The sequence below is a fragment of the Scyliorhinus torazame genome, chromosome 5 (genome assembly GCF_047496885.1).
Source record: "Scyliorhinus torazame isolate Kashiwa2021f chromosome 5, sScyTor2.1, whole genome shotgun sequence".
In the NCBI taxonomy this organism is placed as follows: domain Eukaryota; kingdom Metazoa; phylum Chordata; class Chondrichthyes; order Carcharhiniformes; family Scyliorhinidae; genus Scyliorhinus; species Scyliorhinus torazame.
Window position 1 is genome coordinate 209656386 of NC_092711.1, and position 72089 is coordinate 209728474.

Genomic DNA, 72089 nt, shown 5'->3' on the forward strand with positions numbered 1-72089 from the left:
CTGGGGCAATGTCAACTCAGCCACTGGGACAATGTCAACACAGTCACTGGGGCAATGTCAACACAGCCACTGGGGCAATGTCAACACAACCACTGGGGCAATGCCAACATAGTCACTGGGGCAATGTCAACACAGCCACTGGGGCAATGTCAACACTGCCGCTGGGGAAATGTCAACACAGTCACTGGGGAAATGTCAACACAGTCACTGGGGCAATGTCAACACAGTCACTGGGGCAATGTCAACACAGCCACTGGGGCAATGCCAAAACAGACACTGGAGCAATGTCAACACAGCCCATGGGACATTGGCAACACATGCACTGGGGCAATGCCATCTCAGCCACTGGAGCAATGTCAACACAGCCCATGGGACATTGGCAACACAGCCACTGGGACAATGCCAACACAGTCTCTGGGGCAATGCCAACACTGCCACTGGAGCAATGTCAACACAACCACTGGGGCAATGCCAACATAGTCACTGGGGCAATGTCAACACAGCCACTGGGGCAATGTCAACACTGCCGCTGGGGAAATGTCAACACAGTCACTGGGGCAATGTCAACACAGTCACTGGGTCAATGTCAACACAGCCACTGGGGCAATGCCAAAACAGACACTGGAGCAATGTCAACACAGCCCATGGGACATTGGCAACACATGCACTGGGGCAATGCCAACATAGTCACTGGGGCAATGCCAACACAGCCACTGGGACAATGCCAACACAGTCACTGGGGCAATGTCAACACAGCCCATGGGACATTGGCAACACATGCACTGGGGCAATGCCATCTCAGCCACTGGAGCAATGTCAACACAGCCCATGGGACATTGGCAACACAGCCACTGGGACAATGCCAACACAGTCTCTGGGGCAATGCCAACACTGCCACTGGAGCAATGTCAACACAGCCCATGGAACATTGCCAACACATGCACTGGGGCAATGCCGACAAAGTCACTGGGGCAATGTCAACACTGCCACTGAGGCAATGCCAACATAGTCACTTGGCAATATCAACACAGCCACTGGGGCAATGTCAACATTGCCACTGGGGAAATGTCAACACAGTCCCTGGGGCAATGTCAACACAGCCACTGGGGCAATGTCAACACAGCCACTGGGTCAATGTCAACACAGCCACTGGGGCAATGTCAACACAGCCACTGGGGCAATGTCAACACTGCCACTGGGGAAATGTCAACACAGTCACTGTGGCAATGTCAACACTGCCACTGGGGCAATGTCAACACAGTCACTGGGGCAATGTCAACACAGCCACTGGGGTAATGTCATCACTGCCACTGGGGCAATGTCATGACAGCCACTGGGGAAATGTCAACACAGTCACTGAGGCAATGTCAACACTGCCACTGGGGCAATGTCAACACAGTCACTCGGGCAATGTCAACACAGCCACTGGGGCAATGTCAACACAGTCACTGGGGCAATGTCAACACAGTCACTGGGGCAATGTCAACACAGTCACTGGGGCAATGTCAACACACCCACTGGGGTAATGTCAACAGTGCCACTGGGGCAATGTCAACACAGCCACTGGGGCAAAGTCAACACAGCCCATGGGACATTGCCAACAGAGCCACTGGGGCAATGCCAACAAAGTCACTGGGGCAATGTCAACACAGCCACTGGGGCAATGTCAACACAGCCACTGGGGCAATGTCAACACAGCCACTGGAGCAATGTCAACACAGCCACTGGGGCAATGTCAACACAGCCCATGGGACATTGCCAACACAGCCACTGGGGAAATGTCAACACAGCCACTGGAGCAATGTCAACACAGCCACTGGGGAAATGTCAACACTGCCACTGGGACAATGTCAACACAGCCACTGGGGCAATGTCAACACAGCCACTGGGGCAATGTCAACACAGCCACTGGAGCAATGTCAACACAGCCACTGGGGCAATGTCAACACAGCCCATGGGACATTGCCAACACAGCCACTGGGGAAATGTCAACACTGCCACTGGGACAATGTCAATACAACCACTGGGGCAATGCCAACACAGCCACTGGGGCAATGCCAACACAGCCTCTGGGGCAATGTCAGCACAACCACTGGGGCAATGCCAACACCGCCACTGGGGCAATGCCAACACAGCCACAGGGACAATGTCAACACAGCCACTGTGGCAATGCCAACACAGCCACTGGGACAATGTCAACACAGCCACTGGGGAAATGTCAACACTGCCACTGGGACAATGTCAACACAACCACTGGGGCAATGCCAACACAGCCACTGGGGAAATGTCAACACAGCCACTGGGACAATGTCAACACAACCACTGGGGCAATGCCAACACAGCCGCTGAGGAAATGCCAACACAGCTACTGGGACAATGTCAACACAGCCACTGGGACAATGTCAACACAACCACTGGGGCATTGCCAACACAGCCACTGGAGCAATGTCAACACAGCCCATGGGACATTGGCAACACATGCACTGAGGCAATGCCAACATAGTCACTGGGGCAATTCCAACACAGCCACTGGGACAATGCCAACACAGTCACTGGGGCAATGTCAACACAGCCCATGGGACATTGGCAACACATGCACTGGGGCAATGCCAACACAGCCACTGGAGCAATGTCAACACAGCCCATGGGACATTGGCAACACAGCCACTGGGACAATGCCAACACAGTCACTGGGGCAATGCCAACAAAGCCACTGGAGCAATGTCAACACAGCCCATGGAACATTGCCAACACATGCACTGGGGCAATGCCGACATAGTCACTGGGGCAATATCAACACAGCCACTGGGGCAATGTCAACACTGCCACTGGGGAAATGTCAACACAGTCCCTGGGGCAATGTCAACACAGCCACTGGGGCAATGTCAACACAGCCACTGGGTCAATGTCAACACAGCCACTGGGGCAATGTCAACACAGCCACTGGGGCAATGTCAACACTGCAACTGGGGAAATATCAACACAGTCACTGTGGCAATGTCAACACTGCCACTGGGGCAATGTCAACACAGCCACTGGGGCAATGTCAACACAGCCACTGGGGTAATGTCATCACTGCCACTGGGGCAACGTCATGACAGCCACTGGGGAAATGTCAACACTGTCACTGGGGCAATGTCAACACTGCCACTGGGGCAATGTCAACACAGTCACTAGGGCAATGTCAACACAGCCACTGGGGCAATGTCAACACAGTCACTGGGGGAATGTCAACACAGTCACTGGGGCAATGTCAACACAGTCACTGGGGCAATGTCAACACAGCCACTGGGGTAATGTCAACAGTGCCACTGGGGCAATGTCAACACAGCCACTGGGGCAAAGTCAACACAGCCCATGGGACATTGCCAACAGAGCCACTGGGGCAATGCCAACATAGTCACTGGGGCAATGTCAACACAGACACTGGGGCAATGTCAACACAGCCACTGGGGCAATGTCAACACAGCCACTGGACCAATGTCAACACAGCCACTGGGGCAATGTCAACACAGCCCATGGGACATTGCCAACACAGCCACTGGGCAAATGTCAACATTGCCACTGGGACAATGTCAACACAACCACTGGGGCAATGCCAACACAGCCACTGGGGAAATGTCAACACTGCCACTGGGACAATATCAACACAACCACTGGGGCAATGCCAACACAGCCGCTGAGGAAATGCCAACACAGCTACTGGGACAATGTCAACACAGCCACTGGGACAATGTCAACACAACCACTGGGGCAATGCCAACACAGCCACTGGAGCAATGTCAACACAGCCATGGGACATTGGCAACACATGCACTGGGGCAATGCCAACATAGTCACTGGGGCAATGCCAACACAGCCACTGGGACAATGCCAACACAGTCACTGGGGCAATGTCAACACAGCCCATGGGACATTGGCAACACATGCACTGGGGCAATGCCAACACAGCCACTGGAGCAATGTCAACACAGCCCATGGGACATTGGCAACACAGCCACTGGGACAATGCCAACACAGTCACTGGGGCAATGCCAACACAGCCACTGGAGCAATGTCAACACAGCCCATGGAACATTGCCAACACATGCACTGGGGCAATGCCGACATAGTCACTGGGGCAATGTCAACACAGCCACTGGGGCAATGCCAACATAGTCACTTGGGCAATATCAACACAGCCACTGGGGCAATGTCAACACAGCCACTGGGGAAATGTCAACATAGTCCCTGGGGCAATGTCAACACAGCCACTGGGGCAATGTCAACACAGCCCCTGGGGCAATGTCAACACAGCCACTGGGGCAATGTCAACACACCCACTGGGGCAATGTCAACACTGCCACTGGGTAAATGTCAAAACAGTCACTGTGGCAATGTCAACACTGCCACTGGGGCAATATCAACACAGCCACTGGGGCAATGTCAACACAGCCACTGGGGTAATGTCATCACTGCCACTGGGGCAATGTCATGACAGCCACTGGGGAAATGTCAACACAGTCACTGGGGCAATGTCAACACTGCCACTGGGGCAATGTCAACACAGTCACTAGGGCAATGTCAACACAGCCACTGGGGCAATGTCAACACAGTCACTGGGGCAATGTCAACACAGTCACTGGGGCATTGTCAACACAGTCACTGGGGCAATGTCAACACAGCCACCGGGTTAATGTCAACACTGCCACTGGGGCAATGTCAACACAGCCACTGGGGCAATGTCAACACAACCCATGGGACATTGCCAACAGAGCCACTGGGGCAATGCCAACATAGTCACTGGGGCAATGTCAACACAGCCACTGGGGCAATGTCAACACAGCCACTGGGGCAATGTCAACACAGCCACTGGAGCAATGTCAACACAGCCACTGGGGCAATGTCAACACAGCCCATGGGACATTGCCAACACAGCCACTGGGGAAATGTCAACACTGCCACTGGGACAATGTCAACACAACCACTGGGGCAATGTCAACACAGCCACTGGGGAAATGTCAACACTGCCACTGGGGCAATGTCAACACAACCACTGGAACAATGCCAACACAGCCACTGGGGAAATGTCAACACAGCCACTGGGACAATGTCAACACAACTACTGGCGCAATGCCAACACAGCCGCTGAGGAAATGCCAACACAGCTACTGGGACAATGTCAACACAGCCACTGGGACAATGTCAACACAACCACTGGGGCAATGCCAACACATCCACTGGAGCAATGTCAACACAGCCCATGGGACATTGCCAACACATGCACTGGGGCAATGCCAACATAGTCACTGGGGCAATGCCAACACAGCCACTGGGACAATGCCAACACAGTCACTGGGGCAATGTCAACACAGCCCATGGGACATTGGCAACACATGCACTGGGGCAATGCCAACACAGCCACTGGAGCAATGTCAACACAGCCCATGGGACATTGGCAACACAGCCACTGGGACAATACCAACACAGTCACTGGGGCAATGCCAACACAGCCACTGGAGCAATGTCAACACAGCCCATGGAACATTGCCAACACCAGCACTGGGGCAATGCCGACACAACCACTGGAGCAATGTCAACACAGTCACTGGGGCAATGCCAACACAGCCACTGGGGCAATGTCAGCATTGCCACTGGGGCAATGTCAACACAGCCCATGGGGTAATGTCAACACTGCCACTGGGGCAATGTCATGACAGCCACTGGGGAAATGTCAACACAGTCACTGGGGCAATGTCAACACTGCCACTGGGGCAATGTCAACACAGTCACTAGGGCAATGTCAACACAGCCACTGGGGCAATGTCAACACAGTCACTGGGGCAATGTCAACACAGTCACTGGGGCAATGTCAACACAGCCACTGGGGTAATGTCAACACTGCCACTGGGGCAATGTCAACACAGCCACTGGGGCAATGTCAACACAGTCACTGGGGCAATGGCAACACAGTCACTGGGGCAATGTCAACACTGCCGCTGGGGTAATGTCAACACTGCCACTGGGGCAATGTCAACACAGCCACTGGGGCAATGTCAACACAGCCCATGGGACATTGCCAACAGAGCCACTGGGGCAATGTCAACACAGCCACTGGGGCAATGTCAACGCAGCCACTGGAGCAATGACAACACAGCCACTGGGGCAATGTCAACACAGCCCATGGGACATTGCCAACACAGCCACTGGGGAAATGTCAACACTGCCACTGGGACAATGTCAACACAGCCACTGGGGTAATGTCAACACTGCCACTGGGGCAATGTCATGACAGCCACTGGGGAAATGTCAACACAGTCACTGGGGCAATGTCAACACTGCCACTGGGGCAATGTCAACACAGTCACTAGGGCAATGTCAACACAGCCACTGGGGCAATGTCAACACAGTCACTGGGGCAATGTCAACACAGTCACTGGGGCAATGTCAACACAGCCACTGGGGTAATGTCAACACTGCCACTGGGGCAATGTCAACACAGCCACTGGGGCAATGTCAACACAGTCACTGGGGCAATGGCAACACAGTCACTGGGGCAATGTCAACACTGCCGCTGGGGTAATGTCAACACTGCCACTGGGGCAATGTCAACACAGCCACTGGGGCAATGTCAACACAGCCCATGGGACATTGCCAACAGAGCCACTGGGGCAATGTCAACACAGCCACTGGGGCAATGTCAACGCAGCCACTGGAGCAATGACAACACAGCCACTGGGGCAATGTCAACACAGCCCATGGGACATTGCCAACACAGCCACTGGGGAAATGTCAACACTGCCACTGGGACAATGTCAACACAACCACTGGGGCAATGCCAACACAGCCACTGGGGCAATGTCAACACAACCACTGGGGCAATGCCAACACAGCCACTGGGGCAATGCCAACACAGCCACAGGGACCATGTCAACACAGCCACTGGGGCAATGCCAACACAGCCACTGGGACAATGTCAACACTGCCACTGGGGAAATGTCAACACAGTCACTGGGGAAATGTTAACACAGCCACTGGGGCAATGTCAACACAGTCACTGGGGCAATGTCAACACTGCCACTGGGGCAATGTCAACACAGCCACTGGGGCAATGTCAACACAGTCACTGGGGCATTGTCTACACAGTCACTGGGGCAATGTCAACACAGCCACTGGGGTAATGTCAACACTGCCACTGGGGCAATGTCAACACAGCCACTGGGGCAATGCCAACACAGTCACTGGGGCAATGTCAACACAGTCACTGGGGCAATGTCAACACAACCACAGGGACTATGTCAACACAGCCACTGGGGCAATGCCAACACAGCCACTGGGACAATGTCAACACAGCCACTGGGGAAATGTCAACACTGCCACTGGGACAATGTCAACACAACCACTGGGGCAATGTCAACACAGTCACTGGGGCAATGTCAACACAGCCACTGGGGTAATGTCAACACTGCCACTGGGGCAATGTCAACACAGCCACTGGAGCAATGTCAACACAGTCACTGGGGCAATGTCAACACAGTCACTGGGGCAATGTCAACACTGCCGCTGGGGTAATGTCAACACTGCCACTGGGGCAATGTCAACACAGCCACTGGGGCAATGTCAACACAGCCCATGGGACATTGCCAACAGAGCCACTGGGGCAATGCCAACATAGTCACTGGGGCAATGTCAACACCGCCACTGGGGCAATGTCAACACAGCCACTGGGGCAATGTCAACGCAGCCACTGGAGCAATGACAACACAGCCACTGGGGCAATGTCAACACAGCCCATGGGACATTGCCAACACAGCCACTGGGGAAATGTCAACACTGCCACTGGGACAATGTCAACACAACCACTGGGGCAATGCCAACACAGCCACTGGGGCAATGTCAACACAACCACTGGGGCAATGCCAACACAGCCACTGGGGCAATGCCAACACAGCCACAGGGACCATGTCAACACAGCCACTGGTGCAATGCCAACACAGCCACTGGGACAATGTCAACACAGCCACTGGGGAAATGTCAACACTGCCACTGGGACAATGTCAACACAACCACTGGGGCAATGCCAACACAGCCACTGGGGAAATGTCAACACAGCCACTGGGACAATGTCAACACAACCACTGGGGCAATGCCAACACAGCCACTGGGGAAATGCCAACACAGCCACTGGGACAATGTCAACACAGCCACTGGGAAAATGTCAACACAACCACTGGGGCAATGCCAACACAGCCACTGGATCAATGTCAACACAGCCCATGGGACATTGGCAACACATGCACTGGGGCAATGCCAACATTGTCACTGGGGCAATGCCAACACAGCCATTGGGACAATGCCAACTCAGCCACTGGGGCAATGTCAACATTGCCACTGGGGCAATGTCAACACAGCCCATGGGACATTGCCAACACAGTCACTGGGGCAATGTCAACACAGCCACTGGGGCAATGCCAACATAGTCACTGGGGCAATGTCAACACAGCCACTGGGGCAATGTCAACACTGCCACTGGGGAAATGTCAACACAGTCACTGGGACAATGTTAAGACAGCCACTGGGGCAATGTCAACACTGCCACTGGGGCAATGTCAACACAGCCACTGGGGCAATGTCAACACAGTCACTGGGGCAATGTCAACACAGCCACTGGGGTAATGTCAACACTGCCACTGGGGCAATGTCAACACAGCCACTGGGGCAATGCCAACACAGTCACTGGGGCAATGTCAACACAGTCACTGGGGCAATGTCAACACAACCACAGGGACTATGTCAACACAGCCACTGGGGCAATGCCAACACAGCCACTGGGACAATGTCAACACAGCCACTGGGGAAATGTCAACACTGCCACTGGGACAATGTCAACACAACCACTGGGGCAATGCCAACACAGCCACTGGGGAAATGTCAACACAGCCACTGGGACAATGTCAACACAACCACTGGGGCAATGCCAACACAGCCACTGGGGAAATGCCAACACAGCCACTGGGGCAATGTCAACACAGCCACTGGGGCAATGCCAACAGAGTCACTGGGGCAATGTCAACACAGCCACTGGGACAATGTCAACACAGTCACTGGGGCAATGTCAACACAGCCACTGGGGCAATGTCAACACAGCCACTGGGGCAATGTCAAAACAGCCACTGAGGCAATGTCAACACTGCCACTGGGGAAATGTCAACACGGTCACTGGGGCAATGTCAACACAGCCACTGGGGCAATGTCAACACTGCCACTAGGGAAATGTCAACACAGCCACTGGGGCAATGTCAACACAGTCACTGGGGCAATGTCAACACAGCCACTGGCACAATGTCAACACTGCCACTGGGGAAATGTCAACACAGTCACTGGGGCAATGTCAACACTGCCAATGGGGCAATGTCAACACTGCCACTGAGGTAATGTCAACACAGCCACTGGGGCAATGTCAACACATCCACTGGGGCAATGTCAACACAGCCACTGGGGTAATGTCAACACTGCCACTGGGGCAATGTCATGACAGCCACTGGGGAAATGTCAACACAGTCACTGGGGCAATGTCAACACTGCCACTGGGGCAATGTCAACACAGTCACTAGGGCAATGTCAACACAGCCACTGGGGCAATGTCAACACAGTCACTGGGGCAATGTCAACACAGTCACTGGGGCAATGTCAACACAGCCACTGGGGTAATGTCAACACTGCCACTGGGGCAATGTCAACACAGCCACTGGGGCAATGTCAACACAGTCACTGGGGCAATGGCAACACAGTCACTGGGGCAATGTCAACACTGCCGCTGGGGTAATGTCAACACTGCCACTGGGGCAATGTCAACACAGCCACTGGGGCAATGTCAACACAGCCCATGGGACATTGCCAACAGAGCCACTGGGGCAATGCCAACATATTCACTGGGGCAATGTAAATACCGCCACTGGGGCAATGTCAACACAGCCACTGGGGCAATGTCAACGCAGCCACTGGAGCAATGACAACACAGCCACTGGGGCAATGTCAACACAGCCCATGGGACATTGCCAACACAGCCACTGGGGAAATGTCAACACTGCCACTGGGACAATGTCAACACAACCACTGGGGCAATGCCAACACAGCCACTGGGGCAATGTCAACACAACCACTGGGGCAATGCCAACACAGCCACTGGGGCAATGCCAACACAGCCACAGGGACCATGTCAACACAGCCACTGGGGCAATGCCAACACAGCCACTGGGACAATGTCAACACTGCCACTGGGGAAATGTCAACACAGTCACTGGGGCAATGTTAACACAGCCACTGGGGCAATGTCAACATAGTCACTGGGGCAATGTCAACACTGCCACTGGGGCAATGTCAACACAGCCACTGGGGCAATGTCAACACAGTCACTGGGGCATTGTCAACACAGTCACTGGGGCAATGTCAACACAGCCACTGGGGTAATGTCAACACTGCCACTGGGGCAATGTCAACACAGCCACTGGGGCAATGCCAACACAGTCACTGGGGCAATGTCAACACAGTCACTGGGGCAATGTCAACACAACCACAGGGACTATGTCAACACAGCCACTGGGGCAATGCCAACACAGCCACTGGGACAATGTCAACACAGCCACTGGGGAAATGTCAACACTGCCACTGGGACAATGTCAACACAACCACTGGGGCAATGCCAACACAGCCACTGGGGAAATGTCAACACAGCCACTGGGACAATGTCAACACAACCACTGGGGCAATGCCAACACAGCCACTGGGACAATGTCAACACAGCCACTGGGAAAATGTCAACACAACCACTGGGGCAATGCCAACACAGCCACTGGAGCAATGTCAACACAGCCCATGGGACATTGGCAACACATGCACTGGGGCAATGCCAACATAGTCACTGGGGCAATGCCAACACAGCCATTGGGACAATGCCAACTCAGCCACTGGGGCAATGTCAACATAGCCACTGGGGCAATGTCAACACAGCCCATGGGACATTGCCAACACAGTCACTGGGGCAATGTCAACACAGCCACTGGGGCAATGCCAACATAGTCACTGGGGCAATGTCAACACAGCCACTGGGGAAATGTCAACACTGCCACTGGGGAAATGTCAACACAGTCACTGGGGCAATGTTAACACAGCCACTGGGGCAATGTCAACACAGTCACTGGGGCAATGTCAACACAGCCACTGGGGCAATGTCAACACAGCCACTGGGGCAATGTCAACACAGTCACTGGGGCATTGTCAACACAGTCACTGGGGCAATGTCAACACAGCCACTGGGGTAATGTCAACACTGCCACTGGGGCAATGTCAACACAGCCACTGGGGCAATGCCAACACAGTCACTGGGGCAATGTCAACACAACCACTGGGGTAATGTCAACACTGCCACTGGGACAATGTCAACACAGCCACTGGGGCAATGTCAACACAGCCCATGGGACATTGCCAACAGTGCCACTGGGGCAATGCCAACATAGTCACTGGGGCAATGTCAACACAGACACTGGGGCAATGTCAACACAGCCACTGGGGCAATGTCAACACTGCCACTGGAGCAATGTCAACACAGTCACTGGGGCAATGTCAACACAGCCCATGGGACATTGCCAAAACAGCCATTGGGGAAAGATCAACACTGCCACTGGGACAATGTCAACACAACCACTGGGGCAATGCCAGCACAGCCACTGGGGCAATGCCAACACAGCCACAGGGACAATGTCAACACAGCCACTGGGGCAATGCCAACACAGCCACTGGGACAATGTCAACACAGCCACTGGGGAAATGTCAACACTGCCACTGGGACAATGCCAACACAACCACTGGGGCAATGCCAACACAGACACTGGGGAAATGTCAACACAGCCACTGGGACAATGTCAACTCAACCACTGGGGCAATGCCAACACAGCCACTGGGGAAATGCCAATACAGCCACTGAAGCAATGTCAACACAGCCCATGGGACATTGGCAACACATGCACTGGTGCAATGCCAACATAGTCACTGGGGCAATGTCAACACAGCCACTGGGGCAATGCCAACATAGTCACTTGGGCAATATCAACACAGCCACTGGGGCAATGTCAACACTGCCACTGGGGAAGTGTCAACACAGTCCCTGGGGCAACGTCAACACAGCCACTGGGGCAATGTCAACACAGCCACTGGGGCAATGTCAACACAGCCACTGGGGCAATGTCAACACAGCCCATGGGACATTGCCAACAGTGCCACTGGGGCAATGCCAACATAGTCACTGGGGCAATGTCAACACAGACACTGGGGCAATGTTAACACAGCCACTGGGGCAATGTCAACACTGCCACTGGAGCAATGTCAACACAGTCACTGGGGCAATGTCAACACAGCCCATGGGACATTGCCAAAACAGCCACTGGGGAAAGATCAACACTGCCACTGGGACAATGTCAACACAACCACTGGGGCAATGCCAGCACAGCCACTGGGGCAATGCCAACACAGCCACAGGGACAATGTCAACACAGCCACTGGGGCAATGCCAACACAGCCACTGGGACAATGTCAACACAGCCACTGGGGAAATGTCAACACTGCCACTGGGACAATGCCAACACAACCACTGGGGCAATGCCAACACAGACACTGGGGAAATGTCAACACAGCCACTGGGACAATGTCAACTCAACCACTGGGGCAATGCCAACACAGCCACTGGGGAAATGCCAATACAGCCACTGGGACAATGTCAACACAGCCACTGGGACAATGTCAACACAACGACTGGGGCAATGCCAACACAGCCACTGAAGCAATGTCAACACAGCCCATGGGACATTGGCAACACATGCACTGGTGCAATGCCAACATAGTCACTGGGGCAATGTCAACACAGCCACTGGGGCAATGCCAACATAGTCACTTGGGCAATATCAACACAGCCACTGGGGCAATGTCAACACTGCCACTGGGGAAGTGTCAACACAGTCCCTGGGGCAACGTCAACACAGCCACTGGGGCAATGTCAACACAGCCACTGGGGCAATGTCAACACAGCCACTGGGGCAATGTCAACACAGCCCATGGGACATTGCCAACAGTGCCACTGGGGCAATGCCAACATAGTCACTGGGGCAATGTCAACACAGACACTGGGGCAATGTTAACACAGCCACTGGGGCAATGTCAACACTGCCACTGGAGCAATGTCAACACAGTCACTGGGGCAATGTCAACACAGCCCATGGGACATTGCCAAAACAGCCACTGGGGAAAGATCAACACTGCCACTGGGACAATGTCAACACAACCACTGGGGCAATGCCAGCACAGCCACTGGGGCAATGCCAACACAGCCACAGGGACAATGTCAACACAGCCACTGGGGCAATGCCAACACAGCCACTGGGACAATGTCAACACAGCCACTGGGGAAATGTCAACACTGCCACTGGGACAATGCCAACACAACCACTGGGGCAATGCCAGCACAGACACTGGGGAAATGTCAACACAGCCACTGGGACAATGTCAACTCAACCACTGGGGCAATGCCAACACAGCCACTGGGGAAATGCCAATACAGCCACTGGGACAATGTCAACACAGCCACTGGGACAATGTCAACACAACCACTGGGGCAATGCCAACACAGCCACTGAAGCAATGTCAACACAGCCCATGGGACATTGGCAACACATGCACTGGTGCAATGCCAACATAGTCACTGGGGCAATGTCAACACAGCCACTGGGGCAATGCCAACATAGTCACTTGGGCAATATCAACACAGCCACTGGGGCAATGTCAACACTGCCACTGGGGAAATGTCAACACAGTCCCTGGGGCAACGTCAACACAGCCACTGGGGCAATGTCAACACAGCCACTGGGGCAATGTCAACACAGCCACTGGGGCAATGTCAACACAGCCACTGGGGCAATGTCAACACAGTCACTGTGGCAATGTCAACACTGCCACTGGGGCAATGTCAACACAGCCACTGGGGCAATGTCAACACAGCCACTGGGGTAATGTCATCACTGCCACTGGGGCAATGTCATGACAGCCACTGGGGAAATGTCAACACAGTCACTGGGGCAATGTCAACACTGCCACTGGGGCAATGTCAACACAGTCACTAGGGCAATGTCAACACAGCCACTGGGGCAATGTCAACACAGTCATTGGGGCAATGTCAACACAGTCACTGGGGCAATGTCAACACAGTCACTGGGGCAATGTCAACACAGCCACTGGTGTAATGTCAACACTGCCACTGGGGCAATGTCAACACAGCCACTGGGGCAATGTCAACACAGCCCATGGGACATTGCCAACAGAGCCACTGGGGCAATGCCAACATAGTCACTGGGACAATGTCAACACAGCCACTGGGGCAATGTCAACCCAGCCACTGGGGCAATGTCAACACAGCCACTGGAGCAATGTCAACACAGCCACTGGGGCAATGTCAACACAGCCCATGGGACATTGCCAACACAGCCACTGGGGAAATGTCAACACTGCCACTGGGACAATGTCAACACAACCACTGGGGCAATGCCAACACAGCCACTGGGGCAATGCCAACACAGCCACTGGGGCAATGTCAACACAACCACTGGGGCAATGCCAACACAGCCACTGGGGCAATGCCAACACAGCCACAGGGACAATGTCAACACAGCCACTGGGGCAATGCCAACACAGCCACTGGGACAATGTCAACACAGCCACTGGGGAAATGTCAACACTGCCACTGGGACAATGTCAACACAACCACTGGTGTAATGCCAATACAGCCACTGGGGAACTGTCAACACAGCCACTGGGACAATGTCAACACAACCACTGGGGCAATGCCAACACAGCCGCTGAGGAAATGCCAAAACAGCCACTGGAGCAATGTCAACACAGCCCATGGGACATTGCCAACACATGCACTGGGGCAATGCCAACATAGTCACTGGGGCAATGCCAACACAGCCACTGGGACAATGCCAACACAGTCACTGGTGCAATGTCAACACAGCCCATGGGACATTGGCAACACATGCACTGTGGCAATGCCAACATAGTCACTGGGGCAATGCCAACACAGCCACTGGGACAATGCCAACACAGTCACTGGGGCAATGTCAACACAGCCCATGGGACATTGGCAACACATGCACTGGGACAATGCCAACATAGTCACAGGGGCAATGCCAACACAGCCACTGGGACAATGCCAACACAGTCACTGGGGCAATGTCAACACAGCCCATGGGACATTGCCAACACATGCACTGGGGCAATGCCAACATAGTCACTGGGGCAATGCCAACACAGCCACTGGGACAATGCCAACACAGTCACTGGGGCAATGTCAACACAGCCCATGGGACATTGGCAACACATGCACTGGGGCAATGCCAACACAGCCACTGGAGCAATGTCAACACAGCCCATGGGACATTGGCAACACAGCCACTGGGACAATGCCAACACAGTGACTGGGGCAATGCCAACACAGCCACTGGAGCAATGTCAACACAGCCCATGGAACATTGCCAACACATGCACTGGGGCAATGCCAACATAGTCACTGGGGCAATGCCAACACAGCCACTGGGACAATGCCAACACAACCACTGGAGCAATGTCAACACAGTCACTGGGGCAATGCCAACACAGCCACTGGGGCAATGTCAGCATTGCCACTGGGGCAATGTCAACACAGCTCATGGGACATTGCCAACACAGCCACTGGGGAAATGTCAACACAGCCACTGGGGCAATGCCAACACATGCACTGGGGCAATGCTGACACAGCCACTGGAGCAATGTCAACACAGCCCATGGGACATTGGCAACACAGCCACTGGGACAATGCCAACACAGTGACTGGGGCAATGCCAACACAGCCACTGGAGCAATGTTAACACAGCCCATGGAACATTGCCAACACATGCACTGGGGCAATGCCGACACAACCACTGGAGCAATGTCAACACAGTCACTGGGGCAATGCCAACACAGCCACTGGGGCAATGTCAGCATTGCCACTGGGGCAATGTCAACACAGCCCATGGGACATTGCCAACACAGCCACTGGGGAAATGTCAACACAGCCACTGGGGCAATGCCAACACATGCACTGGGGCAATGCCGACACAACCACTGGAGCAATGTCAACACAGTCACTGGGACTTTGCCAACACAGCCACTTGGGAAATGTCAACACAGCCACTGGGGCAATGTCAACACTGCCACTGGGGCAATGTCAACACAGCCACTGGGGCAATGCCAGCACAGTGTTTGGGCAATATTAATACAGTCCCTGTTACAATGTTAACACATTAATTGGAGCAAAGTTCAGTCACTGGGCAGTGCTATGAGACATTGTCAACACATTCACGGGGGCAGTGCCAACACAGTCCCTGGGGCAAGGCCAACACAGTCCCTGGGACATTTTCAACACAGTCCCTGGGGCAGCGTCAACACAGTCCCTGGGGCAGTCCCAGCGCACTCCGTGGATCCTCAAGGCAAACAGTATGTGGGTTAATGGCTGAGTCACAAGGAAACTTGCAGGGTATAAATAAGGTTAGAGAGATGAATGAATGGCACAGACAGTGTGGGAGAAATGGATTTTAATTCCTGGGGCACTGGCACCAGTACTGGGGAAAACGAGAGATGTGCCGTTGGGATTGCCTGCACCTAACTGTGCTGGGACCAGTGTTCTGGTGAATCGTATAATTGGGGCAGTGATAGGTTATTAATTTATTGATTCATTGATTTATTGTTGTCTTCAGGTACTGCAGAAGGGACTTCAGTTTGCGGATTAGTTGCGTTAATACCCTGTATTCATTTTTAACCAGCTGCTTGACTATATTTCATGGAAATTGGCACTTGGCAAAGCATGATGTATATTTGGCCTTATATCTGTCAAGAGTTTTATATGAAATAGTCAGAATGTCATACAATGTAAACAAGCGTACAGCTGAGGTCATACAATGTAAACAAGCGTACAGCTAAGGTCATACAATGTAAACAAGCGTACAGCTAAGGTCATACAATGTAAACAAGCGTACAGCTAAGGTCATACAATGTAAACAAGCGTACAGCTAAGGTCATACAATGTAAACAAGCGTACAGCTAAGGTCATACAATGTAAACAAGCGTACAGCTAAGGTCATACAATGTAAACATGCGTACAGCTAAGGTCATACAATGTAAACAAGCGTACAGCTAAGTTCATACAATGTAAACAAGCGTACAGCTAAGGTCATACAATGTAAACAAGCGTACAGCTAAGGTCATACAATGTAAACAACCGTACAGCTAAGGTCATACAATGTAAACAAGCGTACAGCTAAGGTCATACAATGTAAACACGCGTACAGCTAAGGTCATACAATGTAAACAAGCGTACAGCTAAGGTCATACAATGTAAACATGCGTACAGCTAAGGTCATACAATGTAAACAAGCGTACAGCTAAGTTCATACAATGTAAACAAGCGTACAGCTAAGGTCATACAATGTAAACAAGCGTACAGCTAAGGTCATACAATGTAAACAAGCGTACAGCTAAGGTCATACAATGTAAACAAGCAAACAGCTAAGGTCATACAATGTAAACATGCGTACAGCTAAGGTCATACAATGTAAACAAGCGTACAGCTAAGTTCATACAATGTAAACAAGCGTACAGCTAAGGTCATACAATGTAAACAAGCGTACAGCTAAGGTCATACAATGTAAACAAGCGTACAGCTAAGGTCATACAATGTAAACAAGCAAACAGCTAAGGTCATACAATGTAAACAAGCGTACAGCTAAGGTCATACAATGTAAACAAGCGTACAGCTAAGGTCATACAATGTAAACAAGCGTATAGCTGCACATTGTTTTGCTGACAGCGTGATTTTAGTTTTCTTAGGCAAGGAACCCAAGGTTTTGCTATCAAAACCTAACTCCAGCCTGCTCGGTTTCTGTCTCTTGCTAATCTAAATAAATGCTTTCTGTCCCAGGTATTGCTTTCTGTATCATATAAATAGTCTGCTTTTACCTCTGTAACACAGGGCATTTGGAATGACTGCTGTCTGTCCAGCCCTCCACGAACTTCGTGTTTAATTAAAAGACCTTTGGCGAAAACTCGAAGTGCTGACTTATAATTCCTTCGACAGGTACTGATTGAGTGCATAGCTAGAGAATGGAATTGTTCAAAAGGCCGTGGGCTGGATTCTCCATTCCTGCGGCTAAGTGCTGATGCTAACGGAGGATCCATGGAGTTCCATGACAGAAATATCGGTGCCACACCCGCACCGATTCCAGTACCCGGTGAGCGTCTGGCACCATCACTGTGTGAAATCCCAACGGAACACGTGAGAAATGGAGGAAGAATTGCCGGGCATGCGCAGGGCTGACAAGATGCTGTAGATACACCTACACCCCCTACACACACACCGATCGCGTCGGAAAAGATTCTGCCGGTTGTGCTGGACCATGTACCTGACCACCCCAACTTCACAGCTCACCTCCTGGCTTCCCCCTGTCATAATATACATCTATGTATACAATGGAGTACAGACAGGCAGTGATTGACACACAGGATGACCAGTAAGCACACAGAACAGAGCAGCCAATCACCAGACAGGACACGACCACTATAAAGCCAGAGGGCACCAGTTTTCCCACGCTCTCGGGACCCAGCCTCTGAGACAGTCAGAGTTAGTGAGCTGGCCAGTGCAAAAACCATGTGGTAGCTGGTAAGTCTGGTCTGTGATTCCGCAGAGCATGCGAGCTATGGTGCTCCGCCAACTCCATGAGGGTCACCTGGGGGTCTAGAAATGTTGACTCAGAGCTCGAGAGGCAGTCTATTGGCCGGGCATCAGCCAGGATGTTGCCAACACGGTCCTCAACTGCCCCACATGTCAGAAATTTCAGCCAGCTCAACCCAAAGAAACTCTGCAGCAACATGAGATAGTGACCTCCCCATGGTCCAAAGTCGGTGTCGACCTTTTCCACGCCAAGGGGCATGACTATGTCCTCCTGGTCGACTACTTCTCCAATTGCCCTGAAGTGGTGAAATTGTCCGACCTCATGTCGAAGGCGGTGATTAAAGCATGCAAAGAAACGTTTGCCAGGCATGGGATACCGCTCACGGTGATGAGTGACAACGGTCCCTGTTTTTACAGCCAGGAATGGTCTGATTTTGCCCACCTATACAACTTTCGTCACGTACCCTCCAGCCCCACTACCCACAGTCAAACGGGAAGCCGAAAGAGGGGTCCATATCGTCAAGAGATTACTATGCAAGGCTGCAGACTCAGGCTCCGACTTCAACCTGGCGCTGCTGGCATACAGAGCATCCCTGCTGTCCACTGTGTTGTCTCCTGCGCAGATGCTCATGAATTGCACTCTGCAAACTACGGTTCCAGTCATCCATGTTCCAGACCTTGACCACCTCACGGTCATACAAAAGATGCAGCAGTCTCGGGCCCAACAGAAATCAGCATAGGACGCTCATGCCACGGATCTCCCCGAGCTGGACCCAACTGATCGTGTTCGTGTGCAGTTGCCTGATGGCGGCTGGTCCGCCACAGCTGTGGTGGTCAAGCAAGTGGCCCCGAGATCGTTCCTCATCCGCATGGCTGATGGCTCCTTCCTACGGCGCAACAGACGCGCGCTGCGGAGAGTTCCACGCCCACCACCTAACCATGATGTCCTGCCTCACACAATGCTTCCTCCGGATGTGCCCTACCACGAGGTCACCGATCTACCAGCAATCCTGCCGACCTCTGCGACCACCGCATTGCCAGCGGTCCCGCCTATCCAAGTGCAGGCGGCCCCTGATCCACCCTTGAGGCGGTCAACCAGAATTTGTCGCCCACCGCAGAGACTAAACTTATAGACAAACTTTTGCACAACTGTGTTACCTTATCGTTTTGACTTCTGTAAATATCATTGTTACTGTTTCATCTGCCCTATATCTGCACTAGCCACACCTTCCTGTGTACATAAGGTCATTTTAGCACATTCTGTATATAGTCACGCACATATACACATCCACATGCACATGCACCTTAATATTTATTATCTCAACACACACAATGCAGAACAAAAAGAAAAAGGGCAGATATCACAATATACATCTATGTATACAATGGAGTGCAGACAGGCAGTGATTGACACACAGGATGACCAGTAAGCACACAGAACAGAGCAGCCAATCACCAGACAGGACACAACCACTATAAAGCCAGAGGGCGCCTGTTTTCCCGTTCTCTCGGGACCCAGCGTCTGAGACAGTCAGAGTTAGTGAGCTGGCCAGTGCAAAAACCATGTGGTAGCTAGTAAGTCTGGTTAGGTTAGTACCAGGCCTCCAGTCAAGTCAGCGTAGTGTTGATGCGCGATCAATTACACTCAAGACGAAGTGATTTCGTAACTGAAGGCTTTAATCTACTAGAACTTGTTCCCCAGCAGCTTCGGTACAGAAAGTGAAGGCTGCTGGGACGGCACCATCTCTTATACTCCGCCTGTCAGGGCGGAGCTGCGTAACAACAGCCAATGGTAAACTCCTGGGTCTAACCAATGGTCATCAGCCTCTTAGGTACCGCAATACCTAGTACTACCACAAGTGCCAACCCACAGTTGAACATGTATAATAGTTTAGATGTTAAATAAAATCGTGTTGCATTTTATCAAGTGTTGGAGGTCTGTCTCTCGCTACACTGCATCAAGTGCAGTCCACATCGACCCAGCCTACCTAACACATCACCCCCCACTGCTCCTCACAGCCCTGGCAGAAGCCCCCCCAGCCAGCAGCATGACTGCTGCCGAGGTATGGTGGTGCAGGACACTGCCCGTACATCCTCTCTCTCCACGGCCACCACGCCAGGCTCAACGATTGTTGCGACCACATGTGACCCGCGCCGTTGGGAACTCAGCCCATCGGAGGCGGAGCATCGTGGGTGGGCCCAACAATGAGATACAATTACGGTCGCATCTGCGCGCGGCATGCTGCGAGGTAACACCGATTTGGAGGGGGCAGAGCATCACGATTCGGCGCCAAACCAGCACCTGCTGCAATTTGGGCATTGAGAGCTATTCTCCAGCTGATCGCCATTCCCGATTTTGATGTCGTGCAAAGGATAATCCCGCCCCAGGACCGTGAACAGATAGTTATTGTTTCAGATAATGAATTTACTATTGAACTTTGGAGTCATATCTGCAGAAATTCAAACGTTTGTTTCAACAAATGTTTCATATGATGCATAGACCATTGTTTTCTAGTGCATGCAGTGATAAGAATGTATCAATTAAGTAGTTACAGCAAGGTTGATGGCTAGCCGTGGCGTGAGAATCCCTTTCTCGTAAGGCAGCGCATATCGACACTTTATTATTCCTGACTGTATCAGTCAGTCTTAAGTAATGGCCAATGTTTATTTAATAAATTGCCCTCTAAGTGACAGACATTTATTTGAACCTGAGGAGGTCTCAGCTGATAATTAGAAACCAATAAGAGTAAATGAGGGACTCGACCATAGATAAGGGCCGGGATGCTATGTCCCCCACGCCCACCACAAAACGGGAACGAATCACTCCGGACTTTTTTCGAAAAATCATCTTTGCAATCCTTTCCTCTACATCTCTGGAACTTTTCAGAGGCCTATAGAAAACTCCCAACAGGTTGACCTCTCCTTTCCTGTTTCTAACCTCAGCCCATACTACCTCAGTAGACGAGTCCTCATCAAATGTTCTTTCTGCCACCGTAATACTGTCCTTGACTAACAATGCCAACCTCCTCCTCTTTCAACACCTTCCCTGAGCTTACTGAAACATCTAAACCCCGGAACCTGCAGCCACCATTCCTGTCCCTGCTCTACTCTTGTCTCCGAAATGGCCACAACATCAAAGTCCCAGGTACCAACCCATGCTGCAAGTTCACCCACCTTATTCCGGATGCTCCTGGAGTTGAAGTAGACACTCTTCAAGCCACCTTCCTGCCTGCCGGTACACTCCTGTGACCTTGAAACCTTACTCATGACCTCACTACTCTCAACCTCCTGTACACTGAAGCTACAATTCAGGTTCCCATCCTCCTGCTGAATTAGTTTAAACCCTCCCAAAGAGCATGAGCAAATTTCCCCCCCCCAGGATATTGGTACACCTCTGGTTCAGGTGTAGACCATCCCGTTTGTAGAGGTCCCACCTACCCCAGAATGAGCCCCAATTATCCAGGTATCTGAATCCCTCCCTCCTGCACCATCCCTTAGCCATGTGTTCAACTGTTCCCTTTCCCTATTCCTCGTCTCGCTATCGTGGCACGGGTAACAACCCAGAGATAATAACTCTGTTTGTCCTAGATCTAAGTTTCCACCCTGGCTCCCTGAATTCCTGCCTTACATCCCTATCCCTTTTCCTACCTATGTCATTGGTCATTTTCCTACCTATGTTATTGTCATTCCCTATGTGGACCACGACTTGGGGCTGCTCCCCCTCCCCTTAAGGATCCCGAAAACACGATCCGAGACATCACGGACCCTGGCACCTGGGAGGCAACACACCAACCGCGAGTCTCTCTCGTTCCCACAGAATCTCCTATCTGTCCCCCTAACGATGCAGTCCCCAATGACTAATGCTCTACTCCTCTCCCCCTTCCCTTCTAAGCAACAGGGACGGACTTTGTGGCAGACACCTGTACCGCATGGCTTACCCCTGGTAATTCGTCCCCTCCACCAGCATCCAAAGCAGCATACTTGTTACTGAGGGGAACGACCACAGGGGATCCCTGTACTGACTGCTTCCTCTCAGCCCCTCTCACCGTCACCCACCTATCTTCATTCTTCGGAGTAACTACATCCCTGAAGCTTCTATCTATGACCACCTCTGCCTCCCGAATGATCCGAAGTTCATCCAGCTCCAGCTCCAGTTCCCTAACGCTGTTTTTGAGGAGCTGGAGCTGGGTGCACTTCCCACAGGTGAAATCAGCAGGGACACTGACAGTGTCACTCACCTCAAACATTCTGCAGGAGGAACATTGCACTGCCTTCCCTGCCATCCCCTCTGGATAACTTGTGGATAAAACAAGAAAAAGAAAGAAAGAAATAGCTTACCTGATATTCACTCAACCCCTTGGGATAGAAGAGGTGGCTCCTCTCCCGCTTTTAAAACTCCCACTCCTCCCCTGATGCACTCTTACACTGTGTGTACTTTCCCTTCCTGTCACACTCTGGTAATCATTACCCAAATTGCTGCCCTGCTCAGTTAGTTTATTATTTCCCTTTACTTTATTATAATTCCTTTCACATGATCTCCCACTATTTAGATTAAAGCTCTTGTGACTGCCAGCAGGATCTCTTATTCTATCTTCTAATAAGAGCCGATTGTCAGATTGATTGGAGTTGTCCAAAAAAGAACTTTATTGCCAATGATTCACTTTAACACACTTACATAAGAACTCATTCAAAACTTAGAAACAAACTATCAGATACATGGCAGAGTTAATTGATGAAAAAATATAAAGAATTCACGAATAAATAAATGAATGAAATCATTCAAGAACTCGGGAAAATATGAACTCAGGGGTGAACCTTAACCGCAAAGTCGTACTCTTAAGGGAATCTTTGGCTGGGATTCTCCGACACCCCACGCCACAATCGCGCCCTGCGTGGGGGCGGAGAATGTGGCGTCGGACCCGCGTCGCCTTCGCGCGATTCTCTGGTGACCATTTTTATAAATAACCTGCAGGAGGGCGTAGAAGGATGGGTGAGTAAATTTGCGGATGACACTAAAGTCGGTGAAGTTGTGGACAGTGTGGGAGGATGTTGCAGGCTACAGAGGGACATAGATAAGCTGCAGAGCTGGGCTGAGAAGTGGCAAATGGAGTTTAATGCAGAAAAGTATGAGGTGATTCATTTTGGAAAGAGTAACAGGAATACAGAGTACTGGGCTAATAGTAAGATTCTTGGTAGTGTGGATGAGCAGAGAGATCTCGGTGTCCATGTACATAGATCCCTGAAAGTTGCCACCCAGGTTGATAGGGTTGTTAAGAAGGCGTATGGTGTGTTAGCTTTTATTGGTAGAGGGATTGAGTTTCGGAGCCATGAGGTCATGTTGCAGCTGTACAAAACTCTGGTACGGCCGCATTTGGAGTATGTCGTGCAGTTCTGGTCGCCGCATTATAGGAAGGATGTGGAAGCATTGGAAAGGGTGCAGAGGAGATTTACCAGGATGTTGCCTGGTATGAAGGGAAAATCTTATGAGGAAAGGCTGATGGACTTGAGGTTGTTTACGTTGGAGAGAAGAAGGTTAAGAGGAGACTTAATAGAGGCATACAAAATGACCAGGGGGTTAGATAGGGTGGACAGTGAGAGCCTTCGCCCGCGGATGGAAATGGCTGGCATGAGGGGACATAGCTTTAAACTGAGGGGTAATAGATATAGGACAGAGGTCAGAAGTAGCTTCTTTACGCAAAGAGTGGTGAGGCCGTGGAATGCCCTACCTGCAACAGTAATGAACTCGCCAACATTGAGGGCATTTAAAAGTTTATTGGATAAGCATATGGATGATAATGGCATAGTGTAGGTTAGATGGCTTTTGTTTCGGTGCAACATCGTGGGCCGAAGGGCCTGTACTGCGCTGTATCGTTCTATGTTCTATGTTCTATGATAAGCCAATACCGCCCATGGAGAGATGTGTACTGAGTGCAGCTGAATGTGTGTGTGCAATATCTACAGCATGTACATGGGGCTAAACTATATACAAGGGGCGATGTCGGGATGCGACATAACAATGAGGTTGTACCATAAACAAAGAACGGGGAAATGTTGAACGACAAAATGAACTCCTGTAACGACAAGGAAGAAGAGAAACATATTAACACAGTGGTATTATTAGTTCAATGTACAAATAGGCTCATAAATCCAGTCTAGTAGGTGGGCGACGAATTCGGGTTGACCGCCTCAAGGGTGGGTCTGGATCCACCGGCTGAGGAATGGGCCTGTCCACGGGCGACGACGGAAGGGGCATGGTGGCAGGAAGCTCCACGAAGTCGATATCAGGAACAACAGGAGGGCGCGGTGCCAGTGTAAGTTCCCGTAGCGAACGTGGAAGTAGGCGAAGAGCTCGGCGATTGCGCCTACGAATGGATCCATCAGGCATGCGAACCAGGAACGAGCGGGGAGCCACGTGTCGGAGAACTTCGGCAGGTGCTGGCCTCCCACTCACGACCTCCAAAACCTACCCACCAATCCCTGGCCCTCCACAGACTGTCTGAATCCCAACACCCACACCCACCTTCCCCAACATACTAACCTGGACCTCAGATGTCCCCTTATGCCAATCTTTGACCCCCCTCATCCTCCGATTTCGCGGGTCTCCTGAACACCTACCCCCTCCACCCTCCCTTCCCCGATCATTTTCTATCCACTTACCTTGGCCACGTACCTTCTCCCTGGGCCCTGTAAACTGAGCTGCTTTACAGAGGCAAGTACAGTGAAGATGGGGCACACCCCTTCTTGAATCCACCAGAGCTGCAATGTGCTGGGGCATGTGAGAACTCTTTCCATGCAGGCCTGAAGCAGCTCTGGCCATTTTCAATGCGGCTTTCAAGACCAGCATTAAAATCTCCTAATCCCTGTTGACCATCTATTGCCGATGCTAGCCGGAAGCTATGGCCCACTGCTACATAAGTGTATGGAACTAATAAAACGATGTGTCTCTGAACTTGTAATCTGCTGGTAGGCCTAGATCTTGTAATGATAACCTTGCCGTGAAAGGAGCGGTTTGTTCAGTGAAGCATCTTCTGGAGTAATGTGCGTGGGGTCGCACAAAACACTATGCTTCACTCCCCACTAAAGTGACAAATCCAGTCATGCTACAGAACATATACTGAAAGTAAGTCAGGAAAGGGGATGGTGCTCAGGGGTTTATCACAGAATGCGCACTTGGGAAACTCACAAAATAATATGATAAATGATGGCTTGGAATCAGGGCAACAAAATTGAGGAACTTGTGTTTATGTTGCTCTTGGTGTATTTAGATTGTTCCTGTTGGTAGAAAGCTCTTTCCTCCCACGCATGATGTTTCATTCGGTGTATATTTTGAGAATATTAAAACTTTATTGTGTGAAATTACTTTTCGTTTTAGTTAGAAGAACAATTTTGTTTGAAGAAAGAAGTAACAAGACCTCCTTTCTTAAGGTGTGTGTGTTTATACGGTTATAAGGTTCAAGTTGAGAGTTCTGGCCAGAGAGAATACAAATATGTGTTCCTAAACTTTAAATCTGATACAAATTCACAGAATGTGAGATGAGGGTTATTTTCATGCTCGGTGTAAATTGAAATTTTGAAACAACTGATCCTAAGTTGGATTGATCTTCGGGTGGAAACTTCTTACAAAGCTTAAAGGTTTAAGGATTGATTCCTGACAAGCTTTTCAATAGAAGAAAAGGAATTGTTATTACATTTTTGGCAACAGTTGAGATCAATTTAAAATGCTGCAGGTTTCTGTACTGAGAAAGAGGTTGGGTGGGATTTAGCAGCTGTGTTAGCCATGGATGCATGGCGTGATTTCGGAACGCAATCTTCCCAGGCCATTGCCGATGCTGTGATCAGGTTCAGGAAGATAATATACTGAGTCGCATCCTGAGCCCTCATTGAATCTTCCCACCCACCGAGTGTGACATCATGCTGGCACAAATTACTTCTGCTTTTTAAAAATGGTAACCATGCACTGTGACCTCCGAGAGGGAGGAAGGAGATGGACACCACTGTTTCTAGCTAGCACAAGGAGTCCAAGGGGACAGAGCTCGCTGGGAAGCTCTGGAAATGGGGCGGGGATTCGAGGAGTTCACTCGACGGGGAACGGGGAGATTTTGGGGGAAGGTGCGCTGTGGGGATTCTAAGATGGAGGCCTTGGCTGGTGTGGGTGTGTAGCACCATCGATCACACACGAGGCGAGACGTAAAGAACTTCAATCGAGGCTTTGTTGAGCAGACTTGTTCAGACACGTTCCCCAGCAGCTCACTCACAGAATGCAGCTGCGGGGATTAAACCCAGGTTCTTATATCCCTCCTATCTGGGTGGAGCCCAGTAGGTGGAGGATCCAATCGGGATCCAGCATCTGTCCTCCAATAGCTGCTCGGCATTCCTGGTGTACCGTATTACCCCTAATACATACCACCACATTCTCCCCTTGTTAAAAAAGAACCCTGCTGGGTGGGGTGGTATGGTGGTAGGGGTTTACAGGGTCGGTACCTTAACCATTGAACTATTTACAACAATGCCGCTTTGCTGGGCCACTGAATTATATACATCTTAAGTCGATTTGATGAGTCGAGATGGTGCTCTGGTCGCCCTTTCCGACCATCTCAGCCCGGGTGGTGGTGGTGGTGCTGGCTCGGGTCCGGTCGACTCTGGGAGCATCGCGCTGTCCCCTTCTGTTTCCTTACTCCTGGGCGGGCCTGGGAGGAGGACCGATCCCCCCGGGAAGGGGGTGGCTGTGGGGTGCACTGGCGGGAGTGAGGGGGAGGTGATTTGTGTTGGGGGGGGGTGGGGAGCTCCTGCGGGCGCCAGGTCCCGCAGAGAGACCGTGTCCTGTCGGCCGTCTGGGTACGCCACGTAGGCGTACTGCGGGTTTGCGTGGAGTAGATGTACCTTTTCCACCAGCGGGTCTGATTTGTGCGCCCGCACATGTTTCCGGAGCAGGATCGGTCCCGGGGCCGCCAGCCAGGTCGGAAGTGACGTTCCAGAGGCGGACTTCCTAGGGAAGACAAGGAGACGCTCGTGCGGCGTTTGGTTCGTGGTGGTGCACAGCAGGGACCGGATAGAGTGAAGGGCATCAGGGAGGACTTCCTGCCAGCGGGAAGTTGGGAGACTCCTAGACCGGAGGGCCAGTAGGACGGTCTTCCAGACCGTTCCGTTCTCCCTCTCTACCTGCCCATTCCCCCGGGAGTTGTAGCTGGTCATCCTGCTCGAGGCGATGCCCTTGCTGACCAGGAATTGACGCAGCCTGTCACTCATGAAGGAGGACCCCCTGTCGCTATGGATGTAGGCGGGGAAACCGAACAGGGTAAAGATGGTGCAGAGGGCTTTAATGATCGTGGCCGCGGTCATGTCGGGGCAGGGGATGGCGAAGGGGAAGCAGGAGTATTCGTCAACGACGTTAAGAAAGTACGTGTTGCGATCGGTGGAGGGGAGGGGGCCTTTGAAATCCAAACTGAGGCGTTCAAAGGGACGGGAAGCCTTTATCAGGTGCGCTCTATCTGGCCTGAAAAAATGCGGTTTGCATTCTGCGCAGATTTGGCAGTTCCTGGTGACTGTTCGGACGTCCTCGACGGAGTAAGGGAGGTTGCGAGCCTTTATGAAGTGGTAGAAATGAGTGACCCCCGGGTGGCAGAGGTCCTCGTGGAGGGCTTGGAGACGGTCCACTTGTGCGTTGGCACAAGTGCCGTGAGATAGGGCATCGGACGGCTCATTCAGCTTTCCGGGACGGTACAAGATCTCGTAGTTGTAGGTGGAGAGTTCGATCCTCCACCGCAGGATCTTGTCGTTTTTATCTTGCCCCGCTGTGCACTATCGAACATAAAGGCTACCGACCGTTGGCCAGTGAGGAGAGTGAATCTCCTGCCGGCCAGGTAATGCCTCCAATGTCGCACAGCTTCCGCTATGGCTTGGGCCTCCTTTTCTACTGAGGAGTGGCGAATTTCTGAAGCGTGTAGGGTCCGGGAGAAAAAGGCCACGGGTCGGCCTGCTTGGTTGAGCGTGGCCGCCAGAGCGACGTCGGACGCGTCGCTCTCGACTTGGAAGGGGAGGGACTCGTCGATGGCGCGCATCGTGGCCTTTGCGATATCCGTTTTGATGCGGCTGAAGGCCTGGCGGGCCTCTGACGACAGGGGAAAAGTAGTGGACTGAATTAGTGGGCGGGCCTTGTCTGCGTACTGGGGGACCCACTGGACGTAATAAGAAAAGAAGCCCAGGCAGCGTTTCAGGGCGTTGGAGCAGTGGGGGAGAGGGAACTCCATGAGGGGGAGCATGCGTTCGGGGTCGGGGCCTATCACTCCATTACGCACTACGTAGCCCAGGATGGCTAGACGGTCGGTGCTAAACACGCATTTTTCCTCGTTGTATGTGAGGTTGAGGGCGTTAGCAGTCTGGAGGAATTTGCGGAGGTTGGCGTCGTGGTCCTGCTGGTCGTGGCCGCAGATGGTGACGTTGTCGAGGTACGGGAACGTGGCCCGTAAACCGTGCTGGTCGACCATTCGGTCCATCTCTCGTTGGAAGACCGAGACACCGTTCGTGACGCCGAATGGAACCCTTAAGAAGTGGTATAGCCGCCCGTCTGCTTTGAAGGCAGTGTACTTGCGGTCACCCGGGCGAATGGGGAGCTGGTGGTAGGCAGACTTAAGGTCCACGGTGGAGAAGACCTTGTGCTGTGCAAACCGATTGACCATGTCGGATATGCAGGGAAGAGGGTACGCATCTAGCTGTGTGTACCTGTTGATGGTCTGACTGTAGTCTACGACCATCCTTTGCTTCTCCCCTGTCTTCACTACTACCACCTGGGCTCTCCAGGGACTATTGCTGGCCTGGATTATGCCTTCCTTCAGCAGCCGCTGTACTTCGGACCTGATAAACGTCTGGTCCTGGGTGCTGTACCGTCTGCTCCTAGTGGCGACGGGTTTGCAATCCGGGGTGAGGTTCGCAAACAGGGAGGGCGGTTCGACCTTGAGTGTCGCGAGGCCGCAGATAGTCAGTGGGGGTATAGGGCCGCCAAATTTGAATGTTAAGCTCTGGAGGTTGCATTGGAAGTCCAACCCCAGGAGGGTGGGAGCGCAGAGGTGGGGAAGGACGTACAGCCGGTAATTTTTGAACTCTCTCCCCTGCACCGTTTTCAATGGAGTGGGACCCCGCCGCCAGAAAGATTTTTTGGATGCTTGGCCGAATTACAAGGGAACAGCGTCTTACCGTGTCCGGGTGAATAAAACTCTCCGTGCTCCCCGAGTCGATCAAACACGGCATTTCGTGGCCGTTCACCAGCACCTTTGTCGTTGTCGTCTGGAGTGTCCGGGGCCGCGACTGGTCGAGGGTCACCGATGCCAAACGTGGTTGGTGTATCAGACCGTTGTCTGCAGGCAGTGTGGAGCCGGCCACACCGGGGTCCTTGCCTGTCAGCCAAGATGGCGGCGTCCATGGATCGCACGCGGTTGGGAGTGGACAAAATGGCCGCTCCCATGAGTCGCACGCGGCCGGGGGTGGACAAAATGGCCGCTCCCATGAGTCGCACGCAGCCGGGGGTGGTCAAAATGGCCGCTCCCATGGATCGCACGCGGCCTGTGGGTAGGAAGATGGCGGCGCCCGTCCCCCCATCGTGGTGTCCGGGGTCCAAAATGGCGGCGCCCGTTGGCCGCCCGTGGGTAGCTGGGAGAGTTGAGCCCATGGTCCCATTTGTTCCCCGGAGATAGCGGCGACCCCACGGGACTGGCACACCGCTGCGTAGTGCCCCTTTTTACCGCAGCTTTTGCAGGTGGCCGAGCGGGCCGGGCAGTGCTGGCGGGGGTGTTTTGACTGCCCGCAAAAGTAGCAGCGGGGGCCCCCCGGGTGGTCTGGGATTCTGGCTGCGCACGCTAGCGGAGGGGTTGGGGTTGCCGAGGGGTCGGTCGCGGCGGGGGTCCACGGAGCCCAAGGGGCTGCAGCGCAGTCGGGGGCATAGGCGCGGGCGTTTTGGGAGGCCACGTCGAGGGAGGCTGCGAGGGCCCGTACCTCTGTGAGTCCAAGAGAGTCTTTCTCTAAAAGTCTCAGGCGAATTTGCGACGATGCCAAACCTGCTACGTAAGCGTCTCTGATCAGGAGGTCCGTATGTTCGTTCGCCGTAACTGCTGGGCAGTTGCAGTTTCGACCCAGGATCGTTAGAGCGTTGAAGAAATCGTCTAGCGATTCCCCGGGGATTTGTCGTCTCGTCGCGAGCTGGTAGCGTGCGTAGACCTGGTTGACGGGCTTAATGTAGATCTCCTTCAGCAAGTTGATCGCCTCTGGGAATTCTTACGCGCCCTCGATGAGTGAGTAGATTTCGGGACTCACCCTGGAATGCAGGACCTGCATCTTCTGGTCTTCTGTTGGTCTGCCGGGGGTTGTTCGGAGGTATCCCTCAAAATACACCAGCCAGTGTTTAAACGCGGATGTTGCGTTTGCTGCATGGGGGCTGATTCGCAGGCACTCCGGGGTGATCCGGAGCTCCATATTCCTTTTTAAGTCTGCTCAATAAATTGTAGCACCATCGATCACACACGAGGCGAGACGTAAAGAACTTCAGTCGAGGCTTTATTGAGCAGACTTGTTCAGACACGTTCCCCAGCAGCTCACTCACAGAATGCAGCTGCGGGGATTAAACCCAGGTTCTTATATCCCTCCTATCTGGGTGGAGCCCAGTAGGTGGAGGATCCAATCGGGATCCAGCATCTGTCCTCCAATAGCTGCTCGGCATTCCTGGTGTACCGTATTACCCACTAATACATACCACCACAGGGTGGTCCTGATGTCTGCTGCCTGTGTTATTTAAAAGTTCTTTGTGGGTTTTCTAAGATCAAATATTTACTTTAAGAGCTGTATATTGCTTTTGGCATCTTGTTCAAATGCAGATAAATGCATTTTGGTTATCAGACAATATTTTCACTGAGGCCCTGCAATCAATCTTAATTAGTTTAGTTTATAACTTTTGAGATTGGATGTAAGTATTTTGGAAAGGGATGGGAATTGATATAATTGGATGGAATATCAAGAGATTATGGAATTGGATGAGGTGATATGGGATAGACTGGGAGAGATGGAGATAGGATTGGATGAGATGGGAAGAGAAAAGATCCAATTAAGCAGGAGGAGATGGAAAGGAATTAAATGAAATAAAAGTGGATAGGAAGGGACAGAATAATAATAATCTTTTATTGTCACAAGTAGGCTTACATTAACACTGCAATTAGGTTACTGTGAAAAGTCCCGAGACACCACACTCCGGCGCCTGTTCGAGTACACAGAGGGATAATTCAGAATGTCCAAATTACCTAATTGCACATAGTTGGAGACTTGTGGGAGGAAACCGGAGCACCGGGAGGAAGCCCAGGCAGACACAGGGAGAATGTGCAGACTCCGCTCAGACAGTGACCCAAGCCAGGAATCAAAACTATCACGCTGGCGCTGTGAAGCAACAGTGCTAACCACCGTGTGACCTTGCCACCCCTATAGCTTCCACATTCTCCTTAGTGTCAACTGTTTTAATATCTTCCAGAAAGTGAAATTTTCTCGTGGTTCGCAAAATGCTCCAAATTGGGCAGGGATGGCTGAGATTGTTATGTGTGTGGAGTCAAAGACCCTGTGTGGGAGTTCGTCAGTGATGTAAATCCCAATTATTCACTCATTTTGGCTGATGTCATCATCGGAGAAGCTTATGCCCCTCATAGTGCTGGCAAGTCACATGGTCATAGAAGCCTAATGGGACGTTCTGAGTCTTCGGATGCTTACTTGACAGGGGCACCTCATTTTCATGCTGCCAATCCCTCTCATGGATTTGCAACAAGTGCTGGGCAGTAGAATGGTGGAGTGGGTAGATGGGAAAATTAACTGGGTATAATGAGTGAGGTAAGTGGGTAAGGGGTAGATTGGCAGATGAGTGAGGTGTTGGTGAGTGATGTGGTAGTTTTGTAGGGTGTTAGGTGGGCAGTATGGTCGGTGATTGGGGTAGCCTGGCGGTGGGGGGGGGGGGGGGGGGGGAGGTGGAGACAGCATGGGGAGGTTGAGAACTAATCAATAAGACATGATTGACCTGTGACAGCAGACACACCAACCGTCAGCATTACACACGGACAGTCAGTGTTTAGAGTCAGTGTCTCAGGAGTTGGTGATAAACCTCAGTGTTGATCTCTGTGCCAATCTCAGACACATCCCGTGGCTAATGAAAGGGGAATGCAGCCACTGCGGACTGTAGGTGAGAATTATTGTGAGAGCAGGAGATCTTGTCCACAATGTTCAGTGACTGGAGTCCTTTGTATTAACACCAGGACTCAGGCAGGAGAATGACTGAAGGTTCACGGTGCAGTAACTCTGATATTCAGTCATTCTACCCTGCACCTCCCGGCCCCAAATTTATGCCCATGTTTTTGGTGGGTAGAGGAAACTTCATACAAAATTCCATCGGGGTCCTGGCCGAGTTACTGACAGCTTCAGAGAATTCACACTGCAGTTAGTGTGGCGTAACAGAACGGTGATGGATTTGCAGGGACATTGTTTGCAAATCGAACAGGTCATATTGGTTAATCGCTCAGATGTCCACATCTCAGGAGTATCCAAAGGTTGCACACGGTTAGGAGCTTCTGTAGAATCAGGGCGTTTTTGTATCTTCCCCGTCTGAGTTAGTCCAAATACGGTCTGATGTGTTGGGTACTCTGCTACACAGACGAACCAACACGGTTGCGAATGGTACAACTCAGTTTTATTACTAACACTTATTTACAGTGGTAAACTGGTTCCTGAGGTTCGATCATAACCCTTGAATCTGTGGACCTATTCCTAATACTATCTTGAAGTGGCAGCCAGCACATGGTGGATGTCTGAGTGGCTTGCTGTGAGCTCTGTGCCCTGCGCTGTCTCCTGCTGGAATGCCCGGGAAGTGTCGTGTTCCCTGTTTTGTAGTGTGTATGCTCTTGTCTGTGATTGGCCGAGTTGTGTGTGTGTTGATTGGTTCGTTGATCTGTCCATCAGTATGTATGTATGTTTGTACCATGATGTTTACCTGAATATCATAGCACAGTCCCCAATCCATAGCTGATGTACAGGTGGCAATAAGTTTCTATGAAAGGAAAAGTGAAAGGTTTAATCATTGCTTCCTGGTTTTTACCCACTGCTAACTTCCAACTAGAAAAACAAAACCCTGATCCTATTATCCTGCAGATCGATCCAAAACAAGCTCATTTGTATTTTACCAAAAAATATTTAAACTACTTGTTTATCAGGAATTGTATTCCCAAGTTAAAACTCTAGTGGGGGGGGTGGAATCCTCTGGTTCCCCAGATACATGTTTCTCCGCGCCCCATTGGCTGGTGGCGGGATTCTTTATTCCTGTTTTTTGTCAATGGGATTTTCCATTGTAATGGGGAAACCCACAGATGAGGATGCAGGTGAGTGAATCCCGACGATGGAGAATGCAGGCCTCTACTTTCTCAGCCAGTGTACTGCCAATGAGATGCTCTGGAAGAACATGGAACACGTCCAATTTATCACTATTGGAAATATTTAACTGCACTATTACCATCTGAAAAAGAGTGAGAGAGGTGGGGCGGGATCCTCCGCCGGAGGGGTGCTCCGTTTTACCGGCGCCCGAGGGTTTCTCAACGGCGTGGGGCTGCCCCACAATGGGAAACCCCATTGACCGGCCGGCGTAACGGAGGATCCCACCGGCGGGTCGAGGCAGAAATGTGGCGCGGCGGGGCAGAGAATCCAGCCCAGGGGGACAGAGAGACAAAGAGACTGAAGGAGTTATACCATTGCTGAGGTTCAAGAAATCTGAAACTGGAGCCACTAATGGTGGAGCAATTCAAATTCAGGAAGCACTATCAGAACTGGAGGAGTCCAACTGCCTTGATGGCTTCAGGTGGGGTGGTTACAGAGATAGAGGGGATGGGTCCATGGAAGGTTTTGAAACAAGAATGCAAATGTTTCAAATGAGGGCCTGAATTTTCCGGCCATTTTCTGGCGGCGGGAATTTCCATTGACAGCGAGGAGGAAAAAGGGTCCCATTGCCAGCGAATGGCACGTGATTCCCCCTCGGCCGCGAGGTTAGAGAATCCCACCGGAGATTTGTTCAGGTTGGTTGCTTGTGTTGGTGGATGAACAGAGGAGTAATGTGTGATTGAGGCTTGAAGCCATTTAAGTTACAGGCAGCAAAACGTTGGATAAGCACAAGTTTATGTAAAGTGTGAGTGGGAGGTCAGCCCAGGAATGCATTGTCCAGAACAGAGGTTCCCAAACTGAGGTCCGCAGAATGCTGATGTTCTGAGAGGGGCCCCCAGGAGTTCCACAGGAGCCATCGAGTACACGTCACCAAAACACAAAGTGTGCAAAATGAACGCCTAAACCCATTGGTGTTGGCTTTCGTCATTCAGAATGCAAAGGAAAACAAAAAATCTAATTGGTTAATCAGAGCCCGACATCACTTGGAATTGGCTGCTGATAGGCTCACGATCCTGGTTCTGATTGGTGAATGAGATTATTTTCAGTTTCTGTGTTACTGGGCATAAAAATGCCGAATGGTCGTTAGAGCGGCAATTGGAGCAGTGATTAGAGCGGCGATTAGACAGTGATTAGAGTGGCGATTAGAGCAGTGATTACAGCAGCGATTAGAGCGACAATTAGAGCAGTGATTAGAGCGGTGATGTGAGCGGCGATTAGAGCGACGATTAGCGTAGTGATTAGAGCGGTGATTACAGCAGCGATTAGAGCGGCAATTATAGCAATGATTGGAGTGGTATTGGAGTGGTGATTCGAGTGGTGATTCGAGTGGCGATTCGAGTGGTGATTCGAGTGGCGAACAGAGTGGCGATTAAAGTGGTGATTACAACGATGAATAGAGCGGCAATCAGAGCGGAGGCGAGTAGAGAGGCAATTTCAGAGACGATGAGAGTGGTTTTTCAGTGGTGATTAGACTGGCGATTAGAGTGGTGATTAGAATTGTGATTAGAGCGGTGATTAGGAGCATGAGGAGCAATGGCAAAATTTGAGGAGGGGTAAGTGCTCTTTAATATTTTGTCTACCTGCCGATAGAAGTGAAATGTCTCCTGATGTGGGTACTACTCCCATGGGTTAATGTTAAGGGAGGCAGAGGAGGTTGGCTTGGCCAGGGGTTAATGTTAACGGGTCTTGGGAGGGTTTCATGCTCCAATCACCGCCCCAATCACCGCACTCATCGCCGCTCTAATCGCCTCTCCAGTCGTTGCTCTGCAGCGCCTCGGCCAAGCCCATCTGGGAGCGGGACACATCCCACAGAACCTCATCAAGGTCGGCCTGGTACTCACTGACATCCTCTAGCAAGTCAGACATTCTGCCGAGACCCTCAGCCACACCGACTGCACAATGCCCTGGACACCTTCACTCATGGTGCCAACGTCGTGCACAAGGATCTCCACTGCCGCCGCCACCCCAGCAGTGTTGGCCTCTGTGCATTTCATCGCCAGCACTATGTCCTGTGCCCATTGCCTCTGGGACTCCTCCAATGGGGTATGGATCTGCTGGAGTCACACTGATACCTCCCTCTGAATGTCCCAGACACTCCCTATCACCTCCATCAGCTCTGGGTGACCTACTTCCAGAGGTTCAGAAGTCCAGCTGGGACATCTCCCTCTGAATGTCCCAGACACACCCTATCGTCTCCATCAGCTCCGGGTAACCCACTTCCAGAGGCTCAGCAGCCCAGCCGGGACCCAACTGGGTCCTGGGATCCAGCAGACCTCCGACTGCTGCCTCGCCTGGGGGTTCCTGCCTCCACCTGATGTACATCAGCAGCAGATTGTGCCCCAGGAGCCTGCCCACGAATACATCCCTCCGAGATATGTGTATCTGTGCTGGTGGAGGGTGGGGATGACAGCTCTGTCGTGACTATAATGGTGGCATCCTCGGAGCTCTCTTCCGAGGTGTTCTCCCCGGAGTCAGGAGAGGGGGCCATCTGGGATAGGCCGGTGCCATCGGCTGGAGGGCCTGCAGGAGAATGGACATGTGGTCAGTGGGAGGGATGGGTCAGTTAGTAAAGCAATCACTACTCATGTTTAACAGGTCGCCAGGGTGGAGCCTGCTGGTTCCACACCTATGCGGCGTCCCAAGCCTCCATGTTGGTGACCGCCCTGTCCGTGGCCACACCAGTCACCTCCAGGGCACGCTCCTCGAAGGAGGTGAGGATTCTCAAGTCTGGCAGCCCACCGCTAGTCTGGGCCCACTCCCGTCAACGGTGGGAGAGCTTTCCCTGAGGGGAGACAGAGAGAGCATCGTTAGCCACATGTGTGGTTCAGTGGTGGGAGAGGGGGAGTGACAATAAAGATCTTCATTATTATTATTGCAAGCTGGCTGGGGTTGGCCGAACGAGTTCAGATTAAGTGCTGTTCGATCTTGTTAGCAGGGTGGGGGAGAAGGGGGGGGGGGGGGGGGGTGCGGTTTGGTGAGTACGTTCCGGGCGAATTGGCTGGCAAGGCATTATTTGCAGTGACAAGCCTGTGAGGCCTCCTTAATTGAACCAATTAGCATTGAATTGTGTTGCCGGTTTCGCTGGGCCGAGCGCTGGGAAACATGTGGCAAATTCCACTTGCTGCAACACTTGGAAATTTTCCCAGAGAATCTTGCCCTCTATGTGTGGTGCTCACTGCTCAGCTATCTAATTAGTGTGGGAGCAGCTGGATAAGGTGGGGGCTTTTTCTTGCCTGTTATCGTTTGTTAATAAGAACAAATAAAATATTCTCTTCCTTCACTATTCAACTGCTGCTGCTGACCATTTTCAATGCTGAGAATACACAATAAGTTGGTGGACAAGACTGACAATTGCTGGTAGATATCTGGAATTGAATTCTCCCACCGTGAACAACATAATAATCATTGTAAAATGATGCAACAGCATTTTGTGTTTCGCAGATTGCACCAAAGTCCATTTATAATGGGTAAACATTGTTTTATTGCAGTTTCATTTCAATTCCAGGGGCCTGGGGGGCAGACTTACAGCTGGATTCTCAGATTTTGAGGCTATGTCCCCACGTCGGTGTGGGAACGGTGGCGTTTTACGACTGAAAATTTGGCATAAAATGGACATCGATCCTTCGTTTGGCTGGCGGGTCGGCTCCAGTTGCCGATACGGCCCAGAGAATTGCCGGATCCGTGCAACGTGGTGCCGGCCACTCGTGGGCCCGGCCCGCGAAATAGTGTCCCCCCTTTGGCCGGCGTGCAAGCCCCGGACCACCCTCCAACAGTGCCCCCAGCCCGTCAACATCCCCCCCCTGTTCGCGGATCGGCCCTCCCCCGACTGTGGCGGCCCTAGACTGAGTCAGCAGCTGCCACGCCGAGTTCCCTCCGGATGATACCGCACCCGACCGATGCCGTCGGGAGCTTGGCCGGTCAGGGCGGAGCATCGGGGGTAGATTTCGGCATCGGTGACCGGAGAATCCCGTCCACTGTTTTCCCAACACAGCCCCTCATGTAGAAGCTCACTGAAGAGTATTCACATCACATGGTGACACACTGGACACAACACACATGAATGCGTGACCTCTGCAGCCAGTATATTTGAAAATGACAGGCAGACTTGTTTGTTCCTGGGATCATCCCACATTGGTGAATGGACTCCAATTGTATGCATCTTGCTCCCTGAATCTTCTAGTTAAGATGATGAGCAACTTTAAATTTCGAAATAATCGCCTTCAAACCCCTGTTCCTCTTGCTTTGGTGATACCGAGGTGCATTTTCACTGGACAAACTGAGGGTGTGGACCGGAATTATGTGCACCTCCCCCATCCAGACTGACAGGTACTTCTCTTTCAACTTGGAGTTTTTCCTCAGAGGAATTTCTCCCTTATCCAAATTAATGACAAGAGAGAGCCAAGAATGCAAAATAGAAGTAGCAGATGTGGCTGCTGTATGGCACATTACATTCTATATTTGACTAATCCTACTCTGTCCTGGCCAGCATCCCCACTGTGCATCCTCAGTAAACTTAAGCTTCCACCATTCTGCTGCAACTTCCATTCACTTCTCACCATTGTGCTCACTGACATCCATTGGCTCACAATCCAGCAGCACATGGACTTTCAAATTCTCATCATTGTTTTTCAGCCTCTCCTGGGCCTCACACCTCCCTATCTCTGTAATCTTCTCCAGCCCTGATACTCAGTGAGGTCCCTTCACAAAAGGGGTTCCACTCGATGAACATGCAACTGGTTTGTGACCATGAGCCGCACATCATGCATGTCTGCGCCCAATACCCGGGCAGTGTGCACAACGCCTTCACCCTGGCACACCCGATGGTTTCTGACATCTTTGAGGCTTACCCCCAGCTGAGGGGTTATCTCCTGGACGACAAAGGTTATCCACTGGCCGATGACACCTATCCAGAGGCCAGACGTGGAGGCCTGCTACAACAGTGCCCATGCAGCAAGGATGATGACAACCTGCTCTGGGGTGAGCTCTGGAGCTCCAAATCCTGGGGATGGTTGGGGGGAGTGGGGGGGTGGAGAATGGGATGGCTGTGGGTTACTGGAGCGATGAACACTGACTGGGCTGCGGTCCCTGTGCCGAGCCCACCCGCAACGTCTGCCCAAAATCCCACGCACCCCTCGACCCCTGTGCCTCCTCTGCGGCTAGCGCAGACCAACCCAACTCCCACACCCTTCTGACAGGGCACCGAGGCAGGTTGTATCGTTGTGCACGGGTGTTTAATGTGAGCAAACATATACAGCTTTGTGATCTAAACCTATCACGATACTGTGCCCTGCATCCGTGCCAAATTAACTAATGGCTACTTTTCTGGCCAAATGGGCTCTAACACTACGCCGAGGTGGATCCCCAGGCGGAACATCAGAAGTGGAGGGGGTCTGCTGCGATTCCTACCCTGTGACCTGGGCGACCAGGCCTGGATGGGGCTGGCTGCTGCTCGGGTCTCCCAGGTGGAGTGGTGCCACCCTGTTCTGCCTGCTGCCCACCGGATGCACTAGGGACAGGAGGGGGCGGAGGGAGTCCATGGCGATGTGCCATTCCAGCTCCTCCCCTGCGGGAGTCACCAGCACGGGCCCCATCACCTCCTCCTGCTTCGGGGTGCCTGATGGTCCTTGTGCTACTCCATAGAACATAGAACATAGAACAATACAGCGCAGTTCAGGCCCTTCGGCCCACGATGTTGCACCGAAACAAAAGCCATCTAACCTACACTATGCCATTATCATCCATATGTTTATCCAATAAACTTTTAAATGCCCTCAATGTTGGCGAGTTCACTACTGTAGCAGGTAGGGCATTCCACGGCCTCACTACTCTTTGCGTAAAGAACCTACCTCTGACCTCTGTCCTATATCTATTACCCCTCAGTTTAAAGTTATGTCCCCTCGTGCCAGCCATATCCATCCGCGGGAGAAGGCTCTCACTGTCCACCTAATCCAACACCCTGATCATTTTGTATGCCTCAATTAAGTCTCCTCTTAACCTTCTTCCCTCCAACGAAAACAACCTCAAGTCCATCAGCCTTTCCTCATAAGATTTTCCCTCCATACCAGGCAACATCCTGGTAAATCTCCTCTGCACCCGCTCCAAAGCCTCCACGTCCTTCCTATAATGCGGTGACCAGAACTGTACGCAATACTCCAAATACGGCCGTACCAGAGTTCTGTACAGCTGCAACATGACCTCCTGACTCCGGAACTCAATCCCTCTACCAATAAAGGCCAACACTCCATAGGCCTTCTTCACCACCCTATCAACCTGGGTGGCAACTTTCAGGGATCTATGTACATGGAAACAAGGGTGTGAGCGGAGCTAATCCCCAACGGTCCCCCGCCACTTGGCACAGCCACTCCGGAGGCCCATGCCCAGCTCAACCAGGGTCTCGCAGCCGTGAGCACAGCGAGTAGACGCCCTCCCTCTGGGACTGTGCCACATCACGCTACAACTGTGCCACCACCCTCTGGGTCTGTGCCATATCGGCCAACGCCCGGACAATGCCGCTGATGCCCTCCACCTTGAGTGGGCCATGCTCAATGCTGCCGCAAGTCCAGGTGGCCTTGCAACATGGCAGTCCTGTCCTCGGTCTCGGCCACTGTCTGCACAGAGTGCCCCAGGCCTTTGACATCCTGACCCATGGCCAAGACCTTTGCCCGAAAGGCCTCCACTGCAGATGCGACCTGTGCAGTGTTGACCTGGGTGGCAGGTATGGTCAGCACCGCCTCCTGCTCCTGCAGATGGTTCGACTCCTCCAACTGCACCTGCAGGCACTGGATGGCTGCTGACACCCCTCATGCAGTCTCTGGCTCTGTGACTGTATCTCCACGATCGATGGGAACACCTTTTCCAAAAGCCCCAAATCCGCTCATGTGGCAGCTGGTCCCTGGAGCCGGGCCACCTCCGACCATCCGCCCCCTTGCGGGGTTCCTATCTCCACCAGCTGAACCATTGCATGTGTGTGGTGCAGAACAGATAGTGCCCCAGAAGCCTCTTCACTAAATTGCCAAACCCATGTGAGTGTCTCTTGAACAGTGGAGACAGCTGTGATGGGAAGTCAGTGTTTCCCAAAATGGTTTCGAGCTGCAGTCCGAGGGCTCCCATCCATGTCCGTGTCCTCCTCCTCCTCGCTGCTCTCCTCGTGGGGTTGGAGTTGTTGTGGGCTTTGGGGTCGGGGGGCACCATAAGGGCTACACTTCATCGGTAGGTTATCGTGCAAAAACAAGAGAAAACGCATGATTGGACCATGGGTTGGGGTGGCGGGTGGTGGTGGAGTGGGCAACATGTGGGGGGGGCCGTGAAGGACATGGTGGTGGAGGGGGTTATGGGGACGGGGTGTGTTTGTGGGGGGAGAAGTGGTGAAGAGTGGGGGGGGATGCCGCACGTGCCATGCGGAACCGCAAATCTGCGGAGTCTCACTTGTTTGCCGATGCCGACCTCCGGCTTGGTGACCGACCTCTCCCTGGGCCCACCGATCAGCTCCAGTGCCCGCTGCTCTGCTGTGGCGAGGGGCCACAGGTCTGGCCTCCCCCTCCAGTTTCATCCCTCTCTCGGCGGTTGTGCGCCGCCTTCTCATGAAGGCTGGGAGACAGAAAACGCAGAGTGCTAGACACTCAGATGCAGCACAAGGGATGGGTAGCTGGTGGCCTTCGAGGCCAGGGCATCCGGCCATGTTGGCCGGTATTAGTGTTGCAGGTTGTGCAGGCAGCAAGGATGGGGGTGGGGGCAGGATTGGTTCACCCCCCGCCCTCCCCACCACCACCCCACCCGCTCTCCAGGCAGGGGTGGAGGGGTTGGGTTACAAGTGTGTGGGCCAGGAGTTAGTGCCAGGGGCACAATGATGCCTACTGACCAAGGCTACCCTGAGGAGGTTGTTCAGTTTCTTCCTGCGCTGCTGGCCTGTCCAGGCAGTGTTGCCCAGGGCGCTCACCACCTCTCCCACCTGCGCCCAGCACAGGCGCGTTGGGTCTCCAGCTCATCGTCGGTGAACCGCATGCCACTCCCCTTGCTGCCACCTTGTTGGCTGGGATGAGTATTTGCAGGCAGTGGAGTGCTAAGATGCAACTGTAGCTTGTCAGCCTCTCAAGTGTCAATCTGTCGCATTCCACATGGCACCGGTGCGAGCCCATTAACGATCTGTGGATTGATCTAGGAGCGGTGCAAAGTTTGCAGTCGTAGAACACTACCGATTCAGTCCCGGCATCAATATTTCAGAATTCCGCTGATTGTCTTTGGTTCTTGCCACAAACTACATTTCCTGACCACCATCCCTGTGTCACTGTCAATGATGTGAAGCTGAGCCAGACAGACCACCACTTTGATATTGTGCTTACCCCCGAGCTTCTGATCACATAGCTGTGCTGCCACTAAAACTGCCTCCTTCAATCTCGGTAAAATCTTCCCAACTCCAACCCTGTCTTGACACATCTGCTGCACTAAACTGGCCCTTTGGAACACTGGGGTTCCCCAAACGTTTGGAGCCATGGAATCCCAAGTGACCTCCAAAGAATATCGGGGAATCATATTATTGACGTCCCTTCTGTGTTGTGAAATAGATGCAAACACAGAAATCAAATGTAAATAATGTCTTTTTTAGCTCTACATATGCAAATATTACCAAATGTTCATTTTATTCCACAAAGAACTGTAGGCTGACCTTTCTGCCATCTCTGTGTGTTCCTTCTGGTTAGAAGAGGCACACAGTCACAAATTCATTCACCAGCTACATGCCCCCTTAACATTAACCCCTGGCCCAGCCACCCTCCCATGGCCCCCTTAACATTAACCCCTGACCCAGCCACCCTCCCATGGTCCCCTTAACATTAACCCCTGGCCCAGCCACCCTCCCATGGCCCCCTTAACATTAACCCCTGGCCCAGCCACCCTCCCAAGACCCCTTAACATTAACCCCTGGCCCAGCCACCCGTCCGATTAGTGCTGCGATTAGAGTGGCAATGAGAGTGGCAATTAGCGCGGTGATTAGAGTGGTGATTAGAGCAGTGTTTAGAGCGGCAATTATAGCGATGATTAGAACAGCAATTAGAGCGGCATTTCGAGTGGTATTCGAATAGTTAGAGTGGTGATTAGAGCGGGGATTAGGAACATGAGGAGCAATGGCAACACCTGAGGAGGGGTCAGTGCTCGCTAATATTTTCTCCACTTGCCGGCAGAAGTGAAATAGAACATAGAACATAGAAAATACAGCACAGAACAGGCCCTTCGGCCCACGATGTTGTGCCGAACCTTTGTCCTAGATTAATCATAGATTATCATTGAATTTACAGTGCAGAAGGAGGCCATTCGGCCATTTGAGTCTGCACCGGCTCCTGGAAAGAGCACCCTACCCAAACTCAACACCCCCGCCCAACACCAAGGGCAATTTTGGACATTAAGGGCAATTTATCATTGGCCAATTCACCTAACCTGCACATCTTTGGACTGTGGGAGGAAACCGGCGCACCCGGAGGAAACCCACGCAGACACGGGCAGGACGTGCAGACTCCACACAGACAGTGACCCAAGCCGGAATCGAATCTGGGACCCTGGAGCTGTGAAGCAATTGTGCTATCCACAATGCTACCGTGCTGCGCCTTAAGAACAAATAAATCTACACTATATCATTTTACCGTAATCCATGTACCTATCCAATAGCTGCTTGAAGGTCCCTAATGTTTCCGACTCAACTACCTCCACAGGCAGTGCATTCCATGCCCCCACTACTCTCTGGGTAAAGAACCTACCTCTGATATCCCTCCTATATCTTCCACCTTTCACCTTAAATTTATGTCCCCTTGTAATGGTTTGTTCCACCCGGGGAAAAAGTCTCTGACTGTCTACTCTATCTATTCCCCTGATCATCTTATAAACCTCTATCAAGTCGCCCCTCATCCTTCTCCGTTCTAATGAGAAAAGGCCTAGCACCCTCAACCTTTCCTCGTAAGACCTACTCTCCATTCCAGGCAACATCCTGGTAAATCTTCTTTGCACCTTTTCCAAAGCTTCCACATCTTTCCTAAAATGAGGCGACCAGAACTGTACACAATACTCCAAATGTGGCCTTACCAAAGTTTTGTACAGCTGCATCATCACCTCACGGCTCTTAAATTCAATCCCTCTGTTAATGAACGCGAGCACACCATAGGCCTTCTTCACAGCTCTATCCACTTGAGTGGCAACTTTCAAAGATGTATGAATATAGACCCCAAGATCTCTCTGCTCCTCCACATTGCCAAGAACTCTACCGTTAACCCTGTATTCCGCATTCATATTTGTCCTTCCAAAATGGACAACCTCACACTTTTCAGGGTTAAACTCCATCTGCCACTTCTCAGCCCAGCTCTGCATCCTATCTATGTCTCTTTGCAGCCGACAACAGCCCTCCTCACTATCCACAACTCCACCAAGCTTCGTATCGTCTGCAAATTTACTGACCCACCCTTCAACTCTCTCATCCAAGTCATTAATGAAAATCACAAACAGCAGAGGACCCAGAACTGATCCCTGCGGTACGCCACTGGTAACTGGGATCCAGGCTGAATATTTACCATCCACCACCACTCTCTGACTTCTATCGGTTAGCCAGTTCGTTATCCAACTGGCCAAATTTCCCACTATCCCATGCCTCCTTACTTTCTACATAAGCCTACCATGGGGAACCTTATCAAACCTTATCAAAATCCATGTACACTACATCCACTGCTTTACCTTCATCCACATGCTTGGTCACCTCCTCAAAGAATTCAATAAGACTTGTAAGGCAAGGCCTACCCCTCACAAATCCGTGCTGACTATCCCTAATCAAGCAGTGTCTTTCCAGATGCTCAGAAATCCTATCCTTCAGTACCCTTTCCATTACTTTGCCTACCACCGAAGTAAGACTAACTGGCCTGTAATTCCCAGGGTTATCCCTAGTCCCTTTTTTGAACAGGGGCACGACATTCGCCACTCTCCAATCCCCTGGTACCACCCCTGTTGACAGTGAGGACAAAAAGATCATTGCCAACGGCTCTGCAATTTCATCTCTTGCTTCCCATAGAATCCTTGGATATATCCCGTCAGGCCCGGGGGACTTGTCTATCCTCAAGTTTTTCAAAATGCCCAACACATCTTCCTTCCTAACAAGTATTTCCTCAAGCTTACCAATCTGTTTCACACTGTCCTCTCCAACAATATGGCCCCTCTCATTTGTAAATACAGAAGAAAAGTACTCGTTCAAGACCTCTCCTATCTCTTCAGACTCAATACACAATCTCCCGCTACTGTCCTTGATCGGACCTACCCTCGCTCTAGTCATTCTCATATTTCTCACATATGTGTAAAAGGCCTTGGGGTTTTCCTTGATCCTACCCGCCAAAGATTGTTCATGCCCTCTCTTAGCTCTCCTAATCCCTTTCTTCAGTTCCCTCCTGGCTATCTTGTATCCCTCCAATGCCCTGTCTGAACCTTGTTTCCTCAGCCTTAAATAAGTCTCCTTTTTCCTCTTAACAAGACATTCAACCTCTCTTGTCAACCATGGTTCCCTCACTCGACCATCTCTTCCCTGCCTGACAGGGGCATACATATCAAGGACACGTAGCACCTGTTCCTTGAACAAGTTCCACATTTCACTTGTGTCCTTCCCTGACAGCCTATGTTCCCAACTTATGCACTTTAATTCTTGTCTGACAACATCGTATTTACCCTTCCCCCAATTGTAAACCTTGCCCTGTTGCACGTACCTATCCCTCTCCATTACTAAAGTGAAAGTCACAGAATTGTGGTCACTATCTCCAAAATGCTCCCCCACTAACAAATCTATCACTTGCCCTGGTTCATTACCCAGTACTAAATCCAATATTGCCCCTCCTCTGGTCGGACAATCTACATACTGCGTTAGAAAAGCTTCCTGGACACACTGCACAAACACCACCCCATCCAAACTATTTGACCTAAAGAGTTTCCACTCAATATTTGGGAAGTTAAAGTCGCCCATGACTACTACCCTATGACTTCTGCACCTTTCCAAAATCTGTTTCCCAATCTGTTCCTCCACATCTCTGCTACTATTGGGGGGCCTATAGAAAACTCCCAAGAAGGTGACTGCTCCTTTCCTATTTCTGACTTCAACCCATACTACCTCAATAGCGTGATACTCCTCGAACTGCCTTTCTGCAGCTGTTATACTATCTCTAATTAATAATGCCACCCCCCCCCCTCCCCCACCTCTTTTACCACCCTCCCTAATCTTATTGAAACATCTATAACCAGGGACCTCCAACAACCATTTCTGCCCCTCTTCTATCCAAGTTTCCGTGATGGCCACCACATCGTAGTCCCAAGTACCGATCCATGCCTTAAGTTCACCCACCTTATTCCTGATGCTTCTTGCGTTGAAGTATACACACTTCAACCAATCTCCGTGCCTGCAAGTACTCTCATTTGTCAGTGTTCCCTTCCCTACTGCCTCATTACACGCTTTGGCGTCCTGAATATCGGCTACCTTAGTTGCTGGACTACAAATCCGGTTCCCATTCCCCTGCCAAATTAGTTTAAACCCTCCCGAAGAGTACTAGAAAACCTCCCTCCCAGGATATTGGTGCCCCTCTGGTTCAGATGCAACCCGTCCTGCTTGTACAGGTCCCACCTTCCCCAGAATGCGCTCCAATTGTTCAAATACCTGAAGCCCTCCCTCCTACACCATTCCTGCAGCCACGTGTTCAACTGCACTCTCTCCCTATTCCTAGCCTCGCTATCACGTGGCACCGGCAACAAACCAGAGATGACAACTCTGTCTGTCCTGGCTTTTAACTTCCAGCCTAACTCCCTAAACTTGTTTATTACCTCCACACCCCTTTTCCTACCTATGTCGTTGGTACCAATGTGCACCACGACTTCTGGCTGCTCCCCCTCCCCCTTAAGGACCCTGAAGACACGATCCGAGACATCCCTGGCCCTGGCACCCGGGAGGCAACATACCTTCCGGGAGTCTCGCTCGCGACCACAGAATCTCCTATCTATTCCCCTAACCATTGAACCTCCTACAACTATTGCTTTTCTATTCTCCCCCCTTCCCTTCTGAGCCCCAGAGCCAGACTCAGTGCCAGAGACCTGGCCACTAGGGCCTTCCCCCGGTAGGTCATCCCCCCCAACAGCATCCAAAACGGTATACTTGTTTTGAAGGGGAATGGCCACGAGGGATCCCTGCACTGTCTGCCTGTTTGTTTTTTTCCCCCTGACTGTAACCCAGCTATTCTTGTCCTGTACCTTGGGTGTGGTTACCTCCTTGTAACTCTTCTCAATCACCCCCTCTGCCTCCCAGATGAACCGAAGTTCATCCAGCTTCAGCTCCAGTTCCCTAACACGGTCTTTGAGGAGCTGAAGTTGGGTGCACTTCCCGCAGTTATAGTCAGCGGGGACACCAGTGGTATCCCTCACCACCCACATCCTACAGGAGGAGCATGCAACTGGCCTAGCCTCCATCCCCTCTTACCTTACAGAATATAGCTGCCGTGTGGACTAACTAGATCTCCGCCCTCCTACTCTGCTCCCAGTCAGCTACACTTTCTGTAAACTCCTGGCTCTCTTCGCACTCTTTGCGGAAATGTCGGAAACAAAATGAAAGGAGCACCTTACTCCCTCCTCACCTAACTCCCTCGGTCACCAAACTCTTACTATAGCACTCAAAAAGCACCAAATTCAGCACTCCCTCGGTCACCAAACTCTTACTATAGCACTCAAAAAGCACCAAATTTAGCACTCAGTGCAAACAAAATCTGCACTGTAGGGGATCACTTTTATACTGTGAATCTAGCCTCTTAAAACTGGCCTAATCCAATTAACTAATTAACAAGCTCCAGCTGCAAGTGCCTACAAGTAGAAGCCTGTTTAAAGCTTATTGAAAATTCACCTTCTTCTAAACCAAACAGCAACTTTTAAGTTAATTAACTAAATACAAGAAAGACTAAACTTTAGATAAAAATGAAGCCTTCTTCTCCCTCGGTCACCAAACTCATACTATAGCACTCAAAATGCACCAAATTCAGCACTCAGTGCAAAAAAAAAAAAAAAAAATGTGTGCGTTGCTTCCAGGGGTTAATGTTAAGGGGTGGCTTGGTTTTGTGAGGGCCACAAAAAATCCAGCATGAGCTTGTAGAATCGAAAAGAAATATATACAACAGCAGTACTCCACCACCCGTCTCTACTCTACCTGGTTCCACATTGGCCAGCTCTATTTATGCAGGTGACTCTGTTAATGATTTTTCCGCCCTTCTCATAGGGGGAGCTCCTAAACTCACTAAGGATTGTGGGATTGCAATTAGTCTCTAGCCAATAATAATCTGGCAGGCATTTCTCATCCCCAAAAGTCCGAGAGATTCACCGAAGACCCTGGCGAAGGAGGTCGTTGGACTCGTTTTGTCGCAAGCCAGACCCCATTTGCACGAGACACTGGATCGGGCACCGTGTAAGGAGAAGGTGAACGGCGCTTCTGCGATGAACGGTGTAACGGTTGTACATCCACGGGCAGTTTCTTCCTTCACTGCTGGTCACTCCGGGCAGTGTTGCGTCCTGTGTCTCCATCTCGGAGTCGGAGTCCAAAATCTATGTCATCTCGGCGTCCGTATCTCCACGCAGTTCTGCAACAAACCACTTTGAATGCGGCGCCAGAGGAAGATCATGAGCATGAATCTCCACTGTGTCTGGTCCCTGCGGCTGTAGAAGTGAGCTCCGGGGGCAGGGAATCTGTTGAAGAGGCGGCCTTCTGGACTGAACGTGGTCTAAATGTTTGCACTGAAGACGACTCTGGGCTTGCACCTGGCAAGAGGTCGGGCCCGATCGTCGGCAGATAACACCAGCGACCCACTGAGCACCACCAGCATGATTTTGAATGAACACTGGGTCACCAGGCGCAAACTGCCGAGTCAGAGAAAGGCCATGCCCCTACCGTTCTGGAGTGCGATGTACTTTTGCGCCAATATCCGATAAAACCATGCTAAGGCAGGTGCGAAGTCTTCGGTCCATTAGGAGTTCCGCGGGAGCTACCCTAGTCACCGCATGTGGAGTGGCCCTATACGAAAACAAAAAATGAGCCAGTCTAGTGTCCACAGACCCGGCTTCTTTAGGCCCCATTTGAACGTCTGCACTGCTTACTTCACCAACCCATTGGAAGCTGGGTGGTACGGAGCGGTGCGGATATGGCATATGCCGTTCATCTTCATGAACCTCACAAACTCGTCACTTGTGAATGGAGTACCATTGTCCGTGACGAGAACCTTGGGGAGGCGATGCATTCGGAAAGGCAAACGCATCTTCTCGATCATTGTGCAGGATGTTGTGCCTACCATCGTATGCGCCTCTAGCCATTTAGATTGAGCATCAATTAATAAAAGGAGCATGGATCCTTGAAAAGGGTTGTCAAAATCCACATGCAAGCGTGCCCAAGGCCGCCCTGGCCATTCCCAGTGATGTAGGGGCGCGGCCGGCGGAAGCTTCTGATGCTCCTGGCAAATGGAGCAGTTTTGGGCCACCTTCTCAATGTTGGTGTCGAGGCCTGTCCACCAGACATAACTCCGGGCCAACATTTTCATTTTGGTCAAATCCGGATGCCCATTGTGTAAGTCCTTTAGTATGAGCTCCTGTCATTAGCAGGCACTGCCAGAGGCCTTGTGTGTATCGGCAGCGCCTGTCATTTGAGGATCTGCCAGACTGGGCATGCGGCCAAAGACTCCATTCTGAGCAATTCCTGGGGCAGCTGACACCACCGGTGGCCACCAAGGTGATGGTTGCGCTCATGTTCCACGCCACTGGGTCCTTCCAGACAGGGGCCTGTCTGGAATCTCATAGAGCTCGGTGCACAGATGCAACAGCGCCTGTGACGGATTTAGGTTATTCCGGACCTGATAATACTTTATTAGCAACCTATGCTCTAGGTTAACCCACCAAAAGAGGGAAATCCCTTTCTCTGCTAAGACTCAAAATAGATCTCACGGAGGGAGAATGCTTTTCCGCGACTCAGACAGTTAAACAGGATCTCAGTTACTTTTTATGGGAAAAGTTCAGATACGTCACTCATAACTAAATCTGTTGTTGTGGGTCCTAGTCATTTCAGACTTCCGAAATGAGTGTCTAAGATTTTAAACTTTGAGAGTAAGTCAACACAGTATAATTTTAATCAAAGTATTTTTATTGTAAAATACATACAGAATTGCAGAGTTAAAAGTATAAATTGATTAACAGTCTTTAGTTATCTGTTAATAATATTAAAACCCGTAAATAGTCCTTTGTTATCTGCTAACACATTAACTTCTCTTGAGAGAATGTGATATCTAAAACATGGAAAAATCCTAAAGTATCTCCTATCAATTTCTAATACATTTCTCAGAAGCTTAACAGAAACATACTTACAAAACCATGATGGTCTTTGTTTGATGAGGCAAGCTTGAAGAACAGAGCTTTGACCCACACTCCTGCAGGGCAGTGAGAAGGTACCTCTCTGCCAAAATGCCCCTCGTTTTATACATAAAATCTTCTAATCGGTCAAGGACTGTCTCTGTTGTCTTCTCACTTATTGTTGGTTAATTGCCTGGAGCCAAATGGCTAATTTGATGTATTGTCATCAATATATGTTTTAATGATCTTAGTGTCTGTGTGAATGACAGGTGTCTTAAGAAATATTGGCAAAGAGGGACTCGTTGAGAGATCTGTCTCTTTTCAGTGCTGTCATGTTTCGTACATATATAGATTGTCAAATGGACACTTCTTTGAGGGTGTTATTCTAAATGTCAAGCGTTACATAGTTAAGGAAGGATTTGTGCTTTATTTATCTGAAGAATTTCCTATCCTCATGGTTTGACTAATTATAGGTGCAGGGGAGTGATGTAATGAATTTACGGTGTGACCAAGCAAGGTTTTCCTTATCCTGTATGTGTTTGGAATGTATTAATGATCCTTGAAGTCAGCTAGGAGTTTCTCCAAGCAGGTGGTAACCTCTACATGACCTTTAGCTCAAGTGGTTTTATTCCACTTTGAATTAAAATGCTGATTGTATTAATTTCTGTTGCCTTATTTCAAACCGAATTCTGTGGCGAACGTGATATTCATCACATCCCCCTCTTGATAGACCTCAATTCTTATTAATCACTGAGGTGCTCTTACTCAAGTCTGTCCTTTCATTTGCACAATTATTGACTTCTTCCTTCCCTACCAAAGGAAAACTTTTAGCCTGAAGGAACAGGAGAATGTGCATTTGTTTGGCAGACTATCTTGTAATTCATTCTCAGTTCCATTCTATAATGGAAGATAATCGCTTCCAAGGACATCCCCATATTCATTGAGGATTCCATGGATTCAATCCTTCAAATGTTGTTGGTCTATAAGGGGTAATGTTTCCATTTTCTTTAGGAATGATGGTAACATTTGCTTCCCTGCCATTGCAGAAATGTTACTTCTATCATTCTAATCAATGTATTTTTTGTTCCGTCTCTCGCTGCAATAGCGGCAGTGATGGCATTTTGCAAGAGGCCTAAACCTTGTTGAAGAGCTGTTTTTCAGGTTCCTAATTGTTTTATTTTTTCAGGATTCAGTTCAGTCTCTATTTCTTTTTCTGTTTGGTCAATTTCTTTTTGCATCAAGTTTATCAGATAATTACAATTTTTTTCAAATTTCTCTGGATTATTAAAGTTTACTCTACTTGATTTTAGTCCCTTTTCTTGTTTCTTATGGGGAGGAAGCTCAGGGAAGCTCAGGAGGTTCCTGTACGTCACAGGAGTGTAGCCACAAGCTGCCTGGGATTCTTTATATTTTTGTTGAGGGAGAGAAGTGGAATTAATGTTGTATTTTACTTCATCATAAATATGTTCCCTTTTTGGATTGTCTGTGGGAGGTGTTGATGAGATTGGATTCATTCTCCTGTATTCACATCCACAGTCTAGCTTTCTAGTTGTTTCCATACTATCTTTATTCTCTGATGCAAGAGAGTTGGAAAGTGTTAAGTCTCCAAATCTCAGGTATTCCAATGTCGAATAATTGGGATACCGAGGCTGAATAGATTTGGTCTGTACTCCCCTTTGAGATGCATAGGGTATCTTTTTTGGAAAGGGGGGATAGAATAAAATTGTTTTCTTTCCTGGAAAACCAGTGTCATGAGTCTCAACCTGAGAACATTGTGTTGCTTCCGAGGTGTATTATTTTAGAACATATGCTTTTTAGGTTGTTGGAGAGATTTGTCTTGGAGCTCTGCTCGATATTCGGCCTTTAGCCAAGTTTTCTGGTTGTACTTGGTGATTACGCACTACCAATTCCCATAGGGTGACCAGATTGTCTGAGTTCCACGTGGTACTCAGGGGAATCCAAGGATTTACTTGATCCTTTTCTCGGGAAATGGCAGGAAAATAGAAACCTCTACAAGGGAATTCTATCTCGCACTTATCATTTCTAAATTTCAGCATGCAACTAGGACTATGGCTTTATTTCCCCCTGTCCATTCTCTTGGTGACAAATTAAACATTTGGTCTTCCCAAGAGGATGTACAGTATTATTGAAAATAACAGCAAGAAAGTGAAAAGTGTCTTGATCATCACTTAACATGTTATTTTCATGCTTGTACACTGAGGCTTGAATGGTAAGTCCCTCAAAGTAACCTGTTCTTAGTTAAATTTTTAAGGCTTCGTATCGTTGTAATGCAGTCCTTCCTCCATACGCGAGGACAAATCTTTCCCTATCATTTTCCCAAAATATAATTAAAAGTTTTTGTTCAAAAAACCCATATTCGAGATACTGGTAATAAATTGTCTCAATCACTGGAGAAAGGGTTGAGATTTCTGGGTTTCCTTTAATTAAACGAACAGTAGGGATAATAACTTTTCCTGGTTCCTCATTGTTAATGGGAACAGATCGTCGATTAAGTACTGTTGGTTTCAATAATGTTGGGCTTCTCGATAGCTGCATGATATTTGAATAAAAAGAGTTCTGATTGCTTCAGGAATTTTAATATCATTGATGATCGCTATGGCATCTTTGTACGTAAGAGGTGCGAAATCTGAAGGTACTTCGTTAAGGTCTCACCAATCTTCGAAATGACCATAAGACCATAAGACATAGGAGCGGAAGTAAGGCCATTCGGCCCATCGAGTCCACTCCACCATTCAACCATGGCTGATTTCAACTCCATTTACCCGCTCTCTCTCCATAGCCCTTAATTCCTCGAGAAATCAAGAATTTATCAACTTCTGTCTTAAAGACACTCAACGTCCCCGCCTCCACCGCCCTCTGTGGCAATGAATTCCACAGACCCACCACTCTCTGGCTGAAGAAATTTCTCCTCATCTCTGTTCTAAAGTGACTCCCTTTTATTCTAAGGCTGTGCCCCCGGGTCCTAGTCTCCCCTGCTAATGGAAACAACTTCCCTATGTCCACCCTATCGAAGCCATTCATTAACTTGTAAGTTTCTATTAGATCTCCCCTCAACCTCCTAAACTCCAATGAATATAATCCCAGGATCCTCAGACGTTCAACGTATGTTAGGCCGACCATTCCTGGGATCATCCGTGTGAATCTCCGCTGGACCCGCTCTAGTGCCAGTATGTCCTTCCTGAGGTGTGGGGCCCAAAATTGCTCACAGTATTCTAAATGGGGCCTAACTAATGCTTTATAAAGCTTCAGAAGTACATCCCTGCTTTTATATTCCAAGCTTCTTGAGATAAATGACAACTTTGCATTTGCTTTCTTAATAACAGACTCAACCTGCAAGTTTACCTTTAGAGAATCCTGGACTAGGACTCCCAAGTCCCTTTGCACTTCAACGTTATGAATTTTGTCAACGTTTAGAAAATAGTCCATGCCTCTATTCTTTTTGCCAAAGTGCAAGACCTCGCACTTGCCCACGTTGAATTTCATCAGCCATTTCTTGGACCACTCTCCTAAACTGTCTAAATCTTTCTGAAGCCGCCCCACCTCCTCCATACTACCTGCCCCTCCACCTATCTTTGTATCATCGGCAAACTTAGCCAGAATGCCCCCAGTCCCGTCATCTAGATCGTTAATATATAAAGAGAACAGCTGTCGCCCCAACACTGAACCCTGCGGGACACCACTCGTCACCGGTTGCCATTCCGAAAAAGAACCTTTTATCCCAACTTTCTGCCTTCTGCCTGACAGCCAATCGTCAATCCATGTTAGTACCTTGCCTCGGATACCATGGGCCCTTATTTTACTCAGCAGTCTCCCGTGAGGCACCTTATCAAAGGCCTTTTGTAAGTCAAGATAGATAACACCAATTGGCTCTCCTTGGTCTAACCTATTTGTTATCTCTTCAAAGAACTCTAACAGGTTTGTCAGGCACGACCTGCCCTTACTAAATCCATGTTGACTTGTCCTAATCCGACCCTGCACTTCCAACAACCGAGGTTGGGCTAATTGGCCTATAATTTTCCATCATTTTCCTTGTTTCCTTCTTGAACAGGGACGTTACAACAGCGATTTTCCAATCCTCTGGGACTTTCCCTGACTCCAGTGACTTTTGGAAGATCATAACTAACGCCTCCACTATTTCTTCAGCTATGTCCTTTAGAACTCTAGGATGTAGCCCATCTGGGCCCGGAGATTTATCAATTTTTAGACCTCTTAGTTTCTCTAGCACTTTCTCCTTTGTGATGGCTACCATATTCAACTCTGCCCCCTGACTCTCCTAAATTGTTGGGATATTACTCATGTCTTCTACTGTGAAGACTGACGCAAAGTACTTATTTAGTTCCTCAGCTATTTCCTTGTCTCCCATCACTAGATTACCAGCGTCATTTAGGAGCGGCCCAATGTCTACTTTTGCCTCCCGTTTGTTTTTAATGTATTTAAAGAAACTTTTCCTATCATTCCTAATGTTACTGGCTAGCCTACCTTCATATTTCATCCTCTCTTTCCTTATTTCTCTCTTTGTTATCTTCTGTTTGTTTTTGTAGCCTTCCCAATCTTCTGACTTCCCACTACTCTTTGCCACATTATAGGCTTTCTCTTTTGCTTTGATGCACTCCCTAACTTCCTTTGTCAGCCATGGCTGCCTAATCCCCCCTCTGATAACCTTTCTTTTCTTTGGGATGAACCTCTGTACTGTGTCCTCAATTATTCCCAGAAACTCCTGCCATTGCTGTTTTACTGTCTTTCCCACTAGGCTCTGCTCCCAGTCGATTTTCGTCAGTTCCTCCCTCATGCCCCTGTAGTTACCTTTATTTAACTGTAACACCTTTACATCTGCTTCTACCTTCTTTCTTTCAAATTGGAGATTGAATTCTACCATATTATGATCACATCCTCCTAAGTGTTCCCTTACTTTAAGATCTTTAATCAAGTCTGGCTCATTACATAACACTAAGCCCAGAGTGGCCTGTTCCCTCGTGGGCTCCATCACAAGCTGTTCCAAAAAGCCCTCCTGTAAACATTCAATTAATTCCCTTTCCTTGGGTCCACTGGCAGCATTATTTACCCAGTCCACCTGCATATTGAAGGACCCCATGATCATGTGACCTTGCCTTTCTGACACGCACTTTCTATTTCGTGGTGCATTTTGTGCCCCTGGTCCTGACCACTGTTAGGAGGCCTGGACAGAACTCCCATTATGGTTTTTTTGCCTTTGTGATTCCTCAACTCGACCCACACAGACTCCACATCATCTGACCCTCTGTCGTTTAGTGCTATTGATTTAATTTCATTCATAATTTACAAGGCAACCCCGCCCCCTCTGCCCACCACTCTGTCTTTTCGATAGGTTGTGAATCCCTGGATGTTTAAATGCCGGTCCTGAACCCCCTGCAACCACGTCTCTGTGATGCCTACCACATCATACCTGCCAGTCACAATCTGGGCCACAAGCTCATCTACCTTGTTCCGTACACTGCGCGCATTTAAATATAGCACCTTTAATTCTCTATTGACCGTCCCTTTTTATTTTCTTAGTGTGGTGGACCTTGGTTTACTGAGCCTTTCCATACACTGTGTCATATTTTGTGGGATGGGAACTATCGTAACCTCTCCTGAGTTCTGTCTTTTTGTGCTTTTTTGTATTCCTAAGCAGCTATGCTTCCCACTGATTACTTCACCTCTTGGTTCCCTGACTTTCCCTTCCCCCCCAATCTCTAGTTTAAAGTCCTATTGACCACCCTATTTACTCTTTTCGGCAGACACTGGTCCCAGCTCGGTTCAGGTTGAGACCATCCCAACGGTATAGGTCCCCCCTGTCCCAAAACTGATGCCAGTGTCCCATGAAAAGGAACCCCTCATTCCCACACCACTCTTTCAGCCACGTGTTAACTTCCCTTATTCTTGCCTCCCTATGCCAATTTGCACGTGGCTCAGGCAGTAATCCGGAGATTATGACCCTTGAGGACCTGCTTTTTAATTTGAATCCTAGCTCTTTATAATCTCTAAACAGGTCCTCTTTCCTAGACTTGCCTATGTTGTTGGTACCAACATGGACCACAACAACTGGATCCTCCCCCTCCCTCTCCGGTATCCTTTCAAGCTGGTCAGAGATGTCCCGCACCCTAGCACCTGGCAGGCAACATACCATGCGGGACTCTTTATCCTGCTCACAAAGGATACTATCTATCCTCCTGATAATAGAACCCCCTACAACTACAACTTGCCTACTTACTCCCTCCCCTTGAATGGCCTGCTGAACCATGGTGCCTTGGTCAGCTGACTCATTCTTCCTGCAGCCCTGTTCGCCATCCACACAGGGCGCAAGTGCCTCATACCTGTTGGACAGAGTCAAGGGCTGAGGCTCCTGAGTTCCTGACTGCTGGTTCCCTTTACCTGCCTGAACAGGACAGGAATCAGCTGATCTGTATATTCCATGACAGTCATGGACATCAGGGAATTGATCTCACTACAGCCCACCTCAGGCAGCTCTGTTGGTGGCCAAGTTTAAAAGAAGACGTAACGCACTACGTTGAGAATTGCCTTATCTGTGCCCAGAACAATCCGGACAGATACGCAAAGAAAGCTCATCTTAGCCACACCCGCCCCGTTAACAGCCCCTGGACTAACCTCCAGATCGATTTTATAGGACCATTTCCCCCTTGCAGGAATGGTTACAAATACGTATTAGTCATCATAGACACTTTTACGAAATGGGTAGAGGCATTCCCATCCAGACCGAACACGGCAAAGACCACTGCAAAGATCTTAACCCACCACATGTTTACGAGATGGAGACTCCCCCGCAGCATTGAATCCGACCAAGGTTCCCATTTTACAGGACGTGTCATGAAGAACGTCCTCACGATATTTGGCATTACCCAAAAATTCCACATCGCATACCACCCCCAGTCAAGTGGTGTCGTGGAGCGCATGAATCGGATCCTAAAATCAACCCTCAGAAAAATGGTCCAACAAAACAACACCACTTGGGATTCAGTCCTCCCCTTTGCGCTGATGTTTTTGAGAAATACTGTCTCAACATCCACAGGTTACACCCCACACACCCTCATGACCCGACGCCCCATGAAAGGCATAACATTTTTATTAGGATTGGACTTGACCAGCCCCGAAGTGACAGCACTCGCACATGAGAACGCAGTAAAACAACTAGTTGAGAATGTAAAAACGGCTCAGCTAGCAGCCGCAGTAACATTAGGCACATGGAAGAAACAGAGCAAGGCCTGTTTCGACAAGACAGTGCATGCGACTGAGTTTGAGGTAGGACAGCAGGTCATGCTCTCAATTTACAACCCCAGCACATTCCTGTCACCGAAGTATTCGGGTCCGTACTCCATTGCGGACAAAGTAAGCCCCTCCGTCTATAAAATTAAGTACCCCAACGGAAAGACTGCGTGGTTCCATATTAACCAGCTTAAGGCATATGGCCCACAGTCCAACCACGCACACCACGTCATGCTCGACGCAGCAGATCACACCCCGCCCACACCCAACGTATCCCTACCCTCCCCCAACACGCCCACCACATCCACGGACTCGCCCTTGACTCCACCCCCGACCTCTAGACCCTGCCCCGGAACGCCCACAGACAGCAGCAGCAGCGACAGCGACTGAGACTCAGACAGTAGCCACAGCACGTCTCCCTACTATCCCCAGGCAACAGGACCCACACCCAGCGAATCTGACCACGATTCGAGTGATCCCTTCCTCATCACATTCCTCAACACACCCCACCAAAGACCACCGCCCTACAATGACGATTCCGTCCCCACAGAACTAGACACCACCTTTTGGCACCGCGATAATTCATTCACGCTCGTCCGGAACAACAAGATGGACCCCAAATCGCACCATGCAGCCCTATCAGCCCTTATACATTCGAGAGTATGGCATCCGGGAGAAGATGACGACTTTGAATCTGAATCCCAAAGCAAGAACCCCTTTGCGACCCTGTTCGCAACTGATAACTGAGGTGTCCAGATGATGTTTTAAAAAGGAACTGCTTGAGAGAAACAGTGTCCTTTCTGATGGAACCTGCAACATGTTGTTTAATGTTGTTTGTTACTGCTATTCTTGTGTGTTGTTTGTAAGATCGGAAATTTTTCCACGGCCCCACGCCATATTTGTCGGCCGAAACCTATGAGAACTTGCCAGCACGCTCATCGGCAGAAACCGCTGAGAGCTTCCCAGTCCCCGTTCATAACTGCTCCTTTCTTGCTGGTTGCTCAGGCAGTGGAGAAACGGCATTGGTCTCGCCTTGCCTGAGGACCCCCCTCTGGTCAGCTATGCTCGGGTAGAGCACACACGGCATCAGTCGCCGTCTTACCCGGGGATTCCATCCAATTCTTACTCGTCACGGCCCATACGCACCTCATTCCGGCACTCTTGGTTCAAAAAGTTTTGTTTTGTTTCCGGCAACCCTTAGGTTGCCATCCCTATGCTATTTGCATCCTCAAACATTTGGATGGTAAATCGCACAGCCTGCGAGACGGCTCGCACTGGTTCAGTTTTTTAAGTGTGTCTTGTCCTGAATATTCGGTTTTTAAAAAAAATATGGGGGGTCACACATGGTGACAAATTGTAAAGGGAGAATTGGCACAAAAGGACAGACATACTAACGCACGATATATTAACCAAGATAGTAACAGACACTATGCTTGATTCATAGAATCCCAGAAGCTCCAGGAAAAGAGATGAAACGGAAAGGAAGAGAAGAGAAAGAAGAAGACAACAATGAAGATGGCATACGTGTTTTTCGTCATAATGTGTATTCGGTTGCGCGCGAACGCGAACCCCCTGACCCCAACCCCCTCGGCCGTTAATGATTCACTTCCCCATAGCACACAGAACCCCGAGAGAGTCTCCAATACACCATCATGGTGTGATAAGCTCATAACATGGTACTCCCTTTCCTATGTAGTCGAATCCCTATTAGTGTTGGCGATACTCTGCAGCATCGTGCAGACTATCCGCATGAGGAAATGGTGAAGGGGAGCCTACTGCTCTCGCACCCCGGTATACAGAATGAGATCCCCTATGTTCAGTTTTCACCAGGCCCCCGAACCCCTTGATCTACAATAAAGACCATTTGTGTTACATCTGTTGTAAATAAAGAAATGTGAATATTGTACACCCCTGTGTTTGACTGCCAAGCCAGGAAAAATGTAAATGCTGCTATTATTTTGTATTGTTTAAGAAGTTAGTATGATTGAATGTTTGAGTGAGTGTAGTTTATTGAGGACAGTTAGAGGTACCGTTTTCTATTTTGTAATGCATGTCCCTGTTTTGACATAGCGCCACTTAGAAATTGTTAGTTAAAATTTTTCTTGCATAGTTATGGTCAGTGTAGAGGCCATAGAAGAGTGCTCGCTGGGTCAGGGAATGAAGACAATGCAGTTATGTGATCCTTCATGCTTCGCGTTAGGAACACAAGGAGGGAATGTTGCCACCTGGGTTGGCCACTTCCCGACTTACAATGGAGAACCGTAAAGGCTGAAAGGAAATTCAGCCAACACAGGCAAAGACTAGCAAGTGCAGAAATCATTTATATTGAAAAGCGCAAAACAACCAGCAGCCATCTGCATAATAATGCAGCAGCCATCTGCATAGTAATGAGCGATTCCAAGGCACAATTGCAACAGTTAGGTGAATAAAGCCAAGCCAGACTCCTCAGCACTAGCAGGAGCCAAGGCAAAGGGAGGCCAACGGACATTTAGGGACTTGAACCTCGTGGCGGTATCATAAAGATACCTGGCGACTCGAGAGCAAAGGTTATAAAACAGAGCCAATTGAACCAACCAAAAGTTAGCAACATATTACTGGTGACATCTGACGCGACCTGAAATAGAAGTGGCTTAACCACTCCGGGAGAACCCAAAAATTTGAATTAGAGATCCAACGTTTTGCTGCCTGTAACTTAAATGGCTTCAAGCCTCAATCACACATTACTCCTCTGTTCATTCACCAACACGAGCAACCAACCTGAACAAATCTCCGGTGGAATTCTCTAACCTCGCGGCCGCGGGGGAATCACGTGCCATTCGCTGGCAATGGGATCTGTTTTCCTCCTCGCTGTCAATGGAAATTCCCGCCGCCAGCAAATGGCTGGAAAATTCAGGCCCTCATTTAAAACATTTGCATTCTTGTTTCAAAACCTTCCATGGACCCATCCCCTCTATCTCTGTAACCACCCCACCTGAAGCCATCAAGGCAGCTGGACTCCTCCAGAACTGTGAATTCTTCCTGAATTTGAATTGCTGCACCATTAGGGCTACAGTTTCAGATGCCTTGAACCTCAGCAGGTCGAGGGGACACAGCCTAACTGAGACACATCCAGAGTGGGAATTGGAACTTGCTAATTTGGTGCAGTGAGGTAATTCGATGCAGAGTGGGAGAAGGTGCTTTTTCCCTACCATTTTGTTCTCTTTCTTCTGGCCTGTAACTTTTAATCTGCAGGGAGAGAACCAGAGAGCTTCCTGGGAAGGTAAGTGATTTTATTTTTATTTTTATTATCTTTTCAAATTGTGTGTGGCGGGGGGGGAAACTGAAGTGACATCACAGTAAAGCTCTAACCTGATTGGCTGGTTGGGAATCTACACTAAATTTAAAAATTAAACATTGTTAAACTAAGTAAAGATAATTACTTAATTATAATTTCGAGGGGTATTTAAGCCAGATATCGGAGAGTACTGTATTTAGCTTTCACATTTAGCGTAGAAATCTAGTGCTAGGAAACATATAGTTAACAGTAACTTTAAAAAAAAAAATTTAATTTAATTTACTAATTAATTAACGCAATGTCAATTAGAGGGATACCGTGCTCTGACTGCGAAATGTGGCATGTCCGGGAGGCTTCCAGCATCCCGGATTGCTTCATCTGCAGAAAGTGCACCCAACTAGAGCTCCTCACAGACCGCATGGTTCGGTTGGAGCAGCAGTTGGATACACTTAGGAGCATGCAGGTGGTGGAAAGCGTCATAGACAGCAATGATATAAATGTGGTCACACCCAAGGTGCAGGCAGAGAAATGGGTGACCACCAGAAGGTGCAGGCAGTCAGTGCAGGAATCCCCTGTGGTTGTCCCCCTCTCGAACAGGTATACCCCTTTGGATATTGTCGGGGGGAATAGCCTAACAGGGGAAAACAGCAGCAGCCAGAGCAGTGGCACCATGGCTGGCTCTGATGTTCAGCAGGGAGGATCAAAACGCAGAAGAGCAATAGTCATAGGGGACTCTATAGTCAGGGGCATAGATAGGCACCCCTGTGGATGTGAAAGAGAATCCAGGATGGTATGTTGCCTCCCTGGTGCCAGGGTCCAGGATGTCTCAGAACGGGTAGCAGGCATCCTGAAGCGGGATGGCAAACAGGCAGGGGTCGTTGTACATATTGGTACTAACGACGTGAAATTAAATGAAATGAAAATCGCTTATTGTCACGAGTAGGCTTCAAATGAAGTTACTGTGAAAAGCCCCTAGTCGCCACATTCCGGCGCCTGTTCGGGGAGGCTGTGACGGGAATTGAACCGTGCTGCTGGCCTGCCTTGGTCTGCTTTAAAAGCCAATGATTTAGCCCAGTGAGCTAAACCAGCAGGAAGGGGCATGAGGTCCTGTAGCAGGAGTTCAGAAAGCTAGGCAGAAAGTTAAAAAGACAGGACCTCTAGGGTTATAATCTCGGGATTGCTCCCTGTGCCACGTGCCAGTGAGGCTAGAAATAGAAAGATAGAGCAGCTAAACATGTGGCGAAACAGCTGGTGTAGGAGGGAGGGTTTCCGTTATCTGGACCACTGGGAGCTCTTCAGGGGCAGGTGTGACCTGTAGGACGGGTTGCATCTAAACTGGAGAGGCATAAATATCCTGGCCGTGAGGTTTGGTAGTGTCATACGGGAGGGTTTAAACTAGCATGGCAGGGGTGTGGGTGCTGGACCAACAGGTCAGAAGGTGGAAACATTGAGGGAGAACTAGGAAATAGGGCCAGTATGGCTCTGAGGAAGAGCAGACAGGGAGATGTTGCTGAAAACAGCGGGTCTGGTGGCCTGAAGTGCATATGTTTTGATGCAAGAAGTATAATGGGTAAGGCAGATGAATTCAGAGTTTGGGTTAGTCCCTGGAACGATGATGTTGTTGCCATTACAGAGACCTGGTTGAGGGAAGGGCAGGATTGGCAGCTAAACGTTCCAGGATTTAGATGTTTCAGGCGGGATAGAGGGGGATATCAAAGGGGTGGCGGAGTTGCGCTACTGGTTAGGAAGAATATCACAGCTGCACTACGGGAGGGCACCTCAGAGGGCAGCGAGGCTATATGGGTAGAGATCAGGAATAAGAAGGGTGCAGTGACAATGTTGGGGGTTTACTACAGGCCTCCCAACAGCCAGCGGGAGATCGAGGAGCAGATAGGTCAACAGATTTTGATAACGAGTAAAAACAACAGGGTTGTTGTGATGGGAGACTTCAACTTCCCCAATATTGACTGGGACTTAGTGCTAGGGGCTTAGACGGGGCAGAGTTTGTAAGGAGCATCCAGGAGGGCTTCTTAAAACAATATGTAGATAGTCCAACTAGGGAAGGGGCTGTACTGGACCTGGTATTGGGGAATGAGCCGGCCAGGTGGTAGAAGTTTCAGTCGGGGAGCATTTCGGCAACAGTGACCACAATTCAGTAAGTTTTAAAGTTCTGGTGGACAAGGATAAGACAGGTCCTAGGGTGAATGTGCTAAATTGGGGGTAGGCTAATTATAACAATCTTAGGCGGGAACTGAAGAACCTAGATTGGGGGCAGATGTTTGAGGGTAAATCAACATCTGACATGTGGGAGGCTTTCAAATGTCAGTTGAAAGAAATTCAGGACCGGCATGTTCCTATGTGGAAGAAGGATAAATACGGCAAATTTCGGGAACATTGGATAACAAAAGATATTGTAGGCCTCGTCAAAAAGAAAAAGGATGCATTTGTCAGGGCTAGAAGGCTGGGAACAGATGAAGCCTGTGTGGAATATAGGAAGGAAAGTCGGAAGGAACTCAAGCAAGGAGTCAGGAGGGCTAAAAGGGGGTCACAAAAAGTCATTGGCAAATAGGGTTAAGGAAAATTCCAAGGCTTTCTACACGTACATAAAAAGCAAGAGGGTAGCCAGGGAAAGGGTTGGCCCACTGAAGGATAGGCAAGGGAATCTATGTGTGGAGCCAGAGGAAATGGGCAAGGTTCTAAATGAATACTTTGCATCAGTATTCACCAAAGAGAAGGAATTGAGTCTGGAGAAGGACGTGCAGATAGCCTGGGTCACATTGAGATCCAAAAAGACGAAGTGTTGGGCGTCTTGAAAAATATTAAGGTGGATAAGTCCCCAGGGTCTGATGGGATCTACCCCAGAATACTGAAGGAGGCAAGAGGAAATTGCTGAGGCCTTGACAGAAATCTTTGGATCCTCACTGTCTTCAGGTGATGTCCCGGAGGACTGGAGAATAGCCAATGTTGTTCCTTTGTTTAAGAAGGGTAGCAAGGATAATCCAGGGAACTACAGGCCGGTGAGCCTTACGTCAGTGGTCGGGAAATTACTGGAGAGAATTCTTCGAGACAGGATCTACTCCCATTTGGAAGCAAATGGACGTATTAGCGAGAGGCAGCATGGTTTTGTGAAGGGGAGGTCGTGTCTCACTAAGTTGATAGAGTTTTTCGACAAGGTCACAAAGATGATTGATGCAGGCAAGGGCAGTGGATGTTGTCTATATTGACTTCAGCAAGGCCTTTGACAAGGTTCCACCTGGTAGACTGGTACAAAAGGTCAAGTCACACGTGATCAGGGGTGAGCTGGCAAGATGGATACAGAACTGGCTCGGTCATAGAAGGCAGAGAGTAGCAATGGAAGAGAGCTTTCCTAATTGGAGGGCTGTGACTAGTGGTGTTCTGCAGGGATCAGTGCTGGGACCTTTGCTGTTCGTAATAGATATAAATGATTTGGAGGAAAATGTAACCGGTCTGATTCGTAAATTTGTGGACGACACAAAGGTTGATGGAATGGCGGATAGCGATGAGGCGGTTAGAGGATACAGCAGGATTTAGATCGTTTGGAGACTTGGGCGGAGAGATGGCAGATGGAGTTTAATCCGGAAAAATGTGAGGTAATGCATTTTGGAAGGTCTAATGCAGGTGGGGAATATACAGTGAATGGTAGAACCCTCAAGAGTATTGAAAGTCAGAGAGATCTAGGTGTACAGGTCCACAGGTCAGTGAAAGGGGCAACACAGGTGGAGAAGGTAGTCAAGAAGGCATACGGCATGCTTGCCTTCATTGGCCGGGGCATTGGGAATAAGAATTGGCAAGTCATGTTGCAGCTGTATAGAACCTTAATTCGGCCACACTTGGAGTATAGTGTTCAATTCTGGTCGCCACACTACCAGAAGGATGTGTAGGCTTTAGAGAGGGTGCAGAAGAGATTTACCAAGATGTTGCCTGGTATGGAGGAAATTAGCTGTGTGGAGCGGTTGAATAAACTCGGTTTGTTCTCACTGGAACGACGAAGGTTGAGGGGTGACCTGATAGAGGTCTACAAAATTATGAGGGGCATAGACAGAGTGGATAGTCAGAGGCTTTGTCCCAGGGTAGAGGGGTCAATTACTTGGGGGCATAGGTTTAAGGTGCGAGGGGCAAGGTCTAGAGGAGATGTACATGGCAAGATTTTTACACAGAGGGTAGTGGGTACGTGGAACGCGCTGCCAGAGGAGGTGGTGGAAGCAGGGACGACAGTGACATTTAAGGGGCATCTTGACAAATACATGAATAGGATGGGAATAGAGGGATACGGACCCAGGAAGTGTAGAAGATTTTAGTTTAGATGGGCAGCATGGTCGGCACAGACTTGGAGGGCTGAAGGGCCTGTTCCTATGCTGTACTTTTCTTTGTTCTTTGTTTGTTCACTGGTATAACTCCTTCAGTCTCTTTGTCTCTCTCTCTCCCCCTGGGCTGGATTCTCTGCCCTGCCGTGCCTCATTTCTGCCTCGATCCACCGGTGGGGATTCTCCGTTATGCCAGCCGGTCAATGGGGTTTCCCATTGTGGGGCAGCCCCACGCCGTTGAGAAACCCTCGGGCGCCGGTAAAACGGAGCACCCCTCTGGCGGAGGATCTCGCCCCACCTTTCTCACTCTTTTCAGATGGTAATAGTGCCGTAAAATATTTCCAATACTGATTAATTGGACATAGAACATAGAACATAGAACATAGAACAATACAGCGCAGTACAGGCCCTTCGGCCCACGATGTTGCACCGAAACAAAAGCCATCTAACCTACACTATACCATTATCATCCATATGTTTATCCAATAAACTTTTAAATGCCCTTAATGTTGGCGAGTTCACTACTGTAGCAGGTAGGGCATTCCACGGCCTCACTACTCTTTGCGTAAAGAACCTACCCCTGACCTCTGTCCTATATCTATTACCCCTCAGTTTAAGGCTATGTCCCCTCGTGCTAGCCATTTCCATCCGCGGGAGAAGGCTCTCACTGTCCACCCTATCTAACCCTCTGATCATTTTGTATGCCTCTATCAAGTCTCCTCTTAACCTTCTTCTCTCTAACGAAAACAACCTCAAGTCCATCAGCCTTTCCTCATAAGATTTTCCCTCCATTCCAGGCAACATCCTGGTAAATCTCCTCTGCACCCGTTCCAAAGCCTCCACGTCCTTCCTATAATGCGGTGACCAGAACTGTACGCAATACTCCAAATGCGGCCGTACCAGAGTTCTGTACAGCTGCAACATGACCTCCTGACTCCGGAACTCAATCCCTCTACCAATAAAGGCCAACACTCCATAGGCCTTCTTCACCACCCTATCAACCTGGGTGGCAACTTTCAGGGATCTATGTACATGGACACCTAGATCCCTCTGCTCATCCACACTTTCAAGAACTTTTCCATTAGCCACATATTCCACATTCCTGTTTTTCCTTCCAAAGTGAATCACCTCACACTTCTCTACATTAAACTCCATTTGCCACCTCTCAGCCCAGCACTGCAGCTTATCTATATCCCTCTGTAACCTGCTACTTCCTTCCTCACTATCGACAACACCACCGACTTTAGTATCGTCTGCAAATTTACTCACCCACCCTTCTGCGCCTTCCTCTAGGTCATTGATAAAAATGACAAACAGCAACGGCCCCAGAACAGATCCTTGTGGTACTCCACTTGTGACAGAACTCCATTCTGAACATTTCCCATCAACCACCACCCTCTGTCTTCTTTCAGCTAGCCAATTTCTGATCCACATCTCTAAATCACCCTCAATCCCCAGCCTCCGTATTTTCTGCAATAGCCTACCGTGGGGAACCTTATCAAACGCTTTGCTGAAATCCATATACACCACATCAACTGCTCTACCCTCGTCTACCTGTTCAGTCACCTTTTCAAAGAACTCGATAAGGTTTGTGAGGCATGACCTACCCTTCACAAAGCCATGCTGACTATCCCTGATCATATTATTCCTATCTAGATGATTATAAATCTTGTCTCTTATAATGTCCTCCAAGACTTTACCCACTACAGACGTGAGGCTCACCGGTCTATAGTTGCCGGGGTTGTCTCTGCTCCCCTTTTTGAACAAAGGGACCACATTTGCTATCCTCCAGTCCTCTGGCACTATTCCTGTATCCAATGATGACATAAAAATCAAAGCCAATGGTCCAGCAATCTCTTCCCTGGCCTCCCAGAGAATCCTAGGATAAATCCCATCAGGCCCCGGGGACTTATCTATTTTCAGCCTGTCCAGAATTGCCAACACCTCTTCCCTACTTACCTCAATGCCATCTAATCTATTTACCTGGAGCTCAGCATTCTCCTCCACAACATTATCTTTTTCCTGAGTGAATACTGACGAAAAATATTCATTTAGTATCTCGCCTATCTCTTCAGACTCTACACACAACTTCCCATCCCTGTCCTTGACTGGTCCTACTCTGTCCCTAGTCATTCGCTTATTCCTGACATACCTATAGAAAGCTTTTGGGTTTTCCTTGATCCTTCCTGCCAAATACTTCTCATGTCCCCTCCTTGCTCGTCTTAGCTCTCTCTTTAGATCCTTCCTCGCTACCTTGTAACTATCCATCGCCCCAACTGAAACTTCACACCTCATCTTCACATAGGCCTCCTTCTTCCTCTTAACAAGAGATTCCACTTCTTTGGTAAACCACGGTTCCCTCGCTTGGCACCTTCCTCCCTGCCTGACCGGTACATACTTATCAAGAACACGCAATAGCTGATCCTTGAACAAGCTCCACTTATCCAGTGTGTCCAAAACTTGCAGCCTACTTCTCCACCTTATCCCCCCCAAGTCACGTCTAATGGCATCAAAATTTCCCTTCCCCCAGCTATAACTCTTGCCCTGCGGTGTATACTTATCCCTTTCCATCCTTAACGTAAACGTCACCGAATTGTGGTCACTGTCCCCAAAGTGCTCACCTACCTCCAAATCCAACACCTGGCCTGGTTCATTACCCAAAACCAAATCCAATGTGGCCTCACCTCTTGTTGGCCTGTCAACAAACTGTGTCAGGAAACCCTCCTGCACACACTGAACAAAAAACGACCCATCTAATGTACTCGAACTATATCTTTTCCAGTCAATATTTGGAAAGTTAAAGTCTCCCATAATAACTACCCTGTTACTTTCGCTCATATCCAGGATCATCTTCGCCATCCTTTCCTCTACATCCCTAGAACTATTTGGAGGCCTATAGAAAACTCCCAACAGGGTGACCTCTCCTTTCCTGTTTCTAACCTCAGCCCATACTACCTCGGAAGATGAGTCCCCATCTAGCATCCTCTCCGCCACCGTAATACTGCTCTTGACTAGCAGCGCCACACCTCCCCCTCTTTTGCCTCCTTCCCTGAGCTTACTAAAACACCTAAACCCCGGAACCTGCAACATCCATTCCTGTCCCTGCTCTATCCACGTCTCCGAAATGGCCACAACATCGAAGTCCCAGGTACCAACCCATGCTGCCAGTTCCCCTACCTTATTGTTCCATGGTCCTTCAGAGCATCTCATTGCCAGTACACTGCCTGAGAAATTAGACGTGGAGAAGCCGGCGTTGGACTGTGGTGAGCACAGTAAGAAGTCTCACAACACCAGGTTAAAGTCCAACAGGTTTGTTTCAAACACTAGCTTTCGGAGCATGGCTCCTTTCTCAGGTGAATGAAGAGTTGGTTCCAAAAAAATATATATAGACAGATTCAAAGATGCAAGACAATGCTTAGAATGCGAGCATTTGTAGCTAATTAACTCTTTCCAGATCCAGAGATAGGGGTAACCCCAGCTTAAAGAGGTGTGAATTGTCTCAAGCCAGGACAGTTGGTAGGATTTCGCAAGCCCAGGCCAGATGGTGAGGGATGAATGTAATGCGACATGAATCCCAGGTTCCGGTTGAGGCCGCACTCATGTGTGCGGAACTTGGCTATAAGTTTTTGCTTGGCGATTCAGCGTTGTCGGTGATTTGTTATGTTGTAGGTGTAACATAAGCGATTTCTTTGTGGTGCACTTGACAATGGAAGGTTCAGACATGGAGATAACTTCAACATGTTTATTAAACTATTTACACTTTTATTACTCGGTTTCGACACTACTGCTAATCCTACTGTAGCTACCCAGACTGACTAACCAGTTGCTGCAATCCAAGTAGTGGGTGTAATATTGAATCAACCCTGTGTCTCTACTCACTGACTGTTTCCACTGGAAAGAGGCACATCATGTGTGTGGTGTCCTTTATATATGGGTTGGTGTAATGTGGTTGTGTCATCTCTATGTGTATCGTGAATGTCCATTGGTCATGTCCTATCTAACTGATCTATTGGTTGAGTGTGTGTGATGGCTCTTGTTCTCCCTCTAGTGTCTAGCTAGCCTACATGTATTTACATTGATGCACATCACCACATCCCCCTTTTTTTATATGTTACATATTTTCTGCACACTTTGAGAAAATTGAACAAAGAACAGGTAGATAAGGTAAGGTATATACAAGTCATGGGAACGGTGATTAAACAATAAGTCCAAATCATTTGTGTGAGTCCAAAAACCATCAATCATCATGGTCAAATGTCTCTCTTGGTTACGAAAGTCATCAACGTCCCTGTGCCACAGGAACCAAGAAGTAGTCAAATCACTTCGCTGTCTGATTTGGAGTCCCTTACTTTTTTGATGTTTGTGATGGTGCTGTTGGATGACAGCTTGTAGCTGAGAGGTATCATCAACAATATCATTCGAGGTCATGGATGTGCCATATGTTGAAGTTGGATAAGGCTGTACATACAGGTTCTGGCCACATGCTGTGCTGGAAGGGTGATCCTGCTGAGAACCGTTGAAGCATGTCGAATTGGAAACAGAATTGCTGCTCGCATCAATGTCTGGTGATGGTGTGAAACTAGAACCTTGCATCTGATAGGAATATGCTGTCTGGCCAGGCTGTGGTGCAGCAAATCCTGGGCTGTAACTAAGGCATCCAGTCTGTAGTGCAGATTGTGCTCGCGGTAGTCCTCCTTCGGTCTTGATTCCATTAGTGGGCAATCCGTAGTGCTGGCCTGTTTGAGAATATGCTGCATAGACTGCTGGCTGCTGCATGCCTGAATACTGGGTTTGTCCAGCATGAGCTGTCATTGGCTGCACTGCTGGTGTGGAAAAAATGTGTGGACAGAGCTGTGGTGAACATTGGTTTATTCCTCTTGGACTGTAGCCGCTGCTTGTTATTACTGACCCAGTGTAATTGTTAAGTGATCCATCTCCTGTTGTTGTGGCATCTGCTGTCACCCTGAGCATGCCATCACTGAGGTTGCGGCACTTCCTGTCTGGAGTAAAGTCCAGCTTATGTGAATCAGAGTCGGCGTTTGGTTGCTCCCCATCTGGAGTCTGGTCTGTTTTAACTGAGTCAGTGTTGATTTGTTGATGCTCCCCATCCGGAGTCTCAGCAGGTTCACTGGAGTCAGCTGAGATTTCTTGAAGCTGCACGTCTGGAGTCAGAACATGCAGGAATGCATTGACTTGTGGAGAGGTTCGAACGAATGAGGGTGGAAGTATCGTGGTGTCACCGGAGTCACCAGTGGTCTCACAGTGATCGTCAAGTGCCTCTGTACACACTAGCTGAGGTCTGTCACTTTGTACATCTTGCATGGGAAGTGGGATGCTGTCGTCACTCATCTCACATACCGTGGGTAGAGCCTCAGTAGCTGCTTGTTGTTCACTTGGGTTGGGTAAATTGTCAGAGGCTTCATCTGATGGCGCAACCAGTGTGGGTGGACTGTCATTGTCTTGCTGTTGTCCTTCATTTGAGCTTGGACTGTCATTGTTGCTTTGTTCTTCACTGTAGCATGATAGACCGTAATGGTCGTCCTGCTGTGCACTGGAGCATGGTAGACTTTCATAGTCTTCTTGCTGTTTACTTGAGCATGGCAGACTTGCATCGTCTGCCGCTAGTTGGTCAGAGAAGATTGCTAGACCCACATGGTCTTGTTACTGCAAGGACTGCACGTCGGAATCTTGCATTGCTTCTATCGTGGAGGCTGTCCACGAGCTCGCTGCGGAGGCTTGTGACACTAGAGTCACGTCTTGTGTGTGCAAGGACTGTGCTCTGGAGTCTTGCGTTTCTTTATCGTTGAGTCTGTCCACGAGCTCTCTGTGGAGGATTGTGACACTGGAGTCACTTCTTGTTCATGCAAGGACTGCGCTCTGGAGTCTTGCGTTTCTGCAATTGTGGAGTCTGTCCACGAAATCGCTGTGGAGGCTTGTGACACTGGAGTCACTTCTTGTTCATGCATGGACTGGGGTGTGGAGTCTTGCGTGTCTTCTTTCGTAGATTCGGGAACTCTGAGCGGTGCGTGGACCACGCTCTGTGTGACAGCAGGCCGCTCTCTTTGGGCTTGTACCGCTCGCTGTCTCTTAGTTTCAGGCCGCCACATAATCCTGCACTCACGAGTCAGAATGTCATATCTGCTGGGCTGAAGATCCTCAAATCCGAAGAACTCGTCGTCGGGGACGTCAAGGTGCATCACGTCTAGTTGCAGTTTGGATTTGGTACTGGGGTAGCCTCCCAAGGTGAAAGGTTTGTCTGAGTCATTGTCTTCTAGGACCATATCATCACTATTTGCGTCGGAGCTGGCATTGGGCTCGCGAGGTCCAGAGAAAATGTAAAGGTCGGTTTTGAAGTATTCAAGGTCGGAATCATTGGTTTGGGCGTAGGTAACTGCTTGTGCAGGGTTCTTCGGAGGTTAATTTCATTTCCTGGTTCAATTTGAGACATTGTGCTGTCATTTCAGGTGAAGGAAGGTTGTTTTTCAGCTTTAAAAGATTTTTTCTTTGATTTGGGACGTTTCCCCTTTCAATGGGCGTGGTCCGGGACCTCTGACGTCATGACGCATGTGACATCATACGTAAGAATCGTTTGCGCATGCGCAAATCACTGTTCCTGTACCGGGGGCCGTTTTCGTGATTGTGCATGCGC